At 37.1% G+C, this 72,089-nt stretch overlaps 3 protein-coding genes and 1 pseudogene across 3 annotated transcripts in view; 3 read left to right on the forward strand and 1 right to left on the reverse strand.

Annotated features, from left to right (window-relative positions):
- The window catches only part of LOC119242675 (olfactory receptor 2T11-like), a 7,119-nt gene extending 5,594 nt beyond the window's left edge, over window positions 1-1,525 (forward strand). Inside the window, exons 2-3 of the mRNA XM_037508191.1 lie at window positions 1-795; window positions 1,501-1,525. The exon at window positions 1-795 is cut by the window's left edge and continues 118 nt beyond it. Coding sequence (XP_037364088.1) covers window positions 1-795; window positions 1,501-1,525 — 820 coding nt within the window. The remainder of the gene's footprint in view (window positions 796-1,500) is intronic.
- Window positions 1,526-35,575: 34,050 nt separating this feature from the next.
- Window positions 35,576-36,050, reverse strand: LOC119242676 (eukaryotic translation initiation factor 4E-like; annotated as a pseudogene).
- An 8,168-nt stretch (window positions 36,051-44,218) lies between these two features.
- On the forward strand, window positions 44,219-45,154 carry LOC119242677 (olfactory receptor 14I1). Its single transcript, XM_037508192.1, has one exon. The coding sequence runs from the start codon at window positions 44,219-44,221 to the stop codon at window positions 45,152-45,154; it is 936 nt and encodes a 311-aa protein (XP_037364089.1).
- A 23,556-nt stretch (window positions 45,155-68,710) lies between these two features.
- On the forward strand, window positions 68,711-69,670 carry LOC119242871 (olfactory receptor 14C36-like). Its single transcript, XM_037508315.1, has one exon. It carries the CDS (start codon window positions 68,711-68,713, stop codon window positions 69,668-69,670), a length of 960 nt encoding a protein of 319 aa, XP_037364212.1.
- The last annotated feature ends 2,419 nt before the right edge of the window (window positions 69,671-72,089 follow it).

Consider the following 72,089-nt stretch of genomic DNA (forward strand, 5'->3'; position numbering starts at 1 on the left):
AACTGCAAATGTGGTCATGATATTTTTGATCCAGGTGGATTCCCGCCTTCACACACCCATGTACTTTCTGCTCAGTCAGCTGTCTATCATGGACACCCTTTTCATTTGTACCACTGTCCCAAAGCTGCTGATTGACATGGTTTCTAAAGAGAAGACCATTTCTTTTGTGGCTTGCGGCATCCAGATCTTCCTCTACTTGACCATGATTGGCTCAGAGTTCTTCCTCCTGGGCCTAATGGCCTATGACCGCTACGTGGCTGTTTGTAACCCTCTTAGGTACCCAGTCCTGATGAACCGAAAGATGTGTGCTCTGCTGGCTGCTGGTGCCTGGTTTGGTGGTTCCCTGGATGGTTTTCTCCTCACTCCCATCACCATGAATTTCCCCTTCTGTGGCTCCCGCAGTATCAACCATTTCTTCTGTGAGATTCCTGCTGTTCTCAGATTGGCCTGTTCTGACACATCCTTGTATGAAACGCTGATGTATATCTGCTGTGTACTCATGCTGCTTATCCCTATCTCTATCATCTCAACCTCCTACACCCTCATCTTGTTAACAGTCCACCGCATGCGTTCTGCTGAAGGCCGCAAAAAGGCATTTACCACTTGTTCTTCCCACTTGACTGTAGTTAGCATTTTCTATGGGGCTGCCTTCTACACGTATGTGCTGCCTCAGTCATTCCACACCCCAGAGAAAGACAAGGTAGTATCTGCCTTTTATACCATTGTCACACCCATGCTTAATCCTCTCATCTATAGTCTCAGAAACAAGGATGTCTTGGGGGCTTTTAAAAAGATATTTGCACGTTGTTCATCTGTGCAGAAAGTAGCAACAAGTGGTGATTAGATATTCAATATTTTGATAATAGGTCTTCCTAAAGATATCATCTGTTTCCTGTTTCAGAAGAGACCATTTGTTCAGTTGTCAAAGATTATTTACAATTCACAATTAAGAAGGTTTATCTTGTCTGGTTTCTTGATCTCAGTGGGATGAAACCAAATTGTTTTGTTATTTTTATGGAGACTTTCAGGCAAATTATCAAAAATAATATACTACTCAGTAAGTTAAAGAATTCATCAAATCCTAGTTATTGCATCTAGGGGGAAAAGAACAGGTATCAGATTTATAGCAACACTTTCCAGATCCCCTTAACTCTTAACTAAGTTAAATAAATCACACAACAATATTGTAATGCTACCAAATTTGGGTGCCAAAAGTTATGTTATTATTTTTGTATCTATAAATAAAATCAATACCCATTCACAAATGACAAAGAGAAATCACAGAATTTAAATCATGTATTTTATTATTGGACTTATCTCAGTGAACTAGAAATTCTAAAATCATCTTCATATCATGTTGCTGAAATTAATAATGGTCAAACATGAGACAACAGTAAATAGTGGCTGAAATTATAAAGTGACAATGAGTTATGCATTTTCAAGCACTAAACATCAATTCAAAGTAAAAATACTCTATTATTTAACATCAATGCACTCCACTGTAACTCTTTCCACATTATTCTAACAGCAGAATTGTAACCAGGGTAAAGTCTATGGGAAGAAAATTTACATTTTCTCATTCTATGATTGAACAATAGGACTTCAATATGTTTTGTTTTTTTTTTTCCCCTGAGTGAGATGCAAATTTCCTAGAGACTTTTCCATAGAGCTATAAATTGATGATATGTACATTTTTAAAAGGAGAAATTTATGGAGATAGAATGTGGGAACTATGTTGAATGTGGAAAGACAATTTAGGAGACACCAAATGATAGAAAAGGTAAAGTGAGTAGGTTAGTTACAAAACAAGATTTAGCACATATATATGATATATACTAGGAAACAAACTCTCTAAGGAAATATACTTCAATAATGTTTGAACTCAAGCAAAAATAAATGGGATTTTGATTACTGAGATTTTTGTAAATCACAAGAGAGGCAGGATTAATGCAGGATGAATCAAGTATACATTTGTCAAACAATTTTGAAATGCTTATTTGATATTGAAGCTTCTTAGATATCAGATTAGAGTTCTAAATGAAGAAGAGTGTTATTTGGGGCCTCCCTGGTGGCACATGCAGTTAAGTCTCAGCACTATGAAGCTATCCACAGCCACTGCAGCACAAGTTCAATCCCAGCAGACATCTCCTGTCTTGCCCTCTGCTCCCTTCAGCAATGTATTTCAGTAGATCTACCTGTTCTACTCCCCACTCTGCTCCACAATCTCTGGTGAATCCTCTCTCCCTGCTGACTCTTGTATGCATAAATAAATAAAATAAATTTTTAAAAAGAATGTTATTTGGTAATCTTTAGAGTAAAATGATTATTTAAAGACAGAGTATTAGTAGGCATCACACTTACATAAGACTGAAGTTTGAAACTAGATGGAGAAAATGATTTCAGTTGGGAAGCAAGTTAACAAGAGATTGGAGATTGATGGCATGAAATGTTCAAAGATGAATAATCAACTGCAGCAGGTGTAGTGTCTCATGGATTCAACTAAACTAAGAGTTTACCATTGCACTTAACAACATGGAAATCACTTGTGAACTTATTTTCAAAGGAGTTGTGTTTTGAGAGGATTAAGGGCAAAATAGAGTTAAGGGAGTGGATAATTGAGTAGAGTATAAATACAGTTTGTTTTTATCAATTATCTATCTGTCATCCTCTATTTGAATAAGAAATGGAATGGTAGCTAGAAGGGAAGGTGATATCTATTTATTATGTTATTGTGAGACATCATACATAATGTAAGGAAATTATTCTTTTCAAATAGTAAATTGATGATGGATAAAAAACATCAGAACCTTCCATAAAAGGATGATCTTTGAAAGTGTCAGAGAGCTTAGACAGCGGTTTAGAAATGGAAATATTGACCTTTCCTATGAGCATGACCGTTCCATTGACTATAGTAAGAGGCAAGACAGAGCTATGTGATACAAATAAATTATCTTTCAATAATTTCTGTTTTCACAGTGCACTTAGAATAAAAGGGGATTGTTTAAAAAAAATGAGAAGAGACGAGAAGTATCTTATAAAGTAGGCAGGGAATGAACAAGGTGTAGATATTAGCATTGTAGAGTATTCTAACTAACCGCATATGGATTAATTTATAACTTTCTCATAAGCATATTTGTCAGATCACCAATAAGTTTATTTAGCATTTCGTCTAGCAAATAGGTAGCACTAAAGTGTTACATATAATTAATTAATATAACAATGATAATAATGACAATAGTAGCTGCTATTACTATTTCTGCAAACTTATGTGAGTGAACATGGGGTAGTCATGTATGCTTTTCCTATACCTAGAATTGACAGCGTAGAAATGCTGCTCATTGTTTTGGTTTCAATGAATTTGTCCCTTTTTGCAATTAAATCCTGTCTAACCAACATTCTTCCCCAAGTGAGCTTATCATATAACATGGTGTGACTTGTATCACAAGGTAACATCCAATCCGTTAACATACTGTAGGGTAAATGATTTTCAGGCTTTTCTGCCCTCACACCATTAGGATTGCATGCCTGATGATGGGCACCTGCATTTTGTTACATTGTTATATTCAGTTGTATTGTTTACTTCTGTGGACCATGGGTGCAGTATATATTTTTTTTATTTTTAAATATTTACTTATCTATGCATACAAGAACTGGGGTACAGGCCAGTGGTGTTAGGGGTGAGAGGATTCACCAGAGACAGGGTAGGGAACAGAACAGGCAGATGGATGGAAAGACATTGCTGACGGGAGCAGTGGGCGAGTCAGGAGAGATGTGCTGTGCCATGTGGGTTGCTCCCTGGACAAGGATTGAACTTGTGCTGCAATGGCTGAGGATACCTTCATAGATTGTGTCTTAACGCCTTGCACCTGGCTGCAGTATTTATATTCACCAAGAGAAGCAGAAGAAGAGAAAGAGCGCACCAAGGTAGAGAGAATGCCAGAGAGCCCGGTAAAGAGTGAAGATTCGCCGGGGCTAGGGTCCTATCGGCTTCCTGCACCCCCCACCCCAGGCACCCCTGCCTAGTATGTACCTGTTTGCTGCACTATATGTAAAATTTCTATAAACACCTGAAAAAGCCACTGAGGGTTTCAGGACTCTCCTTTACCCATTTTCTCCAATCATAGAAAACCTGCTTTGTGCCTTCTGGCACTACACATACTTAGCCCACCCTAAGATTCTCAAAAACAATTTCCCTTAACACAACGAGCCTTTATAGTGGTGCTTGTGATGGCATCTCTGTTTAAAATTTGGATTCAGTATCTGCCATTCTCACTGGTGTAAGATGGTATCTCATTGTAGTTTTGATTTGCATTTCCCTGATTACAAGTGATGTTGATCATTTTTTCATATGCTTGTCGGCCATCTGCATTTCTTCTTTGGAGAAGTTTATTTTTAGCTCTTCTTCCCATTTTTTGACTGGGTTGTCTACTTTGTTTTGGTTGAGTCTCATCAGCTCTCTGTAGATTTTTGTGATCAGTCCTTTATCATTAGTGTTGTGTGCAATTTTTTCTCCCAAACCGTGGGGTGTCTCTTTGTTTTGGTTACTGTCTCTTTTGCTGTACAGAAGCTCTTTAATTTGATGTAATCCTAGCTGTTTATCTTTGCCTTCACTATCACTGCTTTGGGTGATGTGTCTTTAAAGATGTTACTGAGGTGCATGTCATGGTATGTTTCGCCTATATTTCCTTCTATATATATTATGGCTAGCAACAACAAATATTGGTGAGGATGTTGAGAAAAAGGAAGTCTCCTGCACTGCTGTTGGGAGTGCAAACTGGTCCAGCCACTATGGAGAGCTGTGTGGAGATTCCTCAGTCTGCTAAAGATGGAGCTTCCATATGATCCAGCAATTCCACTCCTAGGTATTTACCCAAAGGACACAGAAACATTAATTCAGAAGAACACCTGCACCCCTATGTTTATAGCAGCACTATTTACAATAGCTAAGCTATGGAAACAACCCAAATGCCCAAAAATAGATGACTGGATCAAGAAGATGTGGCACATATACACATTGGAATATTACTCAGCAATCAAAAAAGATAAATCCATGCAATTTGCAGCAACATGGATGGAGCTGGAAGGGATCATGCTCAGCAAAATAAGCCAGAAAGAAAAAGAAAAATACCGGATGGTCTCATTCATAGCAGGGATTTAGAAACCTAAGTAAAGGACCAGGAAAAAGAGTTATTATAATAAAGTAAAAATCAAAATCAACAAGCAACCATAAAACAGAGACACAGAGACACACTATGGGGGTGGGGAGGGGGGAGAATGGAGTAGTATCAAAACAAGGGTGGTGGTAATTGTATGGGGACTATAACCAAGATGAAAATGCATACATTGTGCAAAAATGAAAAATGATATAAAAATATATGTAAAATAGAACAAAAAAAATGATAAGTTCTTAAACTTCAAAAAAAGTTTGGATTCATACTTACTGTGAAATGTTATCTCTTTTAACAATCCCTAAATTGAATTCAGTGCACATCCTTTGTATTCTGATAAATTTTACAAAAATGTTCAGACTTGTGTCTTGGTGTCTGCTCAATAAGTGATAATTATTGAGTTCCAAAGCCCTCAGATACAGGATGTGAGCTGTAGCCCAGTTCAGTGTCTGCAGAAATGACGCCTTTTGCACCCGGCTCCCATGTCAGGGCACCTGGTTTCTGATTACTCAGTGAGGGACATTCATGTCAGTAAGAGCTCCCGCACATCTCCCCACAAACCTAAGTTGTAGGCTTGGGTACCTGGGCAGCCACGATCTGCGTTTGCTTTTCGAGCACATGCTGCTCTTCCACACAAGCTTACCAGCTGGCCTTGGGCTATTTGTAGGTCTCTCCACAGAGTCCTTGTTTTTCTCTAATGGTGCCTGGAGCTATTTGCTCACCTCTGTGGCTATTCCTGCATGGTTCTCCACAGTTCCTGTTTGCGGGGTGTGGTGCCTGAAATAGTTCCTTTTTATTCAGTAACCCACTTGATGTGTAGTTTGTTCTTGGTTTTTTGCTTTTATATTTCCCTCCTTTCTGTTGGTCAGAGAGTGACAACTCTGTGGGTGGTGGAGGTTAGAAGGGTTCTGAGCTTTCCTCTCTTCTCCTCCTCTTTTATGGCAACTTTCCTCTTCAGGCAGTTTGCCAGAGTCGCCCTATTCATTTTCCATGTCCCAGTTCTTGCAGGGACATGCCTCTTTTCCTGCCTATTAACTTTTTTTTTTTTTTTTTTTAATGGGAGGACTTACTCACAGCGTTTCCCTGCCACTGGGTTGATTCTTCTCTCAGTGCAGTATTTTTGTCCTTATTCCAACTATTTCAATCTTTATCTACAGATTCCAAATTAGACTGAATTTAAGACCATAGGATTATAGTTAAAGCATCTTTATCTTTGATTTTAGAAAAAAATCTGCACTGTATCCTTAGGCATGGTAGTTAGCCTCTCTGCCTAACAATTTCTTTTTTCTTTTTTAAGTTTTTCAAATATCCAGAAAGGGGTGAAACTTCTTGTAACAGATTTTCTGAGTCTGATTAATGCTTCTTTAGGTAAAGAAAGTTCTGCTTTATCATCTGTGCATTTTAAAGGCACAGATTTCAATAAGTGTAAGATAAACTATTGTCAGGCTTTCTGTCCTCCGGCCATTAGGGTTGATGATGGATCCCTGCAGTCCTGAATGATGCCTCATGGTCGGCACCTGTATTTTGTAACATCACTATATTCAGCTGCATTGTTCACTTTTGTGGGCCCTGGCTGCAGTATTTATATTCGCCAAGGGAAAGTTGTAGAAGGCCAGAGGGCCCAGTAAAGAGTGAAAATTTGCAGGGGACTGGGAGGCCTGCCAGTCTTCTGGCCCCCCAGCACCCTTGTCTGCTGTGTACCTGCTTGCCGCACTGCATGTAAAAGATCGATAAAAACCTGAAAAATTCACTGAGGGCTCCAGGACTCTCCTTTACCCATCTGCATGCATCATAGTGAACCAGCTCTGTGCCTTCCTGGCACTACAGTTATTCAATTAAATAAAAATATACATCAGGTGCTATATTCAGAACCATTTGTGATTACATCTGAGCCTTATATATATTCCCCTTTATATTGTGGCTTGCTAATCTGAATTCACATGGAAGATAAGGTCTATTTTTTTTAAAAAGGGGGAGTAATTTTTTAAAAAGGGGGAAATTTTTCAAATTCTATGTAGAACTCCAGTAAGTGTTAGAATGGGATAGCCCTCTATTAGGGAGCAGTGTGACATTTTCCACACTACCAGGGTTCTATTAAGTATGGGCAAATGAACATATCAACATCAAACAGTTTGGCTGCATATTCTAAAGTACAATGTGGTAGACCAGTATATTTATCTTGTGTTCAGGGGCATGGCACATCAAGGAGAAAAAGAGGTGAAGAGTTCACATGAAGTCTTCATGTGAAGGAAAAGGTCACCTTATCCTTACCTCATAGTAAAGTTGAGAATCTTATTTTTTAAAGATTCTTTTATTTATGTATACAAAAACTGGGGTACAGGCCGGAGGCATGTAAGGGGGTGACAGAATTCACCAGAGAAAGAGTAGACAGCAAAAGAGGAATATTATAAGGCACTAGTTGGGGGCATGGTATGAAAATATATATTCACAGAGATTTACACCTATAACCCCAAAACATACAATGATGTAGACAAACTTTCTCAGTAAACATAATTAAGAAATAAATAAAATAAGCATGTGACCTAAAAAAAGTAAAAAAATAAAATTTGGTTTCATATAATTCCACTAATGGTAGTAAAAAATTGTAAAAAATAAATCTTTTTTTTAAAGATTTTTTTATGCATACAAGATCTGGGGTGTAGGCAAGAGGTGTGGGGGTGAGAGGATTCACCAGAGATAGAGTGGGCAGCAAAACAGGCAGATTGAATGAAATACACTGCTGAGGGGAGTAGCGGGTCAGTCAGGAGAGATCTGCTGCACCAGGTGGGTCACCTCCCTGGCCTGGGATCGAACTCCTGCTGCAGTGTCTGCAGATAGCTTCATAGTGCTGCAACTTAACCCCTTGTGCCACCAGGGAAGCCCGAAGATGAGATTCTTAAAAAGAAAGGACACGTTAACTTCTAAACACACAACTGAATGAGCTCTCCCCTGAACTACTTGTATGCCATAAAAGGGAGAATAATGAATGATTCTCCAATTAGGAAAAGGGCAGAACCTTAGGATGTGATTCTCTTCATTAATGAGGGAAAAGTGAAGCACTAAGTAATTGAGGACAGATATCCCCCCTTAGTCTCAAGGGATTTAATTGATCTCAGCTCAAAATCATGCCAAAATGGGGTATCTTCCCCTCTGCACAGAGGGGAAGGAACAGAGGTTAGGATGAGAATGAACAATAACAAAAAAAAAAAAATCTGAACACATATCTCTGTGCTCTATTAAGCCAGTTTGCTTTCCCTCAGAAGTCAGAACTTGTGATTGGATGTGCTTTATTTGTTGGTTGAAAAATATTAATCTCATCTTATTAGATGCAAATTTGAAACTGTTTGTCCTTTAGATTGACAGCATTTTTCTTAATAAATGCACAAGCAGGTAATTCTAAATTTATGATACAATCATTTATAGTCTGGGCCATGAGTCAGTTAGACCCAAGTGGCAGTTGAAAAATCCTAGGTTGTATGAGGTTGACCTGCAAAATATTTAGTGATTTTGCAAGCTTCTATAGTAGCATAACTTATAAAGTCCTCATGCAATGTGAAGATGATATTTTTAGGCAAAAAATAAATAAAAAAAAAACTCAGAGAGGTTTGTTTTTCAGTATAGACTATATAAAACACAGGGTATTTCAATGGTGTGCCATTTTTGTTTTAACACACAGGGCAACATTTTCGCCTGTTGCCTGTACTTGCTTAATAATGACTCCTTGGGGGTCTCCCTGGTGGTGCAAGGGGTTAAGACTCAGCACTGTGAAGCTATCAGCAGGCACTATATCACAAGTCAGATCCCCCGCCATGGAGCTGACCCACATGGTGCAGCAGACCTCTCCTGTCTCGCTGGCTGCTCCACTCAGCTGTATGTATCAGTCAATCTGCCTGTTTTGTTCCCCATTGTCTCTCCTGTGAATTCTATCACCCTTGCACCTTTCACTTGTAGCCCAGTTCTTGTATGCATAAACAAATAAATCTTAAAAAAAAGAAATTGTCCTTGGGTCTACAAGTAACTCACCACAAGAGGCAGAGTTATATTTTTCTAACTGTGGATAAAATAACTTGTTCAGGCATTTCTAATGTAAACCACCAGTTACTTGTATCAGCAGATATGAAGACTTATTCAGGTTTATGTAGACATTGACACACAACAATAAGGTTTTGGTCAGGTTTTGTTACACTTGCTAAATGGGTGTTTAATCTGAAACTGAGGTGTTGGAAAAGAGAGGGTTAATGAGAATAAGATGTTGATTGACAAGGAGTTCATGATGAAACTTAAAGGCAAAATGCAATTCCTATCAAGGTTCCAGTGGCATTCCTCAAATAAATAAAACAGGGCCTCCCTAGTGACGCAAGGGGTTAAGACGCAACCTATGAAGTTATCCGAAGCGACTGCAGCACGAGTTCGATCCCTGGCTGGCCAGGGAGAAACCCACATGGCACAGCAGACCTCTCCTGACTGGCCCGCTGCTCCCCTCAGCAGTGTATTTCATTCAATCTGCCTGTTCTGCTGCCCACTCTGTCTCTGGTGAATCCTCTCACCCCCTATATACCTCTGGCCTGTACCCCAGTTCCTGTATACATAAATAAATAAATATTTAAATAAATAAATAAAAATAAATAAAACAATACTTAATTCAAAAGGAACCACACAGATGCTGAATAGCCAAAAAAAATAATGCTGAAAAAAAATTAAAGGAGACTGATGGTATCACAATCAAATAGATCAAAACATTTTGAAGTTACAGTAATCAAAAGAGTATAATACTTTAAAAAAGGTAGAAAAATGGAATAGAATTGAGAGAGCAGAAGTAAGCCTACACATACATGTACAGGTAATCTACCACAAAAATTCAATATACAGTGGTGCCTCAGGCCTCCCCGGTTGTGCAGCGGTTGAACGCTGGGCTGCAAAGCTGCCCATAGCCTCTGCAGCGCTGGTTTCATCCCTGGCCGCTAGGCGAGGGTCCCACATGGTGCCCAGACCTCTCCTGCCACCCGCTGCTCCCCTCAGCAGTGTACTTCGTCAGTCTGCCTGCTCTGCTCTCCGCTCTGACTCTAGTGAATTCTCTCACCCTCCCGTGCTTCTAACTGTACCCAGTGCTTGTATAGAATGAATAGATAAATCTTAAATACACACACACACACACACACACACACACAGTGGAGTCTCTTCAAAATATGGTATTGGCAAAACTGGAGATGCATGCAAAGGAACAAAAATAGAGCACTGTCTCATACCTTACACAAAAATTAACTCAAAATGTACTAAATACAGAATATATGACCTGAATCTATAATGTATAATTAAGAAATAAATAGGTAAAATATTTCCCGACATTTTCTTCAGAAAAAATTTTGGCAATTCTTCTCCAATGACAAGAAAAACAAAAGCAAATACAAACAAAAATGGTAATACATCAAAATAATGTTTCCTCACAGCAAAATAAATTATCAATAAGACAAGAAGATAGCCTAGTGAATGTAGGGAATATTTATACATAACACATCTGACAAACTGCTATTATCCAAGGCATATAAGGAACTCATAATGACGTAACAAAATGAAAACAATGAACTCAATTAAAAAACATAGACAGAAGAGACAGGTGGTCAACAGTCACGTGAAAAAAATGCTATCATCTCAGAAATGCAAATCAAAACCACAAAGATGAACTCTTGCCACTTGTAATCACATGTCTGAAACTGGAGAGGAAAGTACTAACCAGAATAAATCAGAAGGAGAATGACACATATAGGGTGGTCTCATTATATGAGATATAGAGAAATATAATTGAGGATCTTTCAAAACCAAAACAATAATAAACTACACCTTACTGAAAAACTGGGGCAACCAGAAAGAGGGGTGGGAGGTTGGCAGGGTGGGTTGGGGTAGGGGGCCCAAAAGAAGATGGTGGAATATTAGTAGGGCACTAGTTGGGGGCATGGTATGAAAATATACATTCACCGAGGTTTACACCTATAACCCCAAACCATACAATGATGTAGACAAACTTTCTCAGTAAACAAAATTAAGAAATAAATAAAACTAAGTATGTGACTCAGAAAAAAAAAAACATAAAAAAATAAAGTTTGGTTTGATATAATTCCACTAATGGTAGTAAAAAAATGTGAAAAAAAATCTTTGTTTTAAATATTTGTTTATGCATGCAAGATCTGGGGTGTAGGCAAGAAGTGTGGGGGGTGAGGGGATTCACCAGAGACACGTGGGCAGCAGAACAGGCAGATTGAATGAAATACACTGCTGAGGGCAGCAACACTCAAGACAGGAGAGGTCTGCTGCACCATGTAGGTCACCTCCAGGGATCAAATTCCTGCTGTGGTGGCTGTCAATAACTTCATGGTGCTGCGACTTAACCCTTGCACCACCAGGGAAGCCCTGAAAAAAATTCTTATAATGATCCTTGATCCCATTTAGTTTGAAAATATGTGGTATTTCATTTACAATGCTTTAGTATTTCTCTCACTCCTTTTCTAGTAAAACCATCTGCTTTATCTTAAGACCAGATTTATTTTTCATCTAAAAACAGTTTTTTTAATAGATATTAATTAATAAAATCAACTTACCTTTAAAACATTTAGTTTCCAAATTGCAAGAAATTAAAAAGCTGCCACAGCAGCATCCTTAATAGTTTATTTTTAAGGTGACAAAAAACACATTTTATTTAAAATTATTTAGGTATGCAAATTGGTATCACCATATAAAACAAAATTCTTAAAGTCAGACAATACCCAAGAAGCTAGTTACAGTAATATTTTCTCCTATAAAAATAGAGATAAAAGTAAAATGTGTCTTACTGTTTGGCTTCTTTTAGATTTCTGCATTGGAAGTTATCAGGAATTTGACATGGTGTTCTCCAGCATGTTCCAAAGTCCTAGCTGTCAGCATGCTCCAAAGAGTCCTAGCTCTCATCTACAGCCATCCCAGAGAAAATTAAAATCATTCAGCTGTCTGATAGTTCTCTTGACTGGTAGACTGATAGTTCTCTTAACAAATTTCTGGAGTACAGGGGAAATTTTCTCTACCCTTTGGGATCTTTGAAGGTTGGACGAAAGAACAAATGAACATCAGAACTATTAGTAGGAGAAAATGACAAAATTTAGTAATATACAAAAAATAATTTACATGGTTATTAATTTTAAAGTATAACAGAATTGACTGGGGATATAGAGTCTGCTTTTACAGACTGGGGAAATCAAGGAGAAAGGTCACAGGAATTCACATGCTGGATAAGAAGGAGGTTATCTTACTTCACCTTTTCTCTGCGAGTAAAGATCAGATTCCTAGATACAGAGAACACACTCACTGATAAACCTGCAAATGAGAATGTCTTATATTCTAGATTATAAAAAGGGAAGCAATAGTTGCTTTTCCAATTAGGAAAAAGGCAGAGGCTTAGAGCAACGTGTTTTTTCTTCATTGGGGAAGGATGAAGGACTTAGGAGTAGAATCACCTCCTCCTACATGCCAGAGTGGAGCATCTTGACAAGACTATTTCCTTCCTTCCTTCCTTCCTTCCTTCCTTCCTTCCTTCCTTCCTTCCTTCCTTCCTTCCTTCCTTCCCTTCCTTCCTTCCTTCCTTCCTTCCTTCCGTCCTTCCTTCGTCCTTCCACTTTCTCTCTCTTTTTTCTTCACTCTTGCTGTCTCTCTTCTCTCTCTCTCTCTCTCTCTCTCTTCCCTTTCTTTCTTCATTTTTATTGAGGTAATGCTGGTTTACATCATTGTTTGTATTTGGGAAGTTGAGACTCTGGTGGTGTGATTTGGGTATTTTCACATGCAGTCATGAATAAGACCCCTTGTGGTTAATTAATGGCATGACATTATCCTCAAACAGCACTTTATATTCTTGGTGCATTTCTTAAAATTGTGGATGTTTAAGGGAATAAAACAAAAAATATAATAGAAATATGAACAACATGATGTTATCATGGGTGCCTTTGAATGACACCGATTCAATTTTCCTATGTGTCAGCAGATATTTTCTTCATTGAGCATATATTGGATTGACATCATCATCTTTTTTTTTTAAAGATTTATTTACTTATTTATACAAGCACTGGGTACAGTCAGAAGCACGGGAGGGTGAGAAAACTCACCAGAGACAGAGCGGAGAACAGAACAGGCAGACTGATGAAATACGCTGCTGAGGGGAGCAGCAGGGCGCAGCAGGAGAAGTCTGCATGCCATGTGGGACCCTCGCCTGAGGCCAAGGATAGAACCAGCTCTGCAGAGGCTGTGGGCAGCTTCGCAGCCCGGCGCTCAACCACTGCGCCACCGGGGAGTCCCTAATAGGCAAATTATTCTTAATTTCTGTCCCTAGTAACTTCTTTGTTTTAGTCAATGGCCTTAACAGTCAGTGACTAAAAAGTAGAACCATTGCTGGCCAAAGGTAAGCTGGACCAAGACCCAGCTGGTGGCACATGCATCTCCAGAAGAACCCTGAATGTACTCTAACCTTATCCTTATTATAATACTAAGAGCTCCACTTCTGGTTGGATTTTTATCCTCCATTTTCTGAATATGTGACTTATGAAGAAGCATGTTTTCCTAGTGCAACTGTGAATGGTTGTTCCAAAACCTACTTCCTTCCCTACATGTACAATAACGTCATCCATATAATGGAGAGGGGTTTTTCCTAAGGGGCACACTGATCCTTCAGGTCTTCATGGAGAATTCTGTCACAATCACTTCAATGAGTCTCGACTTCAAAATCAACTGCCTTTGTTAGAGTTCTTATTTAATTGTTGAGTGAAGATTCCAGAACACACTCCCACTGGCTGATAACATTTCTGGTACTCAATGTGGGGCCTTATAGGGTATTCAAGGTACCAGGGACCACCGAATTGACAAGAACATTCCATCACCCCAAGTGTGAGTAGCAGCTTTGTTAAAATTAATCCTTCTCCTTTCCCCTTCCTCTCTCCCACCCTCCCACCTTCCACCCCCCCCCCATTCAATTCATTCAATTCCTCTCTCTCTTGCCCACCTCTAACCACTCTAGTATAGTTGGTACTTGGACATGTTTCACTGGGACTGATCCTTACTTACAGCAACCACACAGTTAATAGCCAAATTGGGTGAATCCTCCTGGAGACTCTTCCAGGCCCAAAGGGAAAAAGTATGCAGGGTGTACATCTGGCTATTGTGAGCTACATCATTATGAGCAGCCTGCCAACTGCACTGACTGATTCTCATTTTTCTTTTGTTCACCATCTCCCTTTTTATTTGGGAGGAATTCTATTGCCTTTATCCTTGTTGCATAGCTTCCTGGGAATACTACATACTTTCCCAGAGTCACTTCCTATGTGAAGACACAATACTGAGGGAAAACCAGACCCCACCCTAGCTCAGTGGCAGGAGCAGGCAGCAGCAGTGGAGGTCTCTCACCTTGCTTTTTCACCACAGGCTGACTCTGGCTCTGGTTCGGGCTCTTTGGAGTCAAACAGCCTTTCTTTTATACTTGGTGTGGGATCATAGAACGGACTGATCAGGTGTGAGCTATAAGCTGATCATTGCTAAATGGTCCAATCATCCATACAATGGAAAATGATACAATCAGAATTTTAGATGAGGCACTCTGAAGGAGGATTTAAGGCAGAGCCAAAGGGAATTGAGTGGACTCTGTTTCTGACCTGCATCCAATGTGGGACTATAGAGATGGTCTTCATTGCTGTGGATCATTCCTTAAGCATTTGAATAGAGGTCATGGAAAAGTGCAACATAAGGTCATCAACTATGACCAGGTTAGAGAATTAACTCAAAGGATGAAAACCTTGCTTTTTTTTAAAATTTTATATATTTTTACATATTTTTTTTTCATTTTTGCACAATGTATGCATTTTCATCTTGGGTATAGTCCCCACACAATTCCCACCACTCATGCAATTTGTAGCAACATGGATGGAGCTGGAAGGGATCATGGTCTTACCCATAACAGGAATTTAGAAAACTTAGAAAATTTAGATCCATTCCATAACAGGAATTTAGAAATCTTAAATAAGGGACAAGGAAGAAGACTAATTATAATAAAGTAAAAATCAAAATCAACAAGCAATTATAAACCAGAGACACACTACAGGGGGGGGAGGAGGGAGTAGGATCAAAACCTTGCTATGTTTTTTAAGTGGCTCATGGAGGTTTTATTGCCGGTTCACTAATCTAAACCCAGAATCAAATGAGGGACAGACTGCTGGCTAGCTATTTCATCATTCAGGCCACTTCTGATATTCACCTTAAACTCCACATATTGGCAATGAGACCCCAGGGTTTCCTTTCAGTACTGGTAAATGAGATCTTTAAATTTTTTAATAGCTGAGATTAGGCCAAGCTCAGCTGGAAGAGATGACTGACTGAGGAGAAGGTATATTTGACAGCCTCCAGCGTGGGAACCCATACTAACAATCCACCAGCAGGATGGGGAAAGTTGTCTTGGCACAACCAGTGTACCTTTTGTAAAAGGGAAAAATAATGATTGGAAAGTGTATTGCCCACCTGGACCCAAAGGATGTGGGTAGGGACAGCCCCTCAAAGACTAGAACTTGCAACCCCAAATGAGGAAGCTTTTGCCTCCAGGGGCCAAGACAAAACATTGGATCCTGGAAAATGACAAATATGTGGTTGGCTGATCCTTAGGTAACTCTTCAATTAGTGGGTAAGGCCCTTAATTTTCAGTTAGATATGGGGGCCACTTTCTCAGTTGTAATTAGACCCGTCAGTCCATTTCCCAATGCTGAATGTTGTATTGTGGGTGTTGATGGAAAATATGAATTAAAAAAGTGTAAACTTCTGTTTGCAAAGTTGGAAATCTCTTGTTATTTCATTCTTTTATTTTTATTCAGGAGTACTACTCATCCCTCTGGGAAGAAACATGCTTTCTTAATGTTTCCAAGAAAACTGTAGACAGTAAACCATACTTCATTAAAACTCTTTTTAAGGGCCTCCCCTGGTGGCGCAGCGGTTAAGTGCTGGGCTGTGAAGCTGCCCACAGCCTCTGCAGTGCGGTTGGATCCCCAGCCACTGACAGAGTCCCACATGGTGCACAGACCTCTCCTGCCACACCCGCTGCTCCCCTCAGCAGTGTACTTTGTCAGTCTGCATGTTCTGCTCCACGCTCTGGCTCTGGTGAATTCTCTCACCTCCCGCACTTCTGACTGTACCCAGTGCTTGTATAAATAAATAAATAAATCTTTTAAAAAATAAAAAATAAAATGATATATTTCAGCTTGTATTATTTTTTTTCCTTAAAGGTCATGGAGATAAGTGCCCTTTTATGGAACAAAATTGTTTTGCATAGTCTTTTTCTCAAAAGCTATATTTACAAATAAAATAAGTGGAACACAAAACAACAACAACAAAAACCAAACAATAAATACTAGAGAAGCTTTAGAAAAGAAGGACCACTTTGCTCTATGGGTAGGAATATATACTGTTCCAGGCCCTAGGAAGTCATGGAGTTTTCTTAATATCAAAATTTTATACCTTATGATCCAGTTTTCCCACTTCTAGGCACCTAGACATAAAATAATTAAAAAAAAACTGTTAATTCAAATGAGTATATACTCTATTATGTTCATTGCAGCACTATTTACAATAGTTTAGTTATGCAAGCAATCCAAGTGTCCAAGGACAGATTAAGTTAAGAAGGACAGATTGGTTAAGAAGATGTAGTATAAAACCACCATGAAATATTGCTCAGCTATTTAAATATATATAAAATCTTCTTTTTTTGTGACAAAATGGATGGAACTGAAAGTGATTATACTAAGTGAAAGGAGCCAAAAGGAGAAAGACAAATACTAGATGACTTCACTCATACATGGACAGACTTCACAAATGGACAGAACAAACCCTGGAAATATCACTGTAGAATTAAGGTTGTGAGAAGGAGAGGGTAGATGATGAGAAATAAAGAGGAGATGGATCCAATGAACTATGGTGTAGGGTAATGGGTACTTTGGTGAACATGGTATTGTAAGATAAATTTAAAGAGATGTAAGCCAGTATTTCATATACAATGTATAATATTGTAATCTTAAGAAGAAATAACACCATGAAAATAGAAAGGCAATAATAGATTTGGAAACCAACAAGAATTGCCAAACATAAAATAAAATCATTATTAAAAAATATAACTGAGGCCATTTTGTGAGGTATCCCGAGGGGCAGCACATTCCCCACAAAAGAGAAATAAGGCTAAAGAAGAAAATGAGATCAATACTGAGGGGCCTATAAAAGTTCTACTCCAAGGGAAGAGAATAGTTCCTCATGACACAGTTCATTACATTGATCAATGTCCTTACTTAAAAACTTATTTGAAGCGAGAGGGGGAGCAACATGGCGGTGAGGAGACGCTGCGAGTAAGATCTCCCATTAAAAAAAAAAGTTAATAGGGAGGAAAAGCGGCAGGTCCCAGTGAGAACTGGGACACGGAAGATAAACGGGTGACTCCAGCAAACTACCCGAAGAAGAAAGTTGCCATAAAAGAGGACTAGAAGGGAGGAAAGCGCAGAACCCTGCTACCCTCCCCCACCCACAGAGTCGGCACTCTCTGACCAACAGAAAGGAGGAAAAAAAACAAACTAAAACGACCAACAAACTAAACTAAACAGAAAGGAGGGAAAAAAAACAAACTAAAACGACCAAACTACGCATCAAGCGGGACTGGGAGTGGAAAGGAACTATTTCAGCCACTGCACCCCGTGAACGGGAGCTGTGGAGAACCCTGCAGGATTGGCCAAGGCAGTGAGGGAACGGCCCCGGGAGCCATTAGAGAACAGCAGAGACCCCCGGAGATCTGCACACAGCCCCGGGCCATCTGGTAAGCTTGTGCGGAAAAGCGGCCCGCTTGAAAAGCAAACGCGGGTCACGGCTGCCCAGGTCCCCACGCCTGCGACCTAGGCTTGTGGGGAGATGCACGGGGGACCTCACTGAGGTGAAAGTCCCTCACTGAGTAATCAGAAACCAGGCGCCCGGACACGGGAGTGGGGTGCAAAAGGTGCCACTGAACTGTGCTACAGCCCGCATCCTGGAACTGAGGGCTTTGAAACTGAGACCCGGGGCACGAAATTTGGGGTGTGGGTCCTCCACGTCGGTGGGGCACAAGGCAGACACAGCACCCCAAAGCCGTGGAGGTTTTCCCTACCATTCCCACTCTGTTCCCTGTCCCACGGGGTGAAAAAAAACAGCTCCCCAAGAACAATAGGAGAGATATCTGGTGCCACCTAGCTTGAAACCAGCAGAAGGCTCCTGGAGGAGCCCGTGGCCAGCTGGGAAGTTAGCCCACCCCAGGCCCCTTCAGACCAGCAGTCTGAGCCCACAGGGGGAGCGGGCACCCACAGCTGGGGCAGACGGGGCGCACAGAAGAGTGTGCCTGAGACTGGACACGCAGGGAGTGCATCCCGCATCGCCATTTTAGGACAGGGACATTTCTTCAGTAAAGACTGCCTGCAGAAGGCTCCCTCAGGAGCCAGAGGTGAGCAGGGAAGCTCGCCCACGCCAGACCCCTTCTGGCCTGCAGTCCAAACCCAGAGGGGGAGCGGGAACCCACCACCTGGGCAGACCAAGCACACAGGGGAGTGTGTCCACACATCGGCATTTTAGAACAGGGACCTTTCTTTAGTAAAGACTGCTTGAAACAGACAGATGGCTCCTGGAGGAGCCAGAGGGGAGCAGAGAATCTCACCCAAGATGCCAGTCAGTCCCAGCAACACACTGTCCCAATACATACGACAAATTAGAAAACAGACAGTAGGGAGTAGAAGAAACACACGCAACCTAACAACTCCTCAGGAAAAAAGCACACCACAAAAAGAAAACCACCCCCCAGATTGCAACGACAGTAACTTGGAAGAACTTCTGAGCCTTCCAGAAAGAGAATTTAAAATTGCCGTGATTAAAAAAAATGACAAAACTCATAAAGGAAAACAACGATCAGAAGAAGGAAATTGAGTCCCTAAAGAGGGAAAACAATGGTCAGAAGAATGAAATTGAGTCCCTAAAGAGGGAAGCAAATGAAACGCAGTAGATCAAAGAATTAATGGAGGAACTAAAGAACTCTGGGAAAAGCAATGAAAGCAGAACAGATGAAATGGAAGAACGAATAAGTACTCTTGAAGACACAGAAATAAAAAGAACCAAAACAGAAAAGAAAGAGAAGTACGAAGGAAAAAGACCGAAGAAAGACTTCGGGAACTATTTGACTCCATGAAGAAAGGAAATATAAGAGTTATAGGAATCCCAGAAGGAGAGGAGAGAGATGTAGGAACAGAGAAAATATTCAAAGAGATAATTGAAGAGAACTTCCCAAATGTGAAGAAGGAGCTGAAAATTGATATACAAGAAGCAAGAAGAACACCAAACTTCCACGACAAAAGGAAAAATACAGCAAGACAAATAATAGTAAAGCTCCCAAGAATCCAGGACAAGGAAAAAATAATGAAGATGATAAGAGGGAAGAAACAGATAACATTCAAAGGAAAGCCAATCAGACTGACATCAGACTTCTCCGAAGAAACACTACGGGCAAGGAGAGAGTGGAGGGACATAGTCAACAGACTCCAAGAAAACAGATGCCAACCAAGAATACTCTATCCCGCAAAGCTCCCCTTCCTCTATGAAGAAAGAATAAGGACCTTCCCAGACAAACAGAAACTCTGGAATTTCATTACGACTAAACCCCCACTCCAAAAAATACTACAAGGAGTCCCAAAGGCAAAACCTTGAGGGACGGAAAACAACGAAATAAGGCCAAAAAAAAAAAAGTTATTAAAAGAATAAATAAATAAAATCAAAGGAAAGACAAACACAATGGCAAATACAGATGCTAACATATCAATATTAACTCTAAATGTAAATGGACTAAACTCTTCAATAAAAAGATACAGAGTTGCAGCCTGGATTAAGAAACAAAACCCAACATTTTGCTGTCTCCAGGAAACACATTTAGCTACAAAATATAAAAATAGACTAAAAGTTAAAGGATGAAAAACAATCCTACAAGCAAATGGACCAAAAAAGAAAGCAGGAACAGCTATACTTATATCAGATAAAACAGATTTCAAACTCAAAAAAATGAAAAGAGACCCCAACGGTCACTATATTATGATCAATGGGACAATACTTCAAGAAGAAATAACACTCATTAACATACACTCACCAAACAAAGGAGAACCAAAGTATATCAGACAACTATTATTATCTTTGAAAACAGACATCAGAGAAAACACATACGTAGTGGGAGACTTCAACACACCACTATCAACAATGGATAGATCAACAAGACAAAAAATAAGCAAAGAAACTAAAACTCTAAATAAGGACCTAGAGTGCTTGGGCTTAACAGACATCTAGAGAACACGAAACCCCAAAAAAACGGAGTACACATTTTTCTCAATCGCACACGGATCATTCTCCAGGATCGATCACATACTGGGGCACAAGACAAACATTAACAGATACACCAAGATTGAAATCATACCAACAATCTTTTCTGACCATGAAGACATCAAACTAGAAATAAACCATAAAAAGAAGGCAAGGAACTTTCCTACCTCATGGAGATTAAAAACCACACTACTGGAAGACCACTGGACTAATGAGGAGATCAAAGAAGAAATTAAAAAATTCCTTGAATTGAATGACAAGGAGGACACCAATATCCTAAATGTATGGGATGCAGCAAAAGCAATAATAAGAGGAAAATATATAGCAATAGAAGCTCACATCAAGAAACAAGAAAGAACTCAAAGAAACATCCTAATCTCAAAGCTCAAAGATCTAGAAAAGGAACAACAACAACAACAAAAAAAAAAACCCAGAACCAGTAGAAGAAAAGAAATAATAAAAACCAAAGCAGAAATAAATGGAATTGAAACTAAAAAAACAATCCAAAAGATCAATGAAACCAAGAGCTGGTTCTTCAAAAAAATCAATAAAATAGACAAACCCCTGGCCAGGCTCACAAAGGAAAAAAGGGAGCAAGCACAAATAAACAGGATCATTAATGAAAGAGGAGAAATCACAATGGACACAGCAGAAATCAAAAGAATAATCAGTAACTACTATGAACAGTTATATGGAAATAAGTTCGACAATCTAGAGGAGATGGACAAATTCCTACAACTCTACAATCACCCAAAGCTAGATAAAGAAGAAATAGAACACCTAAACAGACCAATTACAAGCAGCGAAATTGAAATGGTAATTAAAAACCTCCCCAAAAACAAAAGCCCAGGACCTGATGGATTTACAAATGAATTCTACCAAACATTCAGAGACGAATTAGTGCCTATCCTCCACAAACTCTTCCAAAAAATTGAGAAGGAAGGGACAATACCAAACACATTCTATGAAGCCAACATTACACTAATACCAAAACTGAACAAGGACAACACAGAAAAGGAAAACTACAGGCCAATCTCCCTAATGAACACTGATGCAAAAATCCTCAATAAAATTTTAGCTATCAGAATCCAACAATGTATCCATAAGATAATTCACCACAACCAAGTAGGATTCATTCCAGGGACACAAGGATGTTTCAACATCTGAAAATCAATCAACGTTATCCAACACATCAACAAAAAGAAATATAAAAACCATATGATAATATCAATAGATGCTGAAAAAGCTTTTGACAAAGTGCAACACCCATTCATGATAAAAGCCCTTGAAATTCTTGGGATACAAGGAACATACCTCAACATCATAAAGGCCATATATGACAAGCCAACAGCCAGTATCATTCTCAATGGTGAAAAGCTGAAAGCAATTCCATTAAGATCTGGAACAAGACAAGGATGTCCACTCTCACCACTGCATTTCAATATAATACTGGAAGTCCTAGCCAGAGCAATAAGACAAGAGAAAGACATACAAGGAATCGAAATAGGAAAAGAAGAAGTCAAACTATCACTATTTGCAGATGATATGATAATATTCATAGAGAACCCCAAAAACTCCACAGAAAAACTGATTCAACTCATCAATCAGTTCAGTAAAGTGGCAGGATACAAAATCAACGCGCAAAAGTCAGTAGACTTCCTATACACAAACAATAAATCTGAAGAAGAAGAAATAAAAAAAAAATCCCTTTTATTATCGAAACAAAAAAAAATCAAATATTTGGGAATAAATCTAACAAAAGAGGTAAAGGACCTATACAAAGAAAGCTATAAAACACTGTTAAAAGAAATAGAAGGAGACACAAAGAAATGAGAAGACATCCTCTACTCATGGATTGGAAGAATAAACATTATTAAAATGGCCATCCTGGGCCTCCCCGGTGGCTCAGCGGTTGAACACTGGGTTGCGAAGCTGCCCGTGGCATCTGCGGCGCCGGTTCGATTCCCGGCTGCTCCCAGGGCACCGGAGGAGGGTCCCACATGGCGTGCAGACCTCTCCTGCAGCCCGCTGCTCCCCTCAGCAGTGTACTTCGGTCCTTCCGCCTGCTCTGCTCTCTGCTCTGGCTCTGGTGAATTCTCTCACCCTCCCGCGCTTCTGACTGTACCCAGTGCATGTACAAACAAAAACGAACAAACAAATAAATAAATAAATAAATAAAACATGCCTCTATTAAAAAAAAAAAAAGAAATAAAACATCACTAAATACAACAATTATTTAACTGAAGTTAAAGTGGAAAGAAAAATTTCAACTTTTAAAAAAAAAAAATAAAAAAAAAAATAAAATGGCCATCCTACCAAAAGCAATCTACAGATTCAATGCTATGCCAATCAAAATTTTAATGTCATTCTTCAAAGAAATAGAAAAATTATTGATGAAATTCATATGGAATCACCAAAACCCCAAATAGCCAAAGCTCTCCTGAAAAAAAAAAAAAAAAGAAGGGAATGGAGGCATCACACTCCCAGACTTCAAACTATACTACAAAGCTATAATCATCAAAACTGCATGGTATTGGAAGAAGAACAGACATACAGACCAATGGAATCAAATAGAAAATCCAGAAATAAACCCACAGATTTATGGTCAACTAATCTTTGACAAAGGAGCAAAGACTATGCATTGGAGCAAAGAAAGTTTGTTCAATAAATGGTGCTGGGAAAACTGGGTCGCTCCATGCAAAAGAATGAAGCTTGACCACTACCTCACACCATGCACAAAAATCAACTCAAAATGGATTAAAGAACCACACATAATACCTGAAACCATAAAATACAAAGAAGGAAATATAGGCGAAACACTACGTGATATTCACATCAAAGACATCTTTACAGACACATCACCCAAAGCAGTGATAGTGAAGGCAAAGATAAACAGCTGGGACTACATCAAATTAAAGAGCTTCTGCACAGCAAAAGAGACAATAACAAAAACAAAGAGAAACCCCACCAACTGGGAGAACATTTTTGCACACAACACTAATGATAAAGGACTGATCACAAAAATCTGTAAAGAGCTGATGAGACTCAACAACAACAAAGAAAATAATCCCATCAAAAAATGGGCAGAAGAGCTAAAAAGAAACTTCTCTGAAGAGGAAATGCAAATGGCCAACAGGCATATGAAAAAATGTTCAACATCACTTGTAATCAGGGAAATGCAAATCAAAACTACCATGAGATACCATCTTACACCAGTGAGAATGGCACATATTAAAAAAACTAGCAAAAACAAATGTTGGCGAGGGTGTGGAGAAAAAGGAACTCTTCTGCACTGTTGGTGGGAGTGCATACTGGTCCAACCACTATGGAGAGCTGTGTGGAGATATCTGGACCTACTAAACATAGAGCTTCCATATGATCTAGCAATTCCACTCCTAGGTATTTACCCAAAGGACACAGAAACATCAATTCCAAAGAGCACCTGCACCCCTATGTTTATAGTAGCACTATTTACAATAGCTAAGCTTTGGAAACAGCCCAAATGCCCAAAAATAGATGACTGGATCAAGAAGATGTGGTACATATATACCATGGAATATTACTCAGCATTCAAAAAAGATAAACACATGCAATTTGCAGCAACATGGATGGCGCTGGAAGGGATCATGCTCAGTGAAATAAGCCAGAAAGAAAAAGAAAAATACCGGATGGTCTCACTCATAGCAGGAATCTAGAGAACTTAAATAAGGGACCAGGAAAATGAATAACTATAAGAAAGTGAAAATCAAAATCAACAAAAAATTATGAACCAGAGACACTTTTTGGGGGGTTGGGGGCTGGAGGGGAGGGATTGGTGTCAGAATGGGGGGGTTGCAATTGTATGGGGAATATAAAAATAAAATTTGTTATTTAAAAAATATATATAACTGAAGGGAAAAACTAAAGTATATACTCATATATATGTTTCAAAATGTGATAGCAGTGTGTGTGTGTGTGTGTGTGTGTGTGTGTGTGTCTGTTCTAAAGAAATATGGTATGCAAGTATTATTTGAAGATTGCTTGGAAGTCTGGGTAAAAAATCTCAAATCACCTACACAGAAGCAAATATCTGAATTTTGAACTCTGAAATTTCAATAATAATATTATATGACAGAAAAAATGATATTTGAAACTTATCAGTGTATCTTTTAGATAGTAAAGGCCTTTTTCACGTTTTAAATAAATGGAAAATGAATTTCATATATGTCATGCCTTTAGAAATAGAGTACAGATATGAACTTTATAATCAAACAATTTGCAAAAAAAAAAACCTAACCCACTAAGAATGGAAAACAATGTTAACAATATATTATGAGAGTTAGAATTGTTTCTTAATAATACACTAAACTTTCTCACTATGTATGACAAAATAATAAATGCATCATTAAAAAATTAGTAAGGTGAAAAATCAACACAATATGGAAATAACATATAAAGAAAGATCCACACATTGGTGAGATGGACATAAAAGTATAAATAATTACCCTCCAATAAATTTGTACAAGTCTTTCTTGTCCTTTCTATATTTACAAACAACAATAATTTCCTCTGTTGCCTTAACAACACTGCACTGACAAAGAAATGGGAGTTGTGAAGAAAGCTTTACAATGCAGGATACTGCTGAAAGAGCAAGATCCTGACCTTTTTATCAACAGAATAATCATACAACATCAATTTTATGGGGTAGGAAGAAAAAGAGAAAAATCGTGGGTGAAACTGCTTATGCCATCTAGGGCTTCAGGAGGTGAATCTGTGGACCCGGTATTTTTTATCTGTTTGATGACCCGGTGTTGTAATTGAAACCATACCATAGATGCTCACCCATGGCTCTAATCTAATCAACAAGGCATTCCAATGATCAGTCTCTGGAATGCTTGGTCATCAGTCAATGGCCCCATGGACATTCCCAGTCATAACTTGTGATGTACACTCATTGTCCCAGGATGATTGAGCCTCCTGCTTTTGTTTTATTTGAAAGTAGCCTTGGAGGGTCTGGTGTACTACATTCTTTCAGGGTTGTTCTGAACTTGTATTAGAGGGCAGAACAGCACATAATCAAAATGATGGCCGAACAGATCATTTGAGTCCAGCAGACTTACATTCCTTGGCAGAGTAACTCAGTTATAATTTAAAGATGATGAGGGGCCTCCCCTGGTGGCGCAGTGGTTGAGTGCTGGGCTGCAAAGTTGCCCGCAGCCTCTGCAGCGCCGGTTTGATCCCCAGCCGCCAGCAAGGGTCCCACAGGGCACACAGACCTCTTCTGCCACGCCCGCTACTCCCCTCAGCACTGTATTTCATCAGTCTGCCTGCTCTGGCTCTGGTGAATTCTCTCACTCTCCCATGCATTTGACTGAACCCAGTGCTTGGATAAATAAATAAATAAATCTTTAAAAAAAAAAAAAAATTAAGTGCCTCCCCTGGTGACAAGCTGTTGAGCGCTGGGCTGCGCACAGCCTCTGCAGCACCGGTTCGATACCCGGCCACAGGTGAGGGTCCCACATGGCATGCAGACCTCTCCTGCCACGCCCGCTGCTCCCCTTAGCAGTGTACTTCGGTACTTTTGCCTGTTCTGCTCCCTGCTCTGGTGCTCGTGAATCTTCTCACCCTCCTGCGCTTCTGACTGTACCCAGTGCTTGTATAAATAAATAAATAAATAAATAAATAAATAAATAAATAAATAAATAAATCTTTTAAAAAAATTAAGATGGTGAAAATAATTTTGAGTATTTTAGTAAAATATTTATGTATAAAGATATACGTGTTTTTAATATGGATAATAAAGTTAAAAGCAATAAACTTGGTGCAATGTGGGGAGGGTGGTAAAATATATGCATTTTACTTCTTTTTCATTACAGGAGAGCAAATATGCTGTGTTGATATTGAAGTAAAAATTTACATTTGTTATTTGAGCTATAACAAAATGAAATGAACTATTTTCTATGAGTTCTCAAGCACATAAACACATCATACATAATTAGCTATATAGGAAGGTATAACAGAAAAAGGAGATCCTGTATCTCTAAATCACAAACATTGTAAACCAATGTTATCACAATTAAAAAAAAAACAAGGCTGAAATTCATATTGAATAACAAAACAACCCAAATAACAAAAATAATCTTAAGAAAAGAAAAGGCCATAATAATATTTAACTAATTATGACAGCCTGGTATTGATGCAAAAATAGAAAGAAAAAAAAAAGACACACAGATCAATACAATACAACTAAGATCCTGTAGTGCCAGGAAGGGCACAGAGCAGGATGTCTATGATTAGAGTAGACCGGTAAAGGAGAGTCCTGGAGCAGGGATGCTGGGTGACCATGACGCTGTCAGGCCTCCAAGCCACCAGCAAGTTTTCACTCTGAGCTTCTCTGGCATTCTTTCTCCCCTTCTCTCTCTCTCCTGAGTCTTTCTCCTACCTCTGCTTCTCTTGGGGAATATCTCAATACTGCACCCATGGCCCACAGAAGTAAACAACACAACTTATAACAATGTAACAAATGCAGGTGCCCACCATCAGGCATGCAATACTAATGGTGGGAGGGCAGAAAAGTCTGAGAATCATTTACCCTACAGATCCCAAATACAAACCCACACCTATCTGGACAGTTAATATATGACAAAGAACCCAAAAATTTCCACTGGAACAAGGAAAACCTCTTCATAAATGGTGTTGAGAAAAAGGACAGCGGTATGTATGCCAAATAATGAAACTAGATCACTCCTTTCACAAAATAAACAAAAAAGTCATTTCAAAATGTTAAAAGTCTTGATGTAAGAACTGAAACCATAAAATACACAGAAGAAAATGTAGGCAAAACATTTCATGGCTTCAGTGAGGTCTTTAGGAATTAATTCCTACCAGCACACAAAAGAAAACATACACAACTGGGACTACATCAAACCAAAGAGCTTCCACATAGTGAAAGAAATAATAATTAAAGAAAAAAATACACCCTACTGAATGGGGGAAAATATTTTCATCATAATCCCCAATGGTGCTGATATCCAAGATCTAAAACGATCTCTTACAGCTCAACAACAACAGCAAAAAAAAAAAAAAAAATCTAATTCAAAGTTGGCTAGAAGAGCTAAATAGGCACTTTTAAAATGAAGAAAATTAGGGCCTCCCCTGGTGTCACAGCGGTTGAGCGCCACCAGGAAGGGTCGCACATGGCATGCCGACCTCTCCTGCCACACCCACTGCTCCCCTCAGCAGTGTACTTCGTTGGTCTGCCTGTTCTGTTCCCTGCTCTGGCTCTGGTGAATTCTCTCACCCTCCCACACTTCTTTTTTTTTTTTTTTTAAGATTTATTTATTTATTTATTTATACAAGCACTGGGTACAGTCAGAAGCGTGGGAGGGTGAGAGAATTCACCAGAGCCAGAGCGGGAAGCAGAGCAGGCAGAAGGACCAAAGTACACTGCTGAGAGGAGCAGCGGGCGGCAAGAGAGGTCTGTGTGCCATGTGGGACCCTCCTCCATTGGCTGGGGATCGTCCAGCAACCCAGCGCTCAACTGTTGCGACCAGGGAGGTCCCCGCACTTCTGACTGTACCCAGTGCTACTATAAATAAATAAATAAACAACTCTTTCAAAAAAATGAGGAAAATTAGATGACCAACTTTTAAAATTATCAAAATTAGATGACCACAATAAAAAAAAAAAAGTTCATCAGGACCTCAGGACCTCTCCTGGTGGCACAGCGGTAGTGCGCTGGGCTGCGAAGCTGCCCTCTGCAGCGCAGGTTAGATTCCCAGCCGCAAGCGAGGGTCCCACATGGCGCGCAGACCTCTTTTGCCGCACCTGCTGCTCCCCTCAGCATTGTATTTCATCAGTCTGCCTGTTCTCTTGCCTGCTCTGGCTCTGGTGAATTCTCTCACCCTCCCACCCTTCTGACTATACCCAGTGCTTGTATAAATAAATAAATCTTTAAAAAAAGCAAAAAATGTTCATCATTACTTATCCTTGGAAAAATGTAAATCATGGCCACAATGAGAACACATCTCAGACCTCTGAGAATGGCCCATATTGAAAATACCAGAAAAAATAAGTGTTTGTGAGGATATGAATAAAAGGGGACCCTCTTCCATTGCTGGGGAGAAAACATCCTGGTCCCGCCCCTATAGAATTGTCTCATTAAGGGCCTCTCCTGGTGGTGCAGGCGGTTGAGCGCAGTGTTGTGAATCTGTCTGCACCGTCTGCAGCGCCGGTTGGATCCCAACCGACCAGCAAGGGTTCCAAGTGTTGCAGCAGACCTCTCCTGTTGTGCCCGCTGCTCCCCTCAGCAATGTATATTGTCAGTCTGCCTGTTTTGTTTCCCGCTCTGTCTCTGGTGAATCCTCTCACCCTCCCGTGAATCTGGCCTGTACCCCAGTTCTTGTATGCATGGATAAAATAAATGAATCTTTAAAAAAAAAAGAAGGGTTTCATTAAAAATAGAAGTACCATAAAATCGAGAATTCTAATCCTAGGCATCTACCCAAATCAGTAAAAAAAAAAAAAAAAAAAAAAAAAATACACTGAATCGAAAGGAAATTTGCACTCCCATGTTTACTGCAGTGCTAGTTACAATAGGTAAATTATGAAAACAAACTAAGTGTCCCAAAACATATAAGTGTATCAAAAAGATGTGTTAAATATGCATACATTGGACTATTAGTCATCAAAAAAGAGAAATTGATATAACTTACATCAATATGGACCGAACTGGAAGGGATAATGATGAGTGAGTAACTTAGGAGAAAGATAAACATGAAGCAGTGCCACTAATTTGTGGATATAGACTAAACAAACTGAGAGTCAGATAAAGACAAGCTTAAGAACTAACTCTTGGAAGCTAACAACAGAACTCAAGTATTGAGAATGGGGAGGGAGTGGGGAGGGAGTAGGAAGGGTTGAAAGCATAAAAAGAAAGCAGCTCAATGAGCTATGGTGGTGAACTATGGGTGATTTGGTGGTGCATGCACTGTGGTGTTAATATCTGATAGGGGTATACAAATGTTATCTCAATTAGAAATAAATAAAGGGAATTTAGCAAATATAAAAAGAAACTCAGCATTTTTTGATATGCAAAATCTAAATTTCTGGGGGCCTCCCTGGTGGCACAAGGAGTTTAGCATCGCACTATGAAGCAAGCTGCAGCCTCTGCAGCATGAGTTCGATCCCCGGCCAGCCAGGGGGCAACCCACATGGTGAAGCAGATCTCTCCTATCTCGCCCACTGATCCCCTCAGCAGTGTATTTCAGTCTGCCTGTTCTGTTTCCCACTCTGTCTCTGGTGAATCATCTCACTCCCTGCACGTCTGGCCTGTACCCCAGCTACTGTATGCATAAATAAATAAATATTTTTTAAAAAATCTGAATTTCTGTTATAATAACAAATGCATCTCTAATGGATATTGTAATAGGTTTGATTGCCATTTCCACCTTCATCAAGTGTCTTTTTTCACTTTTATTGCTAGGAAGCAAAAATATAAGTATACCGACTCCATAATATCTAAGATTTCAATTGTGCTTAGATCCTACTAATGTGATGCATTTGACATTGGATGGTGAAAATGAAGTAGAAGAGACAGTTTCTTGGATTTATTTTTCTATTTCTGTGGGACTTTTGCTTTTCCTACAATAACATTTTATTGCCCTTAGAATTGAAAGGAACAGCAGAACCATTACAACAAGAACACAAAAGTGGGTCTCCCCAGTGGTGCAGCCATTGAGCACCGGCTTGTGAAGCTGCCCACAGCCTCTGCAGTGCCAGTTCGATCCCCGGCCACCGGGCAAGGGTCCCACATGGCTCGCAGAACTCTCCTGCTGCGCCTGCTGCTCCCCTCAGCAGTGTATTTCGCCAGTCTGCCTGTTCTGCTCCCTGCTCTGGCTCTGGTGTATAAATAAATATTTAAAAAAAATATTTAAAAAAAAATTTAAAAAAGTATGCAAAAGTGACAAAGATGATTAAAAGTCATATTAGATTGTTTTAAGCTATCAATTATTTTAATAAAATCTTCATTGGTACTTGAGATGTCCATCTTGCTTCTCTGATGGCCATTGTGTGAAAATGCTTCATTTTCAAAGGTGCAGATTTTGTAGATACCTATTCTTGAATATTTTTATATGTGTGGCAGGACTCTCTTTTCATTTTGTTTCATAATTTGTTGGTTTTTATTTTGTTTTGTTTTTGTTTGTTTTACCTAAACAGATGATGCTGATTTGCATTAATTATTAGACACTTCACTTCAGTTGCAGTTATTTTGGCAGATTTTTTTCTGTTATATATGCTTTATAGATTTATTGTTTACTCATCTTAAAACTTCTAAGTAGTATTTTTTTATTCATTGAGGTAATGTTGGTTTACATTTGTTTATATTTGGGGGCATATAGGACTCCCCTTTCCTCACTTCAGGCATTATATAGAAATAATTTATATCTTTAGTAATCATTTTTTATTAAGTCTCATTGATTTACAATACTGTACATAATTTAGGGTAATTGGTTCAGTCCACCTCAAAATGTTCATCAGCACACAACACCTACCATATACCATTGGGTACCTCCTCACTTTATACTTCCACTTCCCTCCCCTTCTAGTAATCTCAATTCTGCAGTCATATTTCTAGGTTTTGTTTTGTTTCTTCCTTGGTTTTGTTTCTCTATATTCCACATATAAGTCAAACAATATGGTATTTCTTTTAGTCCTTCTGACTTATTTCACTTAGCATAGTACCTTTGACTTGTCCATTCATGTTATACAAAAAGGCAAGAAGTAATTTTTTATTAGCTGAGTAGTATCCCTTCATGGATATACACTCATAATCTTAATCTATGTTCTGCCATTGGATACTTAGGTTATTGTCTGTTGTAAATAATGTTACAATGCCCACAAGAATGTATACATTCTGTGAAAATAGAGATTTTTATATTATTTGGGAAGATTCCAAGCAATGGACTTGATAGATCATATGGTATATCTAATTTAAACATTTTGAGAAACTCTATAATGTTTTCCATAGAGCCCGGGCCAGTCTAAATCCCCACCAACATGTATGAGGGTTCCTATTTCTCCACAACCTCTCCAGCATTTGTGTTTCTGCTTTAATTTTTTATATGTGTCCCTTTCACTGGAGTGGGGTGGAATCTCATTGTGCTTTTATTTGCATTTTCATGATTAAAAGTGACAGACTTTTTTTTTTTTCATGTTCCTGTTGGTCATTTATTTGTCTTCCTTGAAGAAATATCTAATTCTTCTTCCCATTTTTTCATTGGGTTATTTGTTTTCTTTTTAATGAGTTGCATGAAAATTTTGTAGATCTTGGATATTAGTCTCTTGTGATGTATATGTGTGAATATCTTCTTATATTCATTATGATGCCTTTGTTTTAATGATACTTTCTTTCTCTGTGCACAAGCTTTCTAGCTTCATGCAGTCCGTTTATTTATTTTTGCTTTTGTTTTCAATGTCACTGGAGTCCAATCATCAAATATTTCCCTGAAATCACTGTCATAGAGTATTTTACTAATGCTTATTCTATATAAGTGTGCTTTCCAGTCTAGCACCACATATTCAATCCATTTTTAGTTAATCTTTGTGTATGGTGTGCAAGAATTGTCTATTTTCATTTTTCTACTTGTGGCTATCTAGTTTTCTTTACACCATTTGTTGAAGAGAAACTTTCTTTTCTTCATTGTATACTCTTTGTTCCTTTGTCATAGATGAATTGCTTGTATTAATGTGGTTTATTTCTATACTCTCAATTATATTCTATTGGTTTGTGTGTTTATTTTAATCTAATATCATGCTATTCTGATTACTCTGGCCTTGTAATCCAGTTTGAAGTCTTGAAGCATGATACTATAATTGCTGTTTTTTGTTTTTTGTTTTTTTTTCTGTCAAGTTTGCTTTGACTATTCAGGGTCTTTTATTGATTCCATATAAATTTTAGTAATTTTACTTTATTTATTTGAAGAATCCCATTAGATATTAGAATTTGTACATTGCTTTGGGTAAGATCATAATTTTTGTGGTAAGATTCCCTTATTCTATGAACATGGGATATATTTCCACTTCCTTGTGCCTTTTCCTATTTCTTTAAAAATATCTTATAGTTTTCACTGAATTAGAATTTCACGTCTTTTGTTAAATTTATTTCTATATATCTAATATTTAGTGCTATTGTAAATTGATTATTTCTTGATTCCCTTTTTCTAGTTACTTATTTATATATAGAAATGCAACAGAATTTTATATATTAATTTTATATTGCCAATCTATTACATTGATTAATGATTTTTAGTACATTTTAGAGGAGACTTTATGGTTTTCCTAGTATATTAACATGTCATTTGCAAAAAAAAAGATAGATTTGCAACTTCTTTTCCAACTTGGATCTCTTTTATGTCTTGCTCTTGCCTAATTGTTCTAGTTAGGGCTTACAACACTATGTTTAAAAGTAGTGAGAGTGAGCATCCTTATGGTATACCTGATCTTAGAGGAAAGTCTTTCAGTTTCTCACCACTGAATATGTTGTTCTTTGTGAATTTGACCTCTGTAACGTCTATTATGCTAAAGCAACTTCCATCTATCACAATTTTTTTATGAAGATTTATATAGGGCCTCCCCGGTGGCGCAGCGGTTGAGCGCTGGGTTGCTAAGCTGCCTGCAGCCTCCGCGGCGCTGGTTCGATCCCCAGCTGCTCCCCGGCCACCAGAGGAGGGTCCCACATGGCGCGTAGACCTCTCCTTATGCTCCCCTCAGCAGTGTACTTCGGTCCTTCTGCCTGCTCTGCTCCCTGCTCTGGCTCTGGTGAATTCTCTCACCCTCCCGCACTTCTGACTGTACCCAGTGCATGTATAAACAAAACAAACAAACAAACAAATAAATAAATAAATAAAACATGACTCTATTAAAAAAAAAAAGATTTATATATATATTTATTTATTTATTTAAACAATAGCTGGGTACAGGCCAGAGGCTCGGGAGGGTGAGAGGATTCGCCAGAAACAGAGTGGAGAGCAGAACAGGCAGACAGACCGAAAGCACTGCTGAGGGGAGCAGAGAGCATGACAGGAGTGGTCTGCCGCACCATGTGGGAATCTCCCTGGCCAGCCGGGAATTGAACCCATGCTATAGAGGCTGTGGACAGCTTCACAGCATTATGCTCAACCCTCTGTGCCACTGGGGAGGCCCATCATCTATCACACTTTTAATGACAGTGGTATCTTCAATGGTTACTGAATCTTGTCAAATGCCTTCTCTGCAGCTATTAATGTGATTTTTGATTTTTCTTTTGATGATATGGTGAATTACTTTGATTGATTTGTACAGGTTGAGCCATATTTGCATCACTGGTGTATGTCCTAGTTAGCCACAATATATGATCCATTTAATACATTGTTGCATTTTTATTGCTAAGATTTTATTGACGAATTTTGCATCTGGTTCATCAGAGTTACATGTCTGTAGTTTTTTTCTCCATTCTTTCTTTTGTGATGTCCTTGTTGTCTTTTATCAGAGTAATGTTAAGTTCATAAGATGTGTTTGGAGCATTCATTCTTCCTCAATTTTATGGAAGAGTTTGAGAAAGATAGATACTAGTTCATCTTTGATGTTTAGGTAGAACACTAGTAAAACACTCTGGTCCTGGGCTTTACTTCTTGAGAAACTTTTGATCACCATTTCAATTTTCTTGCCTGTAATTGTTCTGTTCAGGTCTTATATTCATTCTGATTTTGTCTTGGAATATTGTATACTTTTAATAATTTGTATTTCCTCTATATTTTCCAATAGTTTCATTTGATCCTCTGCATCTGAGGCATCTCTTGTAACTTCTTCTATATTTCTGATTGCATTCATTTGAATTTTATCCTTCTTACTAGAGTCTAGCTATAGTTTTATATATTTTGTTATTTTTTTCTAAGAACCAGATTTTGGTTTAATTGATATTTTCAATTGCATTTATTACTTCACTTATTTATTCTATTTAATGTATTTCAACTTTATTTTTTTAATTTTTTAAAGATTTATTTATACATACAAGAGCTAGGGTGCAGGCAAGAGATGCAGGATGTGAGCTGATTCACCAGAGACAGAGTGGGGAGCAGAACAGGCAGATCTGCTGAGATACACTGCTGAGGGGAGCAGTGTGAGAGTCAGGAGAGGTCTGCTGCACCATGTGGGTCACCTCTCTGGCCATGGATCGAAGTTGTGCTGCAGTGGCTGCAGACAGCTTCGTAGTGCTGCATCTTAACCCCTTGTGCCATCAGGGAGGCCCCTATTTCAACTTTAATCTTTATTATGTATTACTCCACTGGCATTTGTTTTCATTTGTCCTCTTTTAATGTTGTTCCTGATGATGTAATGTTAAATTGTTAATTTGAGTTCTTTCTCATTTCTTGATGTTACTGTATTGCTATGTCATTCCCTCTTATTACTGTATTTGCTGCATTACATAGTTTATGTTTTGACTTAATGAAATCAAATTCACTAATGCTAAAAAGCAGAGAAACAAATAGATTAAAACATAGTAGCCATCAAAAAAGTACAATAAAAACAATGTTATAAAAAGAAACCAAAAACTGCAAAAAAGATGGTGTGAAATCAGAAAAAAAATATTCTTCTGTATATAATGGAACATAACCAGAATATTTTCCCTGCAAGCTGTAGGAAAAAAAAAAAGTTTTTTTAATATTATGGATAGTGAGAATGTATTTGTAATGATAATTCTACTAGGTTATTATAGAATGGACCAGGAACACCTTCATGGGTCCTGGTTATGATATACTGAAATTCTTTGATTGGAGTAGTCAATATTTTCCCCAACACTCAATTGTATATATACACACAGAGAACAAGACAAAAGCAATTGAGACTTTTCTCATACCTTAGCAAAATTTAAATGGAATCAAATTTAAATGCAGCCTCCTCTACTTCAAGAAATTTTGTCCCAGCTCCAAATCTGGATTGTTTGACACAGTCTACTATGAGAATATTCAAAATGGGTCTTCCTAAACAACAAAACCATTTTTAGTGACAGAGTTGTTCAGAATAGCTATGTCTGAATGGGACTGATAACAAATCTAATTCTGGAACAATTTGAAACCTTTCCTTGTATATCCTCCTTATGTGCTTGTGACGGCTTCTCTGTTTTTGGTAGCCCATGTTGTTATCTTAATGTAAATGACTGTTTCACACACATCATTTCTGCAGTCATTAAAAGATTCTCCAATAAGGCACGGCAGTTTTCTAAAAGTGTACAAGGTCACTACATCTCTGTTATTTGTTCAATATAATTAGTCTTCATCCCCCTCATTTGTTTGTCACATCTTTCCACAAAGGCTCAATACAATCTTTAAAGTGTGATTAGTCACTATTAAGCATTAAATTGCTGGACAACTGGGTATGTCTTTAAAAAGCCTAGAAATCTTCATTTGTATCAAACTTATAGATCAATGAAAGGTTTCTTTGCTAACTTCTGTTTTTAATTTTTTGTTAAATGTGGTCATGTGTTCTGTAAAGGATGTTTTTTATAGCTATATGGATTGTCAACTCCTGATAAAATTCTATATTCATTTTTTCTTTAGGTGGGGTATTTGCAGTAGTTACTAACCCAGGACACCAAATATGAGATCTATGGAAGAGATGAAAAATATGCTGGAAAGCTACAAAAGTAGAGTAGACCAGCTGGAAGAACAAATCAGTGTACTTGAAGATGGTCATGAGCAAACAACCAAGGTATAAAAAGAACGATAGAAACAAAAAATAGAAAAAAAAAACAAAAATAGAAGAATACAAAAAATATTATACAACAAGAAATATAGTAGTGAAAATTCCAACATATCAGGACAAAGAAAGAATATTGAAGTTGGCAAAGGGAAAGCCCCAGATGAGCTTTAAAGGTACCTGAATTAGGCTAACATCAGATTTCCTTGGGTGTTTCTTCATTTGGTGATTATACTCTTCATTTGGTGGCTGTACACAAAAAGAGAAAAGTTCCTGAGATATTTCATAAAATTTCTTCCTTTCATCATAAGAAAGACATTAGATGAATTTGACATATTTGATATTCATCAGGTAAATTGGGACTCAATTGGAAACATTGTCACTTGCAAAATGTTTAACCTTGGCATATATGTGAGTATTAATATTGTTGTTCTATAACTTATGTTTTAGATTTAGAAAGGAGAAAATGGAATGATGTGTTACAAATACTCAAATTAAATACTGTTAGACAATTCTCTATACTACATGGCTAGCCTTCAGATATGCAGAAGAAATGAAGATCATCTCACACAAAGAGAAACTGAAGGGCTTGGAAACAAAAGACCACCCCCTCCAATAAATATTTCAGGGAAATCTTGCATCTGAACTGAAGAGAGGAATATACACTTAGATCTGAAAAAAGAAATGATTGAACAACAAAAAATTAAAGACAAATTGGCAAAGACTTTCATAACCAATTATCACTCTAAATGTAAATGAACTGAACTTAACAATTAAAGGACACCAAGTATCAGGTAGATTTAAGAAACAGAGTCCAATATCCTGCTGTCTCTAGGAAATACAACTAAGCTCCAAAAACATATATAGACTAAAAAAAAAAGAGAGTGGTTAAACAACTCTGTAAACAAGTGACACACAAAGGAAAGCAGAGACAGACTTATTAATATCAGAAAAAAAAAAAAAAACAGATTTCCAGTTGAAAAATGCAACAAGAAACAAAAGATGCCATCAGATGAAAAATTCATCAATAGTACATAATTCTCATCAATGAATGATAACCAAATGAAGAAACACCAAAATATATTATGCAATTACTCTCAACATAGAAAACAGACATCAGTAAACAACTATATAGTTTAACTATGTCTGAGGATAATAAAAGAAACCTTAAAATTATATTTTCTAAACCAATAGATCAAGACAAAGAAACAATATTGAAACTGGAAAGGGGGAAGAAGAATATAACCTATAAAGGAATGTAGATCCAGTTAACATCAAATGTCTCAGAGGAAACACTGCAAAGGAGGGAGTGAAAGATATGATTTAAAAGATCTTGACTATAAAAGCTGCCAACCAAGAAAAGTTCAATATAAGGGGATAGAAAACAATCTTAAAAATGAAAGGAACTCAAAAGGAGGCAGATACATTTATATTTACATCAGACAAGATAGATTTCCAGTTAAAACCAGTAACAAGAGACAGGGATGAAAACTACATAATGATTAAGGGAAAATACTTCAGGAAGATATAAGACTAATCAAAATACACTCACCAATAAAGGAATACCAAAATACATAACACAATTACTATCATCTCAGCAAACAAACACAGCAAAAACACATTTGTAGTAGATTTCAACACCCCATTCTTATCGATGGACAAATCAATGAGACAAAAATTAGTGGAAATATAATAGATTTAAACAAAGAATTAGACCATATGCACCTAGAGACAACTGTAGGACACTGCATCCCCCAACAAAGATAGTATAATATTTTTCAAGGGCATATGGGACATCCTCCAGGATAGACCACATATTTGGTCACAAGGCGAATATAAACAAATTCATGAAGAGTGAACACATACCAAGTATATTTTTGGACCATAAATGAAGCAAAGTAGAAATCAACAACATAAGAAAGCAAGTAAAATCTCTAATACTTGTATACTGAATAACACATTATGGGAAGAGCACTGGGTCAACAAGTCAATCACAGAGATAATAAAAATAATACTTCAAGACCAATGACAATGGTTAATGTTCAAAACATCCAGAATAGCAATGCAAGCCTACAGCAAGAAACAACAGAGTCTGAATAAACATGAATAAACAGCCTTGTCTCTCATCTCAAATAATCAGAAAAAGAAGAACACACACACACACAAAAAAAAAAATCCAAAAGCCAGTAAGGGAAGGAAACAATAAAATTTAGGGAACAGAAAAATAAAATATAAATCAAAAAACACAGTCAAAATTATCAATGATCCAAAGAGGATCCTTCGAAAAAAATAAAGTAGACAAGGGCCTCCCTGGTCTCTGCAGCGCCGGTTCGATCCCCAGCTGCTCCCCGGCCACCAGCGGAGGGTCCCACATGGTGCACAGACTTCTCCTGCCTCCCGCTGCTCCCCTCAGCAGTGTGCTTTGATCCTTCTGCCTGCTCTGCTCCCTGCTCTGGCTCTGGTGAATTCTCTCACCCTCCCGTGCTTCTGACTGTACCCAGTGCTTGTATAAATAAATAAATAAATAAATAAATCTTTAAAAAAAAAAAATAAAGTAGACAAACTTCTAGCTAGTCTCACTGAGCAAAAAAAAAAAAAAAAAAGGAGAGAAAATGCAAAAAGAAATATGTGGTGAAAACAAAAGAGGATAAGGTCCAGCAGGCACTAGCAGACATTCAGATAAGAGATTACTAAGAAAATTTATATGAAAGCAAGTTTGACTACCTAGATGAGATGGACAGATTCTTAAAATTTTACAATTATTCATGACTGAGTAGGGAAGAAATATAAACCTGAACAAAACAATCACCAGCAAGAAAATTGAAAGAGTACTCACCCAAAACAAGTGCTACATTACAGAGTGGGAAAAATATTTGCAAATCATACATCTTACAAGGGAGTGATATCAAAGATTTACAAAGAGCTCAAAGAACTCAACAAAAAGATAGCAAATAAACCAATCAAAAAATGTGCAGAAATGCTAAATAGGTACTTTTCCAAAGAAACATACTGATGACCAATAGGCATATGAAAATATGTTCATTATCACTTATCAGGGACATGTAAATGAAAACCAAAATGAGAGTCTCCCTGATGGCGCAGTTAAACGCAGCACTGTGCAGCTGTCCACATCTTCTGCAGCGCAGGTTCGATACCAGCTACCTCACCTGCTGCTCACCTCAGCAGTGTATTTCAGTCAGTCTACCTATTCTGTTCCCCACTCTGTCTCTGGTGAATCCTCTCACCCTCCCGCACATCTGGCCTGTACCCCAGTTCTTGTTTGTGTGAATAAATAAATCTTTTTAAAAATGAGCTACCACCTCACACCAGTGAGAATGACCCATTTAAAAAAAATACAAGCAAGGGTGTGGTGGAGAAAAAGAACACTTTTACACTGTTGGTAGGTACATAGACTGATCAAGCTTCTGTGGAAAGTACAACAGTAATGTAGATGTTCTTTAAATGATTATGTAACCCAGCAATTCCACCACCAGGTGTCTACACACAAAAACCACAAAAACGTTAATTCCAAAGGAAACCTGCACTCCTACGCTTATTGCAGCACTATTTACAATAGCCAAAATATGGAAACAATTAAGTATCCCAAAACAGATGAGTGACTCAAGAACATATGGTCTACATACACAACAGAATACTAGTCAGCAACCAACCAATTGGCATAAATTCATGCCAATTGTGGCATCATGGATGGAACTGGAAGGGATTGTGCTAATAAGCTAAAAGAAGAAAGATCAATATCAGATGGTTACACTTATATGTGGATTATAAGAAACCAAACAAAGGCTCAAACAAAGACAAACCTTAAGACCAAACCTTGAAATCTGACTTTAAATCTAGGCATCCAAGAGGGGAGGAAGAGGAAGGAGATTGTTGACTATGGAGGTGGGGGGTGGGAAAGCACAGTCCTCTATGGTTCAAGACTATGGTGTTCTGATGATGGGAGTGCTGTCACCACCCTGAGGGGAGAAATCCTATACTGTTCAAAATAAATTAAGGATCTTAAACAATGATACTTAATTTTAAATATATATTCAAATTACTTCATAATTAATAGTAGTCAATTTCTTATATTTTTATTAATTATAATAAATGGCCTGCTATTAAATGTGAAGTAATTTGAATATGTTCTTATATCTTCAGGTGGCATATTGTGTAGGCATAATGATTATTCAGACAATTATTATTCTCAGAGTTAACTTATATTTTTGGGTTCAAAGATGCTTTTACAAAATTTAAAAAAAAAGTGTTTTTTTTTTTTTTTTTACATTTTGCTCTTGAACTTTTCCTCAGCCTCTTAATTAAAATCTATGTAGCTCTCACCCTTATAATTTTTTGTAGGCTCAGTTCAATTATCATGCACTAAATACTTTGTCTCAGTAGGTGTTATTCATTTTGACCTGGAGAATATTTGCATCCACCTGAGACCATTATTCCCCCAAGATCCGTTCTAGGAGTCAATCCACTCAGGACTGCATGGACCCAGTCTCTGTGGACATCTAAAGGAAAATATCCTCTCCTTACTACAGTGAATACTACCTTTTCTCTATTACTTGGTTTTCATAATAAATAAGGCATTTTTCTAGTATTAAACAAGAAGATTGTTTTTTCATCATTATTGCAGAAAGTGCATACATATTGAATGACTGAATGTTCTTTCATCAAGGTATTCTTTTTGTACTTCTCAGATTTTTATATTTACTAAGAATATTTATAAGTTTCCTCTCTTGACATGAGATTTCTATAATGACTATTTTAACCTCTTTGTGAGAAAAGCATCAAGATAGGTATATGATTAAATATATTTGATTATTTCCTTAATTATTGTGCTTTTTTTCAATGACCCAACAAAATAATTTAGCTCAAAGAGTTTAACATTTTTCTTTTAACCAGTACTGAAGATATCGAACTTTAACTTGGGGCTGAATTGAAAGCAATTTATGATGCAGGATGTTGATTTTGCTCTCTGCCATTGATCTCTGTTCTCTGATATAATGGGAAAAAGGGGGACTTTTTTAGGAGTAAGACTCCTAAAGATTTCCTGATGTGTGTATGGAGATTTCATGTAGATTCGATTTAAATGCTCTGTAAGCTCATATGTAGGACGGTGAAAGACAGCTCATTTTCTGTCATTATAAAGTTGAGTAAATTGAAACTCAAGTTAATTTGTAGCTTTTTCAAATTTAAAGCAATTTGACTATGTTAGAATATTACAAGAATCTCATATTCATAAAACCATGTATATACTTAGTTTTATTCAATTTATTAACTTGTTTTCCTAATCTTTTGAGTGAAATGTTGAGACATATGAAGGAAGTGGATCTGGACTTAGGATGCTCTTATGTAGTAAAAGAGCAGATGTGCATCCTATATAGCCAGAAGGAAGAAAATTCCAGATGAGTGGGCAAGTTGCGGAGTTTTGTTCTGTCTCTACCACATACCAAGAACTCTCTGGCTGTTTTCTCTTCTCAGAGGTCATTCTAATTCTGAATCAAGTGTGTAGAGGTAGAAAGTCCTGAAATTACTGGATAGGTAGGGTAGAGTTTTTCCACAAAATCAGTGCATGCATGCTACTTTGAAATTTGTCAATGTTGTAGACCACAGAGAACTGAAATGAGAACCCATGCTTGTGTACCCTCATGCCACGTGGAGAATACCTCCCCAACTTGAGCATTCTCCTGTCAACAGGGAGAAATATCATTGAGGTACATTTATTCAAGCTACAGGTACATGATTATAATTTTTTTTGTAGTTTGTTGATATCAAAAGAATTCCAAAAGAAGTCTTCAGATTAAGTGTAGATTTAAAATACACATATTAATAAAATTTTTATTAATACACATATTAATATATTTTATAATATATAATATTTAATATATAATATAATACCCATGTTAATATATTTATTAATACACATATTAATATGATATTTATATTATAAATACTATAAATTGGCAGGCTTATTGTAAAAAAACAATATTGTCAAAATCACATTAAATTTAATGATTATGATGTGTGTAGATGTGCAAAAGGAATCGTGTCTCTTTAATGTAACTTTGAAGAATTTATGAAATAAATGCATCAAACAATTTGCCAAAGATTTTAAATAAGATTTATTTATGTATTTATACAAGAACCAGGTTACAGACCAGATGTGGTGGAAGGTGAGAGGATTCACCAGAGACAGAGTGGGGAACAGAACAGGGAGACTAACGAAATACACTGCTGAGGGGAGCAGCGGGCGCAACAGGAGAGGTCCGCTGGCCATGTGGGTAGCTCTCTGGCCAGCTAGTGATCAAACTCATGCTGCAGAGCCTGTGGATACCTTCACAGTGCTGTGCTTAACCCCTTGCACCACCAGGGAAGTCCAGTAGTTTGACAATTTAACATGAGTTGTTATGACAATAAACACAATGTCTTTCCATTTGTTCGTGTCTCTGTTCAATTTTTAGCAAAGTTTGTGGTTTTCATTGTATAAATCTTTCACTTCCTTGTTTTTCCTTATATTTCAAATGTTGTACTGTTTTCTAATGACATTATGAATGGGATTGTCTACTTCTTTTCTAGATGTTTCATCTAGAAATTTTTTGATTAATTGCCATAATTAATGTATGCCAGTTTTTTGTAGCCTCAACTTTACTGAAATTATTTCTAAGAGTTTTTTGACTGATTCCTGGGGTTTTCCTATTTATAAAGCAATATTATAAGTAAATAAGGGTAATTTTACTTCCTCTTTTCCAATGTTTGTCTCTTTTATTTCTTTGTCATTCTTACTTGTTCTAGCTCGGACTTCCAGTACTATATGATTAAGAGTGGTGGGAGTGAGTATACTTGTCTTGTTCCTGACCTATGGAAAACTGTTTCAGCTTATCTCCATTTAGAATAATGTTTGCTGTAGTTTTTCCATATGTGGAATTTATTAGGTTGACAGATGTTTCTGTTATATCCAGTCTAATAAGTTAATAAATGTTATTCTGCATCTATTGAGATAGTCACATAATTTTCTTCATTGCATTGTTGTGATATTTACACATTTATTAATGTGTAAATGTTAAACCATTCTTTTAACCCCAGATAAATCTCACTTGTCATGGTGTATAATTATTTCATTCTGTTATGTTATTGAATTATTAAATACAGCTTGTTATATTTTGTAGAATATTGGTCTATAGTTTTCTTTACACAGGTTTTCCTTATCTTGTTTTGGTATCAAAGTATTGCTGGACTTGTAGAATGAGTTTTTAAGTGTTCACTCCTTGATATATTTGAAGTTTCTGAGGAGGATTGCTGCTAATTATTTTTATAAATATTTGATTAATCATTTGATGATAAACTTCTGATGTCAAAAATCTTGGGGGTAGAAGAAAAATAATGCTCTAAAATCCAAGAAAGATGTTAACAGCATCAGAATGATAAAATACCATTCCCGCAATACTCATAATGTGTATTCATATATACACACATATATATACATATATGTAATCAGAGTTGTAAATTAATTTGTTGAAGTAAATTAATGATTTTTCTATACTACTTATAAGGTATAGAATAGTATACTGCTATATTTTTCTGGTGAATAGATTTTTTTGTTGTTGTTTTGGAAACTCTAAAATTGTTTGAACTCCATTTTGCAGAGTACTGAATACTAATTAAGATATTAATTAAAAATTTGAAAATTACTCACTCAAAATTGAAGTTGGCAGTTATCTTATAGAATTTATCCATGTCAAAAACCTAGCTACCACCACCCTACATAAGTAGTATAGAAGACATATAATTTACTCTTTTCATTAATTAAATACAGTTCTTAAAATTCTTTTAAAAATAATTATTATTTTTATCTTCTCATTCATGCTTATAATCATTGCATTTTCCCCCCTTAACAATCAGGATACAGAATTTCCTGTCTAATGGACAATCTCACAGAAGTGACAGAATTCCTGCTAATGGGATTTTCTGACAACTTGGAATTGCAGATACTACAAGGTGGACTATTTCTTTTGATTTATTTTGCAGCACTGGTAGGAAATCTTATCATTGTGATTATCATTACTTTTGATCAGTACCTTCACACTCCCATGTACTTTTTTCTGAAGAACCTCTCCTTTTTGGATTTGTGCTATATCTCAGTAACTGTGCCTAAGTCAATTCACAACTCCCTGACTCATAGAAGCTCTATATCTTATCTTGGTTGTGTGGCTCAAGTTTATTTTTTCTTTGCATTTGCATCTGGTGAGCTGGCCCTTCTCACTGTCATGTCCTATGATCGCTATGTTGCCATTTGCTACCCCCTCCAATATGAAACGATTATGACATCAGGGAAATGTCACCAAATGGCAGTCATGGCCTGGCTAAGTTGCTTTTCTTATGCAGTGGTACACACAGGCAACATATTTTTGGAGCCCATTTCAAGATCCAACCTGATCAACCAGTTCTTCTGTGACATACCCCACGTTTTGGCCCTGGTTTCCTGTAAGGTATTTTTAATTGAATTTGTGACCCTGACTCTGAGTTCTTGCTTGGTTTTAGGGTGTTTTATTCTTATGGTCACTTCCTATATCCATATCTTCTCAACAGTGTTCAGAATACCTTCAGTTGAGAGTCGAGCAAAAGCCTTCTCTACTTGTACCCCACAACTGATTGTCATCATTCTCTTCCTCACAACAGGGCTCTTTGCTGCTTTAGGACCAATTGCTAAAACTTCTGTCCAAGATTTGGTGATTGCTATGGCTTACACAGTTTTGCCTCCCTTCCTAAATCCCATCATATATTGTCTTAGAAACAAGGAGATCAAGACAGCTATCTGGAGGTTATTTCGGAAGAGGGTTTATCCTCTATCAAAATAAAACATAATGTCTTTGATGGTGGAATATATCTAGAAAAGATCATAATTCCTTTATAACAAAATTGATATTGAATGGCAGAAAAATATCTTTCCAGCCTTATATTTAGAATATAATGCAACTGTTTCTTAAAGAACAAAATATGTATAAAATATTTTGAAGTTGTGTAATTGCAACATGCTGTGATGGCACATTGCTTCTTCTTTTATATATCTTCCAAACATATACATGTCTTATATCTAACCTGTATCTATATACTCAACTAATCATGCATTTGATGGAGGAGGGCAAGCATACAGACAAACACACACACATAACATTTATTTTTATGACCTTATCTATCCAATCAGCAGCAGAGAAGCTAAAATAAGTTAGGTAGTTAGCTAGAACAAGAGTAAACATAGTGATTGTTGCTTTTTACATTATATTTTGTAAATATATTTTCTTTCATTTTTAGTTAATTATATATTTCTGTCAGAGAATTAATCGAAGATTCAGCAACACCCTTTTCAGGCATCAATTTTAATGCAATCCTGAAACAAAAAATTCAATTGCATGCTTCAAATAAATGGATCAAACATTCTCAAATTAATATGGACCCACAAAAGACCCCGAATAGCAAAAGGTATCCTAATAAAAAAGGGAAAGGTAGTTTTACACTTTCAGACTTCAAATTATAGAACAAAGTCATAATAATTAAAACAAAATGATATGGGAACAAAAAAGAGAGACAAATGGAATTGAGAATCTAGAATAAATTTAAATATATACATATATATGTATATATATATGTATCTCCACCTAATCTATGACAAAGGAACAAAGAATATGCAATAAGTCATAGAAGCTTCTGTTGCATGCAAAAATAAATTGAAACTAGTTCACTAGCACATACCATAAACACACACAAACACACGTGAAAATGGATAAAAGACTTATTTAAGACCTTCAGCCATAAAATACATAGAAGAAAACATTGGCAAAGCACTCACTCCATTACATAAATTTCAGAGTTAACAAATTCATACATAGAAGCAAGGAAAACAAAAGAGAATATAAACAACTGGGACATCAAACTAAATAGCTTCTGTATAGTGAAGAAGGCCATAACTAACACAAAGAGACATCCTATGGCATGGGATAAAATATTTGCTTTTTATATCTAACAAGGGACTTATATAACAAAGATCTATAAAAATCTAGTACAAATCAACAAAAAGAAAAGTAACCCAATCAAAAAGTAAAGGAACTAAATAAGCACTCCTCCAAAGAAGGAATACAGATGACCAATAGGCTCATGAAAATATGTTCATCATACCACTTATCATCAAGGGGATACAAATCTAAACCATGAGATTCTACCTAATACCAGTTAAAACAGGTCATATTGAAAAGAGAAAAAAGAAACAATAGAAATTGCTGGCAAAAGTATGGAGAAAAAGAGCTCACTTATACTGCTGGTGGGAATGTAGACTGGTCTAGCCCCTAAGGAAAGTAATGTGTAGGTTCTTCAGTAGACTAAAATGGATCTACCAAACCTCCTCGATGTCTAACCAAATAAATACAAACATCTCAAAAGGTTCAAAGAAAACCTGCAACCTTATTTCAGAAGGCACTATTTAAAATAACCAAGATATGGAAACAGATGTCCAAAACAAATTAGTGAATCAAGAAGATGTGGCAAATATACAAAATGGAATACTAATCAGAAATCAATAAATGTAAATTAATGCCATTTACAGAGACAAGGATGCATCTGGAAGAGATAATATTAAGTAAAATAAATCAGAAGGAAGGAGAAATAAATACTGGATTGTATCACTAAGGTGTGGGAATACAGAAGAACCAATCTAAGAACCAGAGAAAGGCAAACTTAAAAGCTAACCCTTGAAAATTATAGCACTGAATAATCCAAAGATGGGATGGATTTAGGGAGGAATAGGAACAAAGATGAAAAGAAGCACAATGGACTGTGGTGGTGGACTATAGGTGATTTGGTGACCGGTACATTATGATGGTGATATCTAATGGAGAGAATCCTAATGTTACCACAATTAAATAATTAATTCTTTTCAACATTAAGAAATGAAAAGTCTTATTTGTGAACTTACCAAAAAATAAATTATTTGAAAAGAATTGATATTAAGAAATGTTTATTGAACAAAGAAAACAATCCAAGTTTCTCTACTTAAATTTTGTAATAATTATTACAATTATAAAAACAAAAACAAGAAAGTGTACAAAACTTGTTTTAATAAACAGTAGTATAAATATTTTTACCTCTATATTCAAGTAACTTACTCCTCACAATATCACTATGGTATTGGCTCTATTCCATCCTGGTTTCACAGATAAGAAAACAGATAGATCTCAAGAACAAAGCCTATACCACATTGCTGAAATTTTCATAACCAAGAATTGGTTCGAATAGTTTGACAGAAATAGAAATTGTAATGTATTCCACAAGTCTGTATAATATTAATATCTGTAATGAATACAAATAATGTTCTCATGTTATTTATATTTCCAGCAAACATTCACTTTTCTTTCATGTTTTCTTAGATTTTGGATTATTGTTGCTAATATATTTAGAATTATTATTCCTATTATATGCGCAATTGCATCAGAAGTTGACATTTTTGGCACCATTCTTACCTGTTATTTCAGATTAATAGTGTGACATAAATTATATACCAATTCTATTCTTCAAATCATTTTAAATAATTATTTTGTTTCTTCAACTAACAAATTTAAAAAAAACACTAGGTCCTGGAGGTCCGGATATAATTTTAAAGAAATTTCCCATTTCCTTTTATGATATTTGGTTTATTCATTTTAAATAAAGTTTTGCATTTTGAAAGTTTCATTTCCATAAAAAGTGTTCTATTTAGGATTTTTAAATGTGTTACTATCTCAATTTACAGCCATTAATTCACTGCTAATTCTTTAAAATTATATGTTCTTAATAAGGCACTGATTGTATTTTTTAGAAGTCTTGTTCTTTTATTTTATCTTTGTGATGATAGAATTTTAAAAATATTCTTTCAGAGGGAATGGTAAGAGAAGGCTAGGAGAATCCTAGAACAGACATTTCTTCCACAGGTACAGTAAAGAATGCCTATATTAGAGCAAATGCTTTAGACAAAGAATTGAGAATTCAAGGGTCAGCATCTCCACAAGGAAATGAGATAGGATGTATTAGCACACGTAGGAAAGCCTGAGACACTGAACACCAGGAATTATATTGTGGATCATATCATAAGACTGGAAAGAACATTAGGGGCATGGAACCTTGTCCTTGGGATTTAAAGACTGACTTCTTTGTGGATGTCTCACCAGAGAGGTGAGTGCCCTTATTCAGAAGTGGAAAAACTTTCCTCTGGAGAACAGGTTGATGAAGGGTATATATAACCAAGTGACCTGCATTTATTAAAACTGAAATCTGTGGAGGATGAAAGGGATATAGTATTTCCCTTAACTGGGAAGATACTTTCTCTTGGTTCCTCTTTGTTTGAATGATGATGGCATTAGGCAGATGACAAAGTGATTAAAATAAGATAAGGGAAAATGGTCAGAGGGAAAAGTAACACAATATTTTTTTGCCAAGACTTTATGAAGCTTATAGTCAACCTGCAAATCTAGAAACATATACCAGCCCATAGTAATTGATGGTGTTTACACACCTGGGGAACATGCTGTGGATCTTCCTGGAAGAAGCATGTAGTCATAAACCCTCCTGAGGTTTCCCATGGCCAGTGCCTACATCCCCAGTGTAGTGCCAGGAAGACACAAAGCTGGTTCACTATGATCCATGCAGATGGGTAAAGGAGAGTCCTGGAGCCCTCAGTGGCTTTTTCAGGCTTTAATTGAGGTTTTACATGTAATGTGGCAGCAAGGTACAAGACAGTACTGGGAGGCCAGGAGGCTGGCAGGACTCTCAGCCCCCTGCAAATTTTCTCTCTTTACTGGGTTCTCTGGCCTCCTACAAGTTTCCCTTGGCCAATATAAATACTGCAGCCATGGCCCACAAAAGTGAATAATACAACTGAAGCAATGTAAAAAAATCCAGGTGCATGCCATCAGGCATGCATTCAGGACTACAGGTATCCATCATCAATCCTAATGGTGGGAGGGCAGAAAAGCCTCATAATCCCTTACCCTACACATGGTAAGACATCAATCAGTCTATGTTCTGTGGACTCCCAGGACTCTGTTGCCCATGGTAACCACTGAGGATACATTTCATACACAAATCTCTGTGGAAGCTGTAGAGATATGATGATTGCCTTGTTTTAGGCCAACCACTGTGTCTTCAGCAGGTACAAGATCAAGTCTCTGGCCTATGGAAGCTAGGAAAGGTCAAAAATCTAAAATCACATAAAAACCAAAGATATAAATTATTAAAAATAATAGAGAAATGTACAATCACAAAATAGATGACAAAAAATAAACACAACACACAGCAAGGGTATACAGTGTAGTAAGTGTATACAGCATATCATATAACCTCAAAGGTATACAGTATAACAAGGAGAGAAACTCCCCAGAGTCCATTCACAAAAATATGGAATAGTTTATCTTCCTATCACATAATTCCTATCAGATTCCAGATAGCCGTATTAAGAAAAGCAAAGAGAGTGATGAAAATTAGAGTTCATCAGAGAGATACAAGAAAACTCAGAAAAACAAATTAATAACCTGAGTGATAAAACTAATTAGCAGAAAATAGAAATTTAAGGTTTATATAAGAAAATAAGAGATTCAGATGGAACACAATAGATGAAATTTTTAAAAAGTTCTTCAAAAAACTATAATTGAATTTACCATGCAATCTAGCAATTCCATTGTAGGTATCTATCCAAAGAACACAAAAACACTAATTGTAAAGAAAACCTGAACTCGTATGGTTATTGCAGCCTTATTCACATTAGCCAAGATAAGGAAGCAAACTAAATTAAAAAAAATAAATAAAAAGCAATAAGTGGATCAATAAGGTGTGTATATATACACAATTGAATAGTACTCAGCAATAAAAACGATAAACTCATGCCATTTGTTGCAACATGGATGGAGATAGAAATGATTGCCATAAACAAAATAAGAAGAGAAAAATAAGTACCACGTGGTTTCATTTTTATGGGGAATATAGAGAAACCAAACAAAAGGTCAGAAAAAAAGACAAAATAAAATCAATTCTTGAAAGCTGACCATAGATCTGAGTCACCCAAAAATGGAAGAGGAAGGAGGTGAAGTTTGTGAATTCCCAGGAGGTAGAGCACAATGGAGTATGCTGGAAAGAGTATGGGTGATTTGGTAGCAGGAAGATGTGGTGACAGCATCTACAGGAGGAATCTTATATTCAAAACATGATTGTTAATGTGTCAAAATATCAACAAAATTAATACAATGGTACTTCTTTAATAAAAAAATAAATTAATTGAAAAAAAATTTGGAGAAAGCAATGGAAGCATAATAGACCAAATAAAATATCAAATGAGTGTACTCAAAGTCAACAAAGGATGAAGATCTGGTGGGAAAAGAAAGATAAATATGATGAAGTAAAAAATGAACACTTTGAGAACTAGTCAAAACCATTAGGAATGACATTAAAATGATGGTTTTCCAAAAATGGGAACAGAGAGTTAATTCAGTGAAATGATAGAGGAAAATTTCCCAAACTTAAGTAAAGAACATGAGACTTACACCAAAACACATATTAGTGAAACTACCAAGATTTCAAGATAAAGAAAGAATTTCAAAGATGACTAAGTGTCATCAGTACACCAATCAGGCTTACATGATACTTCTCTGGAACAACCAGAAAAGCAAGGAAAGAGTAAAATGTCACTCAAAATAGATGAAGATAAGAAAAACACCAAAAATGCCAACCAAAAATGCTATATCCTATAGCATTCCCTTTCACATATTAGGGAGACATAAATTTCCAGAGAGAGAGAGAGAGAGAGAGAGAGAAGCTGAAGGGGTTTGCCAACACTAGATCTGTCAATAAGAAATGTTGTAAGGAACTCACCTATCTAAATTGAAGAAAGGGAATCCATTAAAATTGAATATGGAATTAGAGCCAGAAAGTTAAAGACAAAATCACAGTAGAAAATCCTTTCATACCAATAATCACCCTAAATATAAATTGACTGTGAGCACAGAGTGGCTGGTTAGATGAGAAAACTAAACATAAATTTCCACTGTCTTCAAGAGTATTATCTAAGCCCCAAGGAAAACATAGGCTCAAGGTACATAACGGGAAAACAATCCTACATACAAATAAGACTTTAAAAAAGGCAGGGACAGACATATTTATATCAGATAACATATGTTTTCCTCTAAAAATAGTATCAAAATGGGCCTCCTTTGGTGGCTCAGGCAGTTGAGCGCAGCACTGTGAAGCTCTCCACAGCCTCTGCAGCACCAGGTGGATCCAGGCCCACTGGCAAGGGTCCCACATGGAGTGGCAGACCTCTCCCATTTCGCCCGCTACTCCCCTCAACAGTGTATTTTATCAGTCTGCCTGTTCTGTTCCCTACTCTGTCTCTGGTGAATCTTCTCACCTTCCCACGCATTTAGCCTGTATCCTGGTTCTTGTATAAATAAATAAATAAATCTTAAAAAAAGGTGGTATCAAAAGACAGAGATGGACACTATGTAATGATTAAGTATTAATGTTAGGAACAAATAACACTCATCAAGATATATGCACCTATCAAAGGAGCATAAAATATATAAGGCAACTATTAAGAAATACAAAAACAAATTAGTAAAAACAGAAATGTAGTAAGGAAGAGTTCAACACCCCATTTTCATCAATGGATAGACCCAACAGACAATAAATCAATATGAAAACCAACTATCTTAAATTAAGTTTTAGAGCAGGTAGGATTAACATGTATTTATAAGGTAAAAGAACCCTCCAAAATCTTTAAGACACATTTTTCTGAGGTTCACATGTGTTCCTTTGAAACACCCTGACTTCATGGTCTAGATTCTTGGAGCAATAATATAGGAAAATTGGTTGCATCTATGGATCATGGTGTATGATCATTTTAATGTATTATTGAATTATATTTTCAATGATTTCTTGAGGTTTTTACATCTTTGTTCACAAAGGACATTGACCTACAGCTGTTTTTGGCAAAGTTTTTATCTGGTTTTGAAATCAGGCTAATATTGCTATCTTAAAATGTGTTAGGGGGTGTTCCCTCTTTTTTGATATTTTGGAAGAGTTTGGGAGATATTGATTTTTTTTTAATTCAGTAATGTAACCATCTGGTACAGGGTTTTTGTTCTTAGGGATATTTTTAATTGTTGTTTTGATTTCTGTACTTATGATTGGTCAGTTCCAGCTATTTATTTCTTCCTCATTAAATCTCGGAAAGTTGTTTTTAACCATTTTAAACAATTTATGCATTTCTTATAAATTGCCCAATTTATTGGTTTATTTATCAAGAATGTCTTAGTAGTCTTATTTTTTAATTCTCTATTATCTGTTTTTTTAAGATTTATTTTATTTATTTACACATAGGGCATAAATAAGAGCTGAGCTGAAGTCAGAGGTGTGGGGGTTAAGAGAATTCACCAGAAACAGAGTGGGTAGTAGAACACACAGATTAATTGCAATATACTCCTGAGGGAGACAACAGGCAAGACAGGAGAGGTCTGTTGCATCATGTGGGTTAGCTCCCTGGCCTGGGATGGAATGTGTGCTGCTGTGCTGCTGATAGCTTGCTAGTGCTGAGACTTAGTGCTGTGCCACCAAGGAGACTGTGTAGTATCTGTTTTAAGTATGTGCTTTTATTTCTGATTCTCTCTCTCTCTCTCTCTCTCTCTCTATATATATATATATATATATATGCATACCTGGAGGTTTATAGCATAGCATACATGGAGGTTTATATTGTTTTTTTTTTTTTTTTCAAAAACCAGCTCCTGGTTTTATTGGTATTTTGTATCATCCTTTTTTTTAAACAATATTTATTTTATTTACGTAAGAGCCAGGGTACAGGCCAGATGCACGGGAAGGTGAGCGGATTCATCAGAGACAGAGTGGGGAACAGAATAGGCAGACTGACGAAATACACTGCTGAGGGGAGCAGCAGGCGAGACAGGAGAAGTGGGTTGCTCGCTATGTAGGTTGCTTTGAGGCCAGTGGGGATGGAACCGCCACTGCAGAGGCTACGGACAGCTTCATAGCACTGCGTTCAACCGCTTGCACCACCAGGGAGCCCTTGTATCATCCTTTTGTTTCCTGTTTCATTTATTTTTGCTCTAATTTTTATTAAGTTCTTCATTCTACTAATTTTTCATTGTGTTAGTTCTTTATGAAGTATAGCAAACCTGGGGGAGAGGTTGATCCAGCTGGTAGGTCCTCACTTGCAAATTTAAGAACATAGAACATGACACTGGGAAGAAACGACAATAACAATAAAAAGATTCATTTGCAGGCCTCCCTGGTAGCCTAGGGTTTAAGTCTCAGCGCTATCGCTGCTAAGGCCTGAGTTCCATCCCTGGCCAGCAAGCTAACCCATATAAGGCACAGCAGACTTCTCCTGTCTCTTGCTACCCTTAGCAGTATGTTTCTTTGGTTTTATGCATGTCTGCAAAGACACAGAGCTTTATCTCTGCTTTTTTTAATGAAGACATAACTTTTTTTTTTTTAATGTAAATTTCAAGGTTAGAGTCTTTGTACCATTATCTATGGAAAGGCAGTTTAATTCACATTGAAATAACCAGTTTAGGGCCTCCCCAGTGGTGCAGCAGGTTGAGTGCCACACTCTGAAGCTGTCTGCAGCCTCTGCAGGGCGGGTTCAATCCCAGCCAGCAAGAATCCCACATGGTGCCACAGACCTCACCTCTCCTGCTGCTCCCCTCAGCAGTGTATTTCTATTGTCTGCCTATTCTGCTGCCTTCTCTGCCTCTGGTGAATCCTCTCACCCTCCTGCGTCTCTGCCCCATACCCCAGCTCTTGTATAAAAATAAATAAATCTTAGAAAAAAAGAAATAACTAGTTTGTTTGTTCACATGCACCCACACATATAGCTTAAAAAATAAGAAAAAAATAGAAATGTTTGCAAAGAGAGGAAAGGAAAGCACATCAAACAAATAGTCAAAGCCAAAATCAAGTTTATTTCATGCAATCAAAATCAAATTCCCAAGGTATGGAGTGATGAAAGTAAGTTGCCTGCAAGTTTTAAGGAAATGTGAGTAGGTAGCAAACCATCACAAGGAACAGGCCGTTTCTCTGACATTAGGACTTGAGCACCACCACTCTGCCAGGTTATCAGGAGCTAGATATCTAATCAGCAGATCTGAAAGGATCAAATCAAACACTTTAGTAACAAGTGCTAGGATATGTAAATTAGTTATTCCTTGTCCACCATTTGTAGGAAAGTACACATAGGTCCTGCCCTTATGAAAAACTGTATGGGGGGTTCTCAAAATATTAGCAATGGATCTACCTTAGGACTTAGCTTTTTCCTAGACATCTACCCTATGAATGTAAGAACATGAATTAGAAGTGATATGTGCACACCTATGTTCATTGCAAGACTATTAAAATACCCGATTTAAGTAAAAAACCTGATTGCCCAAGCACAAATGAGTGACTTAAGAAGATATGATATATATACACAATGGAATACTACACAGTGATAAAAGAGAGATGAAATCTTGACATTTGTGACATCATAGATACACTGAAAGGGGGTACGTTAAGTGAAATGTCAGACAAAGAAAGTTAAATACCGGATTATTTCACTCATATGTGTAATGAAGAGAAACCAAATAAAGGAACAGAAACTCAAACCCAGAATAAAACCTACATATATGACTATAGAATTAAAGCTACTAGAAGGAGAGGGTGAGGGAAGGGGAGCTTATAGAAGAAGGGAGACAATGGACTATGGTGGAAGATTATGATTGAGTTGGTGGTGGACATGGTTTATGATACACATCTAAAGGGGTATGAATCTATGACCCCTCAATTTTTTTACAGTGTTATAAATCATTATTACCTGAATAAACATAATACAATTTAAAAAATAAGTAATAGCAGACCCTCAAAGAGCTCTGTGTACATCCATATTCATAGTATCATTAGTCACAGTGTTACAGAGTAGCCCCAATATAAAACAGGTTACCTGACTGTGGGTCCTCACCCACATGCTTAAAAAAGACTTATTAATACTCTACTGCAAGCACACAAAAAAGGTTAATAAAAGGTTTATTTACAAGGGAAGGGGAAATGAGGAAATGTACAACTCGGGGAGAAAAGAGGGAAATAAAATCTTAAATGCATTCTACCCTTTCCACTGCACTGGAATCCCAATGGCATTCTGAGAGCTGGCCATGAGCCACGAGCCATGAAGCCAAGATGAGAGAGACCCCAAGGCCCACGTGTCTGGTTTTTATACCAAACCTGGCTGCTTAACTCCACCTTCAGGTCCCAGCAAGCTTCCCTTTGATGGTGATGGTGTTTATCTTTCCCAGTGTCTTGATGGGTTTGGTCTGGAGTGGGGGTGGAGTCCACAAAGCCTGTATGGAATTAGCTCAGGACATCCTTTCCCCCTAACAATAGTAGTTACATTTGAAGCAATCCAATGATTATTTGGTCTTTTTTAATAAAATAAGTTTAATGCAAAATTTAAGATATACACTTATCATCATAGTAGATTTCTTTCTTTTCAGAAAAAGCAACATTTTAATAGTGAAAAAGTCATTAATTTTCATTAATAGTTTAATTTTTCTCTTTTATTTTTAATTTCTTTTCTTTCTTTTTAAAATTAAGTCGTTTATGGGCCTCCCTGGTGGTGCAAGGGGTTAAGACACAACCTATGAAGCTATCTGCAGCCACTGAAGCACAAGTTTTATCCCCAGTCAGGGTGCTGCCCACATGGTGCAGCAGACTTCTCCTGACTTGCCCACTGCTGCCCTTAGCAATGTATTTCAGTCAATCCGCCTGTTCTGCTTCAAACTCTGTCTCTGGTGAATCCTCTCACCCCTCACACCTCTGGCCTGTACCCCAGTTCTGGTAGGCATAAATAAATAAATCTTTAAAATTAGGGTAACAAAATGAACATGGCAGCAAGGATGCTGCGAGTATGTCCTCCCATTAAAAAAAAAAAGTTAATAGGGAGGTAAAGTGGCAGGTCCCTGTGAAAACCAGGACAGGGAAGATAAACTAGCAATTCTGGCAAACTGCCTGAAAAGGAAAGTTGTCATAAAAGAGGACAAAAAGAGAGGAAATCTCAAAATGTTGCTGCTACTATCCCCCACCCACAAAGCCTGTACATTCCGACCAACAGAAATAAAAAACAACAGCAACAAAAACAATTAGCACAAACTACAGATCAAAAGGAATTGTGAGTGGAAAGGAACTACTGCAGGCACCGCTCCCCAAGAACAGGAACTGTGGAGAACCATATGGGAATTACCATGGAGGTGATCAAATACCTCCAGGCACCATTAGAGGAAGATAAGGACTCCACAGAGACACCTACAAAAAGCCTGAGGCCAGCGGGTAAGCTTGTGCTGAAAAGCTTGCACTTGCTCAAAAAGCATATGTGGATCACAGCTGCCCAGGTCCCAGTGCCCTCGACCTAAGTTTGTGGGGAGACAAGTGGAAACTGTCACTGAGGTGAATGACCCTCACTGAGTAATGAGATGAGACAAATAATCAATGAACTGAAGAACAAAAAAAAAAAATGAGACATTAAGAAAGGAAATAAAAGAAAAGGAAGAGACTAAAATATTACCGGAGGAGACAAAGGGCTCTTCGAAAAGTGTTGAAAACAAGACTGAGGAAATGGAAGATCGGTCAGTACTCTGGAAGATACAGAAATAGAAAGAACCAAAGGAGAAAAAGAGAGAGAAGTGCAAAGGAAGAAGAATGATAATACCCTTACACAATTATCAGACTCCATGAAGAGAGGAAATATAAGAGTTATAGGCATTCCAGAAGGTGAGGAGAGAGACAAAGGAACTGAGAAATTATTCAAGGAGATAATTGAAGGAAACTTCCCAAGTATGAAAAAGGAGATGAATATAGACATACAAGATGCAAGAAGAGGGGCCTCCCCGGTGGCGCAGCGGTTGAGCGCTGGGTTGCGAACCTGCCCGCGGCCTCTGCGGCGCCAGTTCGATCCCCGGCTGCTCCCCGGCCACCAGAGGAGGGTCCCACATGGTGCGCAGACCTCTCCTGCCGCCCGCTGCTCCCCTCAGCAGTGTACTTCGTCCTTCTGCCTGCTCTGCTCCCCGCTCTGGCTCTGGTGAATTCTCTCACCCTCCCGTGCTTCTGGCTGTACCCAGTGCATGTGTAAACAAAACAAACAAACAAACAAATAAACAAATAAATAAACATGCCTCTATAAAATTAAAAAAAAAAAAAAAAAAAAAAGATGCAAGAAGAACACCCAATTACCACAATGAAAAGAAAACTACAGCAAGACACATAATAGTAAAGCTTGCAAGAGTTCAAGACAAGGGAAAAAAATGAACTGGCAAGGTGTAAAAACAGATAACTTATAAGGGAAAATCAATCAGATTAACTTCAGACTTCTCCGAAGAAACACTATGGGCAAGAAGAGAATGGAGTAACACATTCAACAAACTTCAAGACAGCAAATGCCAACCAAGAATGCTTTACCCTGCAAAGCTCTCCTTCCTCTATGAAGAAAAATATGGGCCTTCTCTAACTAACAGAAACTCCAGAATTCATTACAATGAAAACCCCATTCCAAAAAATTCTACAAGAAGTCCTAAAGCCAAAAACAACAGAGGAATGATCAAGAAGAGCAGAATACATAAAGGAATAAAATCACAAAAAAAGAAAAACAAAATGGCAAATCCACATGCCAACATATCAATTTTAACTCTAAATGTAAATGGATTAAACTCTTCAATAAAAAGACATAGAGTAGCATGCTGGATTAAAAAGCAAAATCCATCCTTCTGCTGTCTCCAGGAAACACATTATCCACAAAAGATAAACACAGACTGAAGTCATAAAGACATCAAACTAGAAATAAATAATGAAAAGAAAACAACCAACCCTCCCACTTCATGGAGATTTAACTCCACACTACTGGAAGAACACTGGACTAATGAGGATATCAAAGAAGAAATTTAAAAATACTTTGCGTTGAACGAGAAGGAGAACACCACTTTCCAGAATGTATGGGATGCAGCAGGAGCAGTAATAAGAGGAAAATATATAGCAATATAGGCTCACATCAAGAAACAAGAAAGAACTCAAAGAAATAACGTAATCTCACATCTCACAGAGCTAGAAGAAGAACAACAACAGAAGGGAAATAATAAAAATCAAAGCAGAAATAAATGAAATAGAAATCTGGCCTGTTCCCTGTTCTTGTATAAATAAATAAATCTTTAAAAAAACTACCACTATTTGCAGACAGTGTGATAATATACATCAAGAACCCTAAAAACTCCACAGGGAAACTACTTAAAATAGTCAACAAGTTCAGTAAAGTAGCAGTATACAAAATCAACACATAAAAATCAGTAGCCTTCCTATACACAAATAATCAATCTGAAGAAGAAGAAATCAAGAAAGCCATTCCTTTTATAATAGAAACAAAATAAAAAAATTAAATACTTGGGAATAAGCCTAACAAAAGAGGTGAAAGACCTATACAAAGAAAATTATAAAACACTGTTAAAAGAAGTAGAAGACACAAAGAAATGGAAAGACATCCCCTCCTCATGGATTGGAAAAATTAACATTATTAAAATATACAGATTCAATGCTATTTCAGTAAAAATCTCAATGATGTTCTTCAAAAAATAGAACAAATCCTGATGAAATTCATATGGAACTACAAAAAAACATGAATAGGCAAATCCCTACTGATGAAAACAAAGGATAAAGAAGGTATCACACTTCCAAACTTCAAGCTATACTACAAAGCCATGATAAATAAAACAGTTTGGTATTGGAACAAAAACAGACATACAGATCAATGGAATGGAATAGAGAGTCAAGAAATAAAACCACACTTTTATGGACAATTGATCTTTGACAAAGGAGCAATGGAACACAGACAGTTTGTTCAATAAATGCAATAAATGGTGCTGGGAAAACTGGAACACCATGTGCAAAAAAATGAAACTAGACCACTGTGTCTCACCATGCACAAAAATCAACTCAAAATGGGTAAAAGAACTGGACATACAACATGAAACCATCAAATATATAGAAGAAAATATAAGTAAAACAACAAGATATACATTGCAATAACATCTTGAAAGACTCATCACCCAAAGCAAAGAAAGTCAAGGAAAAAATAAATACCTGGGATTGTATCAAACTGAAAAGCTTCTGCACAGCAAAAGAGACATTAACCAAAACAGAGTGACTCACCACTGATTGGGAAAAAATCTTTGCACTCCAGTCAACTGATAAAGGACAGATCACAAAGATATACAAGGAATTCACATGACTTCACAAAAACAAAATAAACAATCCAGTCAAGAAATGGGAAGAAAAACTTAATAGACATTTTCCAAAGAGGAAATGTAAATGGCCAACAGGCATATGAAAAAATGTTCAACATCCCTTATAATCAGGAAAATGTAAATTAAAAACACATTGAGATACTACCTTACACCAGTAATAATGGCACATATCCAAAAAAAAAAAGAAGAAGGAGGAGGAGGAGGAGGAGGAGGAGGAGGAGGAGGAGGAGGAGGAGGAGGAGGAGGAGGAGGAGGAGGAGGAAGAGAGGGAGAAGAGGAGGAAGGAGAGAGGAGGAGAAGGAGGAGAAGGAGAAGAAGGAGAAGAAGGAGAAGAAGGAGAAGAAGAAGAAGAAGGAAGAAGAAGAAGAAGAAGAAGAAGAAGAAGAAGAAGAAGAAGAAGAAGAAGAAGAAGAAGAAGAAGAAGAAGAAGAAGAAGAAAGAAGAAGAAGAAGAAGAAGAAGAAGAAGAAGAAGAAGAAGAAGAAGAAGAAGAAGAAGAAGAAGCAACAACAAATGTTGGCAAGGATGTGCTGAAAAAGGAACTCTCCTACATTGCTGGTGGGAGTGAAAACTGGTCCAACCACTATGGAAAGCTGTCTGGAGGTTACTCAGTCTAATAAAAGGGAGCTACCATAGGGCCCGGCAATTTCACTAAGAGATCTACCCAAAGGACACAAAAACATTGATTCAAAAGACCACCTGTACCCCTATGTTTATTGCAGCACTATTTACAATAGGTAAAATCCTGGAAACAAACCAAATGTCCAAAAATAGATGACTGGATCAAGAAGATGTGGCATATATACACAATGGAATATTATTCAGCAATCAAAAAAGATAAACTCATGCCATTTGCATCAATGTGGATGGAACTAGAAAGAATTATGCTCAATGAAATAAGCCAGAAGGAAAAAGGAAAATATCAGATGGTTTCACTTATAGGAGGAATATAGGAGAACCAAATAAGACATCAGTGTAAAAAAACAGTAAGAGTACAAAACATAACAAAGCAAAAATGGACAATTATAAATCAGAGACATCCTGCACGGGAGGAGGCATGACAGGGAGGGAGGGAGGAGCACAGGGGACTGAGGTGATGGTGCACGGGTGCCTTGGGGATGGAAACTCTATGGGGACTACACCTGAGGGGGGGGAGCAAATATCGTTTAAAAATGAACAATCATGTAAAAAAATAAAAATATTAAAAAATAAACAAAATAAAATGAAAAATAAAATAAATAAAATGGTAAAAAAATTAAAATTAAGTAAGTAAATATCTTTTACTTATATAATTGTTATTTTTTCGACAGTGTAAGATTTCTTCCCTCATGTGTGGTCACTATAGTTTTCTAACCAGCAAAGGACCCATAGCCCTCCCCCATAGTCCATTGCACTTTTCCCTTCCTCCCCCCACCCCAGGTTTTCATCTTCCCTCCTCACTCCTTATCTCCTACCCTCCTGGATGCCTTCAATCTATGGTCAGCTCTTGAGGTTTATTTTCACCCCTTGTTTGATTTTTCTATACTCCAGATACAAGTGAAACCATCTGGCATTTATCTTTCTCCCTCTGACTTATTTTGCTTAGCATAGCCCCGCCTAGCTCCATTCATAAATGACTGTTTATATTTTTGATCATTTATTTATACCACATCATTTTAATACATACAACTCAGCAATTCTACACCTAGGTAACTACCTAAAATAACACAAAACACTAATTCAGAAGGAGATCTGAACTCCTCTATTTATTACAGCTCTGTTTACAGGCAGACAGACCAAAGACACTGCTGAGGGGAGCCACCAGCAAGGCAGGAGAGGTCTGCCGTGCCATGTGGGTATCTCCCTGCCTGGCCAGGAATCGCACCCGTGCTGCAGAGGCTGTGTACCGCTTCGCAGCACTGCACTCAACCCACTGCGCCACCAGGGAGGCCCCTATTTTTTTTTTTTTATTTTTTATCTACATGAAAATTCTATAACATAGATGACCCTGGAAGACATAATGCTAAATGAAATAAGCTATTAAAAAAAGACAGAAAGTGTATGATTTCACTTATATGAGGTATTTACAACAGTCAAAATCATGAAGACAGAATTGTAATGGTGGCTTCCCATGCTTTGGGGGAAGGGAGAATGGAGAGTTATTGTTTGATTGTTATATAGTATCAACTTTCCAAGATAAAAATAGTTATAGGGGTGAATGGTAGTGACGATTGCACAACAATATGAATGTATCTGCTATAACTGAATTGAGACCTTAAAAATAGTTAAGGAGGTAGACTTCATGTTATATGTATTTTACCACAATAAAAAGAAAGTAAAAATAAGTTTGAACGTTAAGACACAGCACTATGAAGCTATCCACAGCCACTGCAGCATGAGTTCGATCCCGGCCAGGGAGGTGACCCACATGGCGCAACAGAGCTCTCTTGACTTACCCACTGGTCCCCTTAACAGTGTATTTCAAACAAACTGCCTATTCTATTCCCCACTCTGTTTCTGGTGAATCCTCTTAGCCCCATACCTCTGGCCTATACCCCAGCTCTTGCATGCATAAATAAATAAATCTTTATAAAAAATAAGTTTGAATAATTATGTTTGCATGCACTTATTAATAATATACTATTAAAATATACAGAATATGTAAGTGATATAACATTATTTTTTTTTCCTTTGAAAATCCAAAATCACAATGGATTTATGGTGGTGGACTATGGGTAAGATTTTGGTGGTAGATGCACAGTGGTGGCTATACTTGGAGCATCCTAATATTAACTTAATTAAAAATATTCAATAGTTAATAGTAAAAACTAAAAATTTGAAATCATACCTGGAAGTGCATTAAAATCAGATATAGAAAACCTGATTTTTAAAAAAATCAATAAAAGTAAAATATTAGAACAGTACTAATTCTTCCTAATTATTACACATAAAACAACACTCCTCTGATGCAAAAACTATTTCATATGTTAAGTATATACTATAGCAGGCCAATAGTGTGAAAAAATCAATATAACTATAATGATTTTAAATTTTAAAGAGTGTGTTGTCTGATCATTGGTGAATTTAACTGTCAAATCATTATGGAAAATTAAGTAACTTTTGAGAACTGGGGGAAATACACTTTCCTGACACGATCCCAATGATGTACTAATAATGTGGCTATGAAAAGTAAGCAACAGATTTTTTTTTAAGATTTATTTACTTATACAAGAGCTGGAGTACAGGTCAGAGATGCAGGAGGGCGAGAGAATTCACCAGAGACAGAGCAGGGAGCAGAACAGTCAGATGGACCAAAAACACTGCTGAGAGGAACAGTGGGTGAGACAGGAGAGGTCTGTCGCACCATGTGGGTATTTCCCTGGCTAGCTGGGAATCAAACCCATGCTACAGAGGCTGCTGGCAGCTTCACAGCGCTGCACTCATTCCGCTGCGCCACCGGGGAGGCCCAGCAACAGATATTAAGCACTTTTTTGATGCACTACATGCTAATAACTAATCTGAGTTCTTCACATATTTCATTGTGTCAAAATTGCTAGTGATCCACAGGGTGGCCACCCCTGTTAACTTATTAACAGGTAAAGGGACTGAAGCACAAGAATGAGGTGACACAGCTGGCACTAGGCTAATAAAGAACATCAAATATTTTTGTTGCTATTTTGGACAATATCAGAGGGGTGTTTTGTTTATTAGGCAAATCCTGTGGATTTAGCCCTGATTGGTGAAATCATCTCCATTATTAAGAAGGGATCTCTGAAGAAGAACAAGCAAGTTTTCCTGATAATCTTTCTATATCATTTAATTCCATATAAATGTTATAAATATTCACCATTTTCTCAGTTTCAATATTCACCATTTTCTCAGTTTCAAGTATAATATATTTATATATTTTTTGATGTACAGTAGTTGTGTTCATTTGCATGTTCCTGTTTTCTCACTTTCTATAGCCAATTATCTCCTGAATTGCTCTCAGGATACATGTGGTCATTGGATGCTAACCTGTGATCCCAGGGGTTTCCTGTAATTTCATTGACATGCCTACATTTCTTAAGTTAAACATGAAGTTTCTTTTTTTTTTTCTTTTTCTTTTTTTGGTTATAAAACGGAAGGATTACTATCAGGAACTCAATCATCTCAAGGAAATGTATCCTCATCTTGCTTTTGCCTGAACCTTTATTGGAACCTTATCAGAAATCCTGCCTTGCCTAAACTCTCTAAAATACACCACCAACTTGTGAGTCTATTGTTATTGATCTATTTTCTCTTTATTGACCTACCTTCAAAAAGTACCCCTCCCCATTTTCTTCTTCCTCTTTATTTGTTTTTGAGAGGCTATCAATGAGATTAGAATGGGAAATTAAGATAAAATAGCTATTCACACATAAGACCCATTTGAATAAGAAAAACTAAGCCCCACTTTCAGTATTTTTAGTGGAATGTTTTAGCTGTTCACAGATGTGTGCAGCATGTGGCCGTAGGCACTGGACTGAGTTGACTCAGCAACACAGGCAGAGAGCGATGTATCTCTTCATACTACCACTGCATGCAGGTATTTAAATTCATACTTACAAATATAACTCAGTTAGCCTGAGTTATAACTAAAATTATATTAATAAGAATCTGTGTGTTCATGCTATTCATTTAACAATTTAAATGATTATTTTCTGTTATATGCTCTTTGTTAAAAAACAATGCTATATATCCAGATGGCAAAAATTGTGTAAGAGAATCCTTATAATAAAAATTAAAAGTAAAATATATTTGCAATCCCTTATATGTCAAGTGTAATTCCTGGATTTTGTTGTAGAGTATTATAAGCAGTTAATTTATTTTTATCTTGAATCAGTTTTCTTTTTTTTTTTTAAAGATTTATTTATTTATTTATACAAGCACTGGGTACAGTCAGAAGCACAGGAGGGTGGGAGAATTCACCAGAGCCAGAGTGGGGAACAGAACAGGCAGACTGACGAAATACCCTGCTGAAGGGAGCAGCGGGCGGCAGGAGAGGTCTGCACGCCATATGGGACCCTTGCTGGCGGCCGGGGATCGAACCGGCGCTGCAGAGGCTGCAGGCAGCTTCACAGCCCAGTGTTCAACTGCTGCGCCACCAGGGGAGGCCCTTGAATCAGTTTTCATTGATGATTCCCACCACTTCCAGAATAATGTCTGAATATAACTCATGCATATTTTTTTAAATTTTGGGTAAACTATATATAAATTTAAAATTTGGGGGTATGACTCAATAAACAAGAGGATAAACTACTCACAAATAAAATATGCATTTCCAATTCCTCATGAAAAATGCATCATTCAAGTCTTTGAAGAAAAGTGGAAAATCATTTATTTTTATGATTTGAGTGACAAGAACATACATATACTGTTGTAGTTACTCAAGTAAAACTTTATTATTCAGTATATTTCCCTGGCACCAGTCAGGCTTCAGGTAAAGATAATAGTGTCAGCTGTCACTCTCTATTCAAATAAATTAAGAATATTTTATATTGGCTTATTCCATTCAAGAGAAAATTTCAGGACCAAATACAGATTTGGACTTGTACTTTTTTACTTGTTTGTTTTAAAGCAATGGTATTATAGAATTAAGGTGCAAAAAAATTAAGTGCAGGAGGGACTAAATGTAATGTTTTCACTGATTTGTAGTTCTTGTTTGCATTTCTTCAACATGGTTATTTTGCATACCTCTTTTACTTGAAATATTTTACAAATGTTGAATTTATGAGGTGAATATCACTTGGCATTTTAATAGGCAAGGAATCTGAGTTTCACAGATGCTTCACAGCCTCTACATAACAAGTATACAGAAGAGTCAGATGGTTGGATACATCCTCCCCTGAAGTCTGTGAAGTTTTAATTTTGCTATGCTGCCAAATATAAATCCAGTCTAGAATGAGGAAATTATTGGTGATGGAGAAATAAACAAAGTGTTTTAATTCTGTGTTTGAACTGTGGAAATCTATATTTATGTACTATAGGACATCATCAAATATCAAGTTTTGTGAGGAAAAGTTTACTTTTAAGACTTCAAAGTTCAAAATGAAAATGAAATAATGGGTTAGAAATTTTAAAGAAACTATTCTTAACTACATTGATTGTGAGATTCTATCAACAAAATATCAATAAGCATATTGATTGAAAATAAAAAAAAAACAACCAAAACCAATCAATCAGTAAAACATTTTGAAGCATTCTGAAATAAATAGCTTCAACCAGGAGCAAGTGAAAAAAGCTTTCATCGTGTGAGCAGGAGGTCAATCAGAGAGTAACACCTCCCCTGTTTTCTTGCTGTGAGGTTCTCCAGGAGCAAAGAAATAGAATGTTATGTGTGTGAGCTTGGCAACTGTTCCATTATCATAGAATAGCTGAGAATTAAATATAACAAATCTGGGAAATATGCAGTTTAAACGAGCCCAGTAGAAATGGGCTGCATTTTAGAGTTTATTCAGCCAGGAATAGATTAAAAAATTGATTTTTTTTATCAAGGTAACATTTGGTTTACAATACTGTATAGCTCGGAACTATAGAAGCATACCTATTCTATTTTTAAAAAATTTATTTTATTCATTTATGCATGTAAGAGCTGGGGTGCAGGCCAGAGTGTGGGGGGTGAGAGAATTCACCAGACAGAGTGGCAAGCAGAACAGAACAGGCAGATTAACTGAAATACACTACTGAGGGAGACAGCAGGCCGGATAGGAGAGGTCTGCTGTGCCATGGGGGTCACATTCCTGGCTGGGGATCGAACTCGTGCTGCAGTGGCTGCTGATAAAGAAGCACCCTTTTTGTAGATGTACATTAATGCACCACAACCACAACAAGACACCCATAGTCCTCAGCCATAGTCCTTAGGGCCCCCTCCACACTTTGCTCTCCACGTGCCCCCTCCCCATCTTGCAGTCTCAATTTTACAGTCATGGTTCAATTTGTTATTATGGAAATTCTTCATGCAAGCTTTGAAAAAATGCATATTTATCTTCACAGTTTACATGGACAATTATAAAAAGGGAAATTAATAGGGAATTGGTATAGGCACAATATTTCTTTACTACTAACCAATAAACAGAATTTCATGGAAATAGCAAATGTGAAAGAATCAAACTCTTTTTCAGTTGATTCAAGTTCACATTGGGGGGGAACAATGTTTTACACAAGACAGAAGACTAGACAGATTAACATTTTCAACTTGAAAATGTTGTTAGTGATTCTTTTAATTATTATTTATTTTTATATGTTGTAAGGAAAGATGTTTGCACACATTATTCCTATTCAACAAAACCATTAATATTCATTGTTATTAAATTTAAAAGTGCATGAATATTTTCTTTTCAAGATTTTTTTTTAATTTTGCGTACAAGATCTGGGGTGCAGGTCAGTGGTATGGGGGGTGAGATGAGAGGATTCACCACAGACAGTGTGGGGAGCAGAACAGTCAGATCCACTGAAACACACTGCTGAGGGGAGCAGTGGGTGAGGCAGGAGAGTTCTGCTGTGCCATGTGGGTTTGCTTCCTGGTTGGATGGAACTCAGGCTGCTTCTGTAGTAGTGTGATAGCATTGAGACTCAACCCCTAGGCCACCAGGAGGGCCCAAATCACATTTTCAATAAAATCATCATGTCTAGCAATATTTGTCCCCTAAATATGGAACTTCATATTTATTGTAAGGAAATGTTTACAATTAGAAAATCCAGTGCCTCCCTGGTGGCTTAAGGGTTATATCCTAAAGGTTATCACCTTTATGTCCTAAATTCAATGCCAGGCCAGGGAGCAAATCACATGGTGCAGCAGACCTCTCCTGTCTCTCCTGCTACTCCTCTTACAGTGTATTTTAGAAATCTGCCTGTTCTACTCCCTTCTCTGTCTCATGTGAATCCTCTCAACCCCACACCTCTGGCCTATACTCCAGTTCTTCTACACAAAAAATAAAAAATGCAATTAGAAAATCCAAAGATGGAAATTAATTATACACTATAAGTTCACACTTACCCAGGTAACTCCTCAAAAGCAATGCATTTTTTTAAAAGATTTATTTATTTATTTGTACAAGCACTGGGTACAGTCAGAAGCACGGGAGGGTGAGAGAATTCACCAGAGCCAGAGCTGGGAGCAGAATAAGCAGACTGATGAAGTACACTGCTGAGGGGAGCAGTGGCATAGCAGGCAAGGTCTGCATGCCATGTGGGACCCTTGCAGAGGCCGGGTATCAAACTGGGGGCCCAGAAGTGCATTTTAAAATGTTTGCAATATCTAATGAGGTGATCTTTAAATCCATATATCTATATCCATTAAAATCATGAGGAAGGGCCTCCCCTGGTGGCAGAGCGGTTGAGTGCTGGGCTGCGAGGCTGCCCACAGCCTCTGCAGTGCCGGTTAGTTCTCTGGCCGCCGTTGAGGGTCCCACAAAGATTAAGACATAAACTTGAGTTCCATCAAATTTAAAAAAGATGATATTCTTTTTAAAAAAATGGAATTTGTAAATAAAGTAATGAAATTCAGAAATTTATATGTTTTATGTGAGATTACTACAGGCAGTATTATTTCAAAAAATATCAACTGAGATTATTTTAGAAACTTGCCAGAATTATGACATTTGTTTTTTTTTTTTGCCAGGAGAATATGTTATTTTTAAAATGGGAGAATACATGGAGACATCAGCAGAGGCTTAAATTATTACTTAATAAAGAAAGCATGCTTTGTTTTCTGTTAAAGAACAATCTACAATCTCTAATCAATTATGTTTTTTCATTAACTAAAGATAAGTGTGAACATTTATAAAAATGTTTCTAATAAGTCAAGATGTATAGAAATTATGTATATTAACTCAGTCTTCCAGAAAAATCTTTGATCTTCATTATTGTCATTTATGTAAACAACATCCAAATGTCTTATTACAGCCACGACCTCTAGCTGGGAAATAAATTTTCCAAGCAGCAAAACTGAAGATATATAAAAGTATACATACATATAGATTCTAAATAGAATAAAATTGGAAATGTGAGTTGATAAACATATTTAAGTTAATTTGTTCCCTTTTATTGATTTTCGTCTTTTTAGGAGTTATTTATGTCCAAGGAAAATTACCCAAGGATCTCCAACTCTACTATTGTGACTGAATTCCTGCTTATGAGATTTTCTGATGTATGGGAGTTTCGAGTCTTGCACACTGTGCTATTCTTACTGATGTACTTGGCAACCCTAATGGGAAACCTTCTCATTGTCACTGTGACCATATTTGATCAAAATCTTCACACACCCATGTATTTCTTCCTTAGGAATTTATCTATTCTAGACATGTGCTACATTTCTGTCACTGTACCCAAAGCGTGCCTCATCTTCCTGCTGGACAACACATCAATCTCCATAGTTGGATGTGCACTTCAGGTTTTCCTGGTGCTCTTACTTGCTTTTGCAGAGCTTCTGTTTCTCACCATCATGGCCCATGACCGTTATGTGGCCATCTGCAAGCCCCTGCACTACCCAGTGATCATGAACCCTCAAGTCTGTGGTCACATGACACTGGCCTCTATACTTGCTGGTGTGGTCTACTCAGGATTGCACACAGGCAACACATTCCGTCTGTCCTTCTGTCAGTCCAACTTGATACACCAGTTTTTCTGTGACATTCCCTCTCTGCTGAAGCTCTCCTGTTCTGACACCTTCAGCAATGAAATTGCAATTTTTATTCCTGCCTTGTTGCTTTCTGGTGGCTGCTTTGCCTTCATTACCACATCTTACATTCGCATATTTTCTACTGTGCTAAAGTGTCCAACCAGAAGAGAACGAGGAAAGGCTTTTTCCACGTGTGTCCCTCACATCCTCGTGTTAACGATCTTTGTCAGCTCAGCTGCTGCTGTGTATTTGAAACCCACATCCTACTCATCTGACTATCAGGACATGATCACTTCTGTATTCTATAGTATTGTCCCTCCTTTCTTAAACCCTATTATCTATAGTCTTCGAAACCATCAGATAAAAGAGGCCATAATGAAAATTACGACAATGGTTTTTAAAGAAGTTATATGATAATTTTTCAAGACATTTACACTTTAATGAGATGAGTTTAAAAATGATTCAAAATTGGGGAATATAACCAAAATGAAAATGCATACATTGTGCAAAAATGAAAAATTATGTAAGAATTATATAAAATAAAATATTTAAAAAATAAATAAAAATGATTCAAAATTAATATTCTTGGGCCTCCCCGGTGGCGCAGCGGTTGAGCGCTGGGTTGTGAAGCTGCCCGCAGCCTCTGCGGTGCGGGTTCGATCCCCGGCTGCTCCCCGGCCACCGGAGGAGGGTCCCACATGGCTCACAGACCTCTCCTGCTGCCCGCTGCTCCCCTCAGCAGTGTACTTTGGTCCTTCTGCCTGTCTGCTCCTCGCTCTGGCTCTGGTGAATTCTCTCACCCTCCCGCGCTTCTGACTATACCCAGTGCTTGTATGCTTGTATGTATAAATACAGTGCTTGTATGTATAAATACAGTGCTTGTATGTATAAATACATAACAAATAAATCTTTGAAAAAAAAACAAAATTAATATTCTTACTCATTTCCAAAATTGGAAGACTTGTAACTTACTTCTAAGAACAATCCCTGCAACATGTAAATACATAGAAAAATTTGGGGTTTTTCCTCTTTAAAATTTATATTTCCTTACACCTGAAATATCACTGCTAAAGTCTCTATGTTTATTAAACATATCTGTTTGCAATTACTTTCCATTACAACTAGTAAGTCTTCAAACAAAAAAAAAAAAGTATGCACTAACTTTGATGTCTCTTTACAAATGTGAGATAATCTCGTATTAGCTCTATATTTAAAATGTTCCTTATAAAATGTTATAATAGCACTTAAAAACTGGCCTTAAAATAACACTAGGTGTTGTTTTTAATTAAAAACAAATCAGTTCATAGGTGGAACACAGAGCATTTAGAGTAGTGAAAATATTCTCTATGACACAGCACAGTTTAATACATGACTATTAATTTGTCAAAATACTGAGTGAATCCTAATGAAAACTATGCAATTGTCTTAATAATAATTCCTCACTATTGGCTTCTTAATTCTAAAAAAGTATACTACACTTGCACAAAACACTAGTAATAAGAAAACTATGGCAACAGTTTATGTAAATATAATAATTTTAAAAACAAAATCAAGTTAAAAAATTGGGGGACAATCTTCAAAATGTTGGCTGGTTGATAAATCAATTATAACTTATTATTTCTTTTTAAAATATGGAAGAACACATTTCATTTTAATTAGAAGAAATTTTACTCAAAATTTCAATAATCACAAAGTGTAAATAGCTGGTATATTTATAAATTTTAGAATTATTAATTGTCAGATATTAAACTGTGTGCATTCACAAAAACAAAGCATTTTTATTTTATTTTATGGTATTTCTAAAGCAAACTTTCAATATATTTAAAAATCACTAAGAAGAAATATGCATATTTTCCAATTAAGCTTATTGAAATAAAGTTTGGTTTGCATAATTATATCTGGTTTTGGGGTTGTAGGTTCAAACCTCTACAAATGTATGTTCTTACATATCCACCACGAGAGCCCAAATAATACTCCACCGTGTTCCATTAGTGCCTCTTCTTGTCCAAATCAGTCCTATCACTGTTTCCTCTGGTTGCCTCAGTTTTGCAATTAGATGTCAAGGGTTTATTATTGGCTTGGTTTTGTCTAATCCTTCATTCTGTTTGTATGTAAGTATAAGTGAGATCATTCTGTATTTATCTTTCTCTTTCTGACTTAATTCAGTAAGTTTTATTGTTCTCCAGTTCATCTTTTTTTTTATAGTTGAATATAGGATTGCATTGTGTATGGATGCACACACACTCATGATTTATCACTAAGACACATTTTATTTTTCCTATTTTTCTTCCATAATGATTTAAGATCATTAATCACATATTGACACTTTATACTCATTAAATACAACTCATAATGTTCATATCCTCTATTTTGGTCTCAATTAATTTTCTTTCCTTGATATGACAACAAGTCTGTATATAATGCAATCAGTCTTTCACTAAGACAATCAAAAAAAATGTCATGTTTGTACTTACTCTACTTTGGGTGACACCTAGCTCTATTTGGTGGCAGAAAATATGTTAGTAATTTCCTGTGTGATTGGAATGAAATTATAAGTAGATTTGTAGAGTGCACCCACCACAAAACAAAAGAGGGCAGGAATGTTAAACAGCCACTGTGTAAAAACTGGTATAGAGGAATCCTTTCTGCGCTAAAATAGTGTGTGTGTCCATTCTGTCAGAGCTATCTATTCCATACTGATTTTGTTTTAAATGTATTTATTGGGCCCCCCCTAGTGGCACAGGCAGTTGAGCGCAGCTCTGTGAAGCTGTCTGCAGCCTCTGCAGTGCTGGTGCAATCCTGGCCAGTGGGCAGGGGTCACATATGGTGCCCC

This window comes from Talpa occidentalis, unplaced genomic scaffold (genome assembly GCF_014898055.3).
Source record: "Talpa occidentalis isolate TD23 unplaced genomic scaffold, MPIMG_talOcc4v2.1 talOcc4.13, whole genome shotgun sequence".
NCBI lineage: Eukaryota > Metazoa > Chordata > Mammalia > Eulipotyphla > Talpidae > Talpa > Talpa occidentalis.

Coding starts and splice junctions, on each gene's coding strand:
- LOC119242871 (XM_037508315.1), top strand. CDS start 68,711: ATGTCCAAGGAAAATTACCCAAGGATCTCCAACTCTACTATTGTGACT.
- LOC119242677 (XM_037508192.1), top strand. CDS start 44,219: ATGGACAATCTCACAGAAGTGACAGAATTCCTGCTAATGGGATTTTCT.